The 72,089-nt window shown below is 41.4% G+C and overlaps 1 protein-coding gene across 1 annotated transcript; it reads right to left on the bottom strand.

The window, feature by feature from the left end:
* Window positions 1–24,164: 24,164 nt before the first annotated feature.
* On the bottom strand, window positions 24,165–56,785 carry LOC149121616 (uncharacterized). Its single transcript, XM_089316568.1, has 4 exons — window positions 56,351–56,785; window positions 31,382–31,508; window positions 31,046–31,138; window positions 24,165–27,998 (listed from the first exon to the last, which is right to left on the bottom strand). The coding sequence occupies exons 1-4, from the start codon at window positions 56,681–56,683 to the stop codon at window positions 26,335–26,337; spliced, it is 2,217 nt and encodes a 738-aa protein (XP_089172694.1). The 5' UTR covers window positions 56,684–56,785; the 3' UTR covers window positions 24,165–26,334.
* Between the last annotated feature and the right edge of the window lie 15,304 nt (window positions 56,786–72,089).

The raw sequence follows: 72,089 nt of genomic DNA, 5'->3' as shown, positions 1-72,089 counted from the left end.
GATAGACCAATGGAACAGAATTGAAACACCAGAAATCAACATAAACATCAACTTATTTTGATCAAGGATCTAAAACTAATTCCTGGAACAAGGACAGTCTATTCAATAAATGGTGCTGGGAAAACTGGATTTCCACATGCAGAATCATGAAGCAAGACCCCTACCTTACACCTTACACAAAAATCCACTCAACATGGATTAAAGAGCTAAATCTACAACCGGACACCATCAAGTTACTAGAGAACATTGGAGAAACCCTTCAAGATATTGGCACAGGCAAAGAATTTCTGGAAAAGACCCGGGAGGCACAGGCAGTCAAAGCCAAAATCAACTATTGGGATTGCATCAAATTGAGAAGTTTCTGTACTGCGAAAAAACAGTCAGGAGAGTGAAGAGACAACCGACAGAATGGTAAAAAATATTTGCAAACTATGCAACAGATAAAGGGTTAATAACCAGAATCTACAAAGAGATCAAGAAACTCCACAAAAGCACAACCAACAACCCACTTAAGAGATGGGCCAAGGACCTCAATAGATGTTTTTCAAAAGAGGAAATCCAAATGGCCAACAGGCACATGAAAAAATGTTCAAGATCACTAGTAATCAGGGAAATGCAAATCAAAACCACAATGAGGTTTCACCTCACCCCGGTTAGAATGGCTCACATACAGAAATCTACCAACAATAGATGCTGGCGAGGATGTGGGGAAAAAGGGACACTAACCCACTGTTGGTGGGAATGCAAACTGGTCAAGCCACTATGGAAGTCAGTCTGGAGATTCCTCAGAAACCTGAAGATAACCCTACCATTCGACCCAGCCATCCCACTCCTTGGAATTTATCCAAAGGAATTTAAATTGATAAACAAACAAGCGGTCTGCACCCTAATGTTTATTGCAGCTCAACTCACAATAGCTAAGACCTGGAACCAACCTAAATGCCCATCAACGGTAGACTGGATAAAGAAATTATGGGATATGTACTCTTTAGAATACTATACCACAGTAAGAAACAACGAAATCCAGTCATTTGCAACAAAATGGAGGAATCTGGAACACATCATGCTGAGTGAAATAAGCCAGTCCCAAAGGGACAAATACCATATGTTCTCCCTGATCGGTGACAACTGACTGAACACCAAAAAGGAAACCTGTTGAAGTGAAATGGACACTATGGAAACGGTGACTTGATCAGCATAGCCCTGACTGTTAATGAACAACATAATACATTATCCCTCTTAGTAGTTTTTTTGTCTGTTCTACTTAATATGACTGGTGTAATTCTGTAATTAATACACAGTTATTCTTAAGTGTTGAAAATTAACTGAAATGTGATCCCTGTTAAACATAAGAGTGGGAATAAGAGAGGGAAGAGATGTATAATTTGGGACATGCTCAAGCTGACTTGCCCCAAATGGTAGAGTTAGAAACATACCAGGGGATTCCAATTCAATCCCATCAAGGTGGCATGTACCAATGCCATCTCACTATTCCAAGTGATCAATTTCAGTTCACAATTGATCATAATGAAAGGACTAAGAGTCAAAGGGAGCACATAAACAAGTCTAGTACCTGCTAACACTAACCGATGGAATAAATAAAGAGGAGAGTGATCCAACATGGAAAGTGAGATACTCAGCAGACATAGAATGGCAGATGTCCTAAACTACACTATGGCCTCAGAATCAGCCCTAAAGGCATTCGGATCTGGCTGAAAAGCCCATGAGAGTATTTCAGGCATGGAAAGCCAAGACACTCTGGCAAAAGATCTCTGTGAGTGAGATCCCAGTGGAAAGAACAGGTCTTCAAAGAAGGAGGTACCTTTCTCTGAAGGGAGGAGAGAACCTCCACTTTGACTATGACCTTGTCTAAACAAGATAAGAGTCGGAGCACTCAGAGGGCTTCCATAGCCTTGGAAACTCATGACTGGAGCATAGGGACATTACTGATGCCATAGACAGGAGTGTCAATTGGTAAAGTCAACAACAGGAGTCACTGTGCACTTACTCCTCATGTAGGATCTCTGTCCTTAATGTGCTGTCCATTGAGATTTAATGCTACAACGAGTACTCAAACAATATATTTCACTTTGTGTTTCTATGGGGGTGCAAACTGTTGAAATCTTTACTTAATGTACACTAAACTGATCCTCTGTAAAAATAAAAAAAAAGAAATTATCAACTCCGAACTTGAGTCTCACTGGGATTGAACATGAAAATAGGTCTGATCTGATTTCATCATCATTTAAAAAAATCATCTATTATTTTTCACTTTATGTTTCGGTGTGGGAGCAAACTGTTGAAATCCTTACTTAATGTATACTAAGCTGATCTTCTATATATTAAGATAATCGAAAATGAATCTTGATGTGAATGGAAGGGGAGAGGGAGTGGGAAAGGGGAGGGTTGTGGGTGGGAGGGATGGTATGGGGGGGAAGCCATTGTAATCCATAAATCGTACTTTGGAAATTTATATTCATTAAATAAAAAAAAAGAAAAAAAAGAAAATGAATCTTGATGTGAATGGAAGGTGAGAGGGAGTGGGAAAGGGGAGGGTTGCAGGTGGGAGGGACGGTATGGGGGGGAAGCCATTGTAATCCATAAATCGTACTTTGGAAATTTATATTCATTAAATGAAAGTTCAAAAAAATGAATGCATATGAATCCAATTACAGGGTGCCTGGCTATTTAAAAAAATGTTTATGTCTCTAAAGGGAGACGGAAGGGTGGGTGCTGTGATATAGCAGGTATGCCCACTGCCTGCAGTGCTGGCATCCCATATGGGCACCAGTTCAAGTCCTAGCTGCTCCACTTCCACTTCAGGTCTTTGCTATGACATGGGAAAGCAGTAGAAGATGGTCCAAATCTTGGCTGCTGGCTTCTGGTCAGGCCAGCTTTGGCTGTTGTGGCCATTTAGGGAGTAGATTAGCAGATGGAAGACCTCTGTGTGTATATGCCTCTGTCTCTGTAACTCTGCCTTACAAATAAATTAATAAATCTTTTAAAAAAAATAAAGGGGGACAGATTCCAAAACAATATTAATGGGAGATTTCAACAGCCTAGTTTCATCAATGGACAGATCAACCAGATAGAAATTCAACAAAGAAGCAATTGAGCTAATCTACACTATGGACCCAATAGATCTAACTGATATGTACAGAACCTTTCATCTCACAGAAGCAGAATACACATTCTTTTCATCAGTGCATGGAAGTTTCTCTAGGACAGACCACATGCTAGGTCATAAAGCAAGTCTCAGCAAATTCAAGACAATCAAAATCACACTATGCCTCTTTTCTGACCACAGTGAAATGAAGCTGGAATGAACAACTCAATAGTCTCAAGAACCTATACAAACACATGGAGACTGAACAACATGCTGCTGAATGAACAAAGAAGAAACTGAAAGAGAAAGCAAACCAATTTCTGGAAATGAATGAAGGTGACAATACAACATTATCCAAACTTATGGGATGCAGCAAAAGCAGTGTTAAGACATTAACAAACTGAACAAAAGCCACTTGATTATTTCAGTAGATGAAGAAAAAGCATTTGATGAAATACAACATCCTATCATGACAAAAACCTTAAGCAAATTGGGTATAGAAGGAACATGCCTCAACATAATCAAGGCAATTTATGACAAACCCACAGCGAGTATGTTATTGAATGGAGAAAAGTTGGAAGCCTTCCCCCTAAGATTTGGAACCAAAGATGCCCACTCTCCCCATTACTAATATTTTTCTCACCATTACTACTCAATATAGTCCTGGAAGTTTTATCTAGGGCCATCAGACAAGAAAGAGAAATCAAGAAGAATATCAAACTTATTCCTAATTGCAAATGCCATGCTTCTATACATATAGGAACCAAAAGATTCCACTGATAGACTACTGGAACTCATGGAAGAGTTTGGTAAAGTGGCAGTATATAAAATTAACACAAAAATCAACAGCCTTTGTATACAGACAATGCCATGTCTAAGAAAAAACTTAGAAGATCAATCCCATTCATGTTAGCTAAAGACAGTAATTAGATACCATGGAATAAATTTAACCATGGATGTCTTAGATCTCCACAATAAAAATTACAACACATTAAAGAAATAAATAGAAGAAAACACCAAAAATGGAAAAATCCCCCAAGTTCATGGACTTGAAGAATGAATATAATCAAAATGTTCATACTACTGAAAGTAACTTACAGATTCAATGCAATCCTAAGCAAAATACCAATGACATTCCTCTCAGATCAAGAAAAAACAAGGCTGAAATGCATATGGAAACAAGAGACTTCAAATACCTAAAGCAATCTTATGCATCAAAAACAAAGCTGGAGTCATCACAACACCAGATTTCAAGACATAATACAGGGCAGTTACAAACAGCCTGGTACTGGCAAAAAAAAAATTAGACACATAAACCAATGAACAGAATAGGGTGTTAAACAAACACTAGAAAAAGAAAAGAATCACACTATCAAACTTGCAATATTACAGAATTTTCATATCACCCAAAAATGATGTGTTGGAAACAAATTTTCCAGGGTGATATTTTCTGTGCTTAGGAATAGATTCACACAACTTTTTAAGTGCCTGAGCGGCCAGTACTGGGGGAAACATTGTTATGCCTCTACCTATGATGCCAGCATCTCATAAGAGCACAAGTTTGAGTTCCAGATAATTCACTTCTGATCCAGCTCTCTGGTGATGAGACTGAGAAGGCAGCACAGGATGGGCCAAGTACTTGGGCTGCGGCCACCTACATGGAACACCTAGGTGACGCTACTGGCTCTGGGCTTCAGACTGGTGCAGCCTAGGCTGTTGTGGCCAGTTGGGGAATGAACCTATGGATGGGAGATTTCTGTCTCACCCTCATTCTCTGTAACTAAGCCTTACACATAAAATAAACCTTTTTAAGCAATAAATAAAAAGGGCCTGAGTTTGTGGGTGCCACCTGTTGCTTTCTCTCACTATGAAATGCCATATGCCATGTTATGAAGCGAAAACATCACCCCTGAAAGATACAGCCCCTTAGACTATCCAGCCTCCAGACTGTAAAAAATAATTTCCCCTTGGAACTGTTGTATGCCACATCAGGCTATGCCACTGCACTTATGCCCAAATTCCATTTATCAGAGTAGATCTAAGTCCTTTATGCTCCGGTTCCAGTCCAACTCTCTTGCTAATGCACCTGGAAAGGTAGTGAAAGATGGCCCAAGATCTGGTTTTCTGGGTTCCTAACACATGTGGGGGACCCAGATGTGGTTCCTGGCTCCTGGCATTGGTCTTGCCCAGCCCTGGCCTGGCTGTTGCAGCAATTTGGTGAGTCAAACAAGGTATGGAAGTTCTCTTTTCTCACTCCTCTCTCTCCACCCCTTTCTCTCTCTCTGCCTCTCCATCACATTGCCTTCAAGTAAATAAATACATAAATCTTGAAAATAATTAGTTAACTTTTTTTAATGTTAACTAGCTCTAACCATAGTCCTAACTCTGGTTCTAACTCTAAAATTTACTACAGAACTAAATCTAACCTTAATCTTAATATTAATCTTAAACTAATTTTAAATCTCACCCCAACACTAATCTTATCTTTCTGCTTAGGCCTAACCCTAAAACAAACCAGACTTCAGCATTAATTTGACCATACTCATGATGCTAACTTTAATGCTGTATCTAACACTGGCCTTAAACTAACCATCATGCTAACCCAAAGACTAAGCCTCATCCTGGTGATGATGACCATAACTTCAAATATAGCTGTATATTATATATATAATATATAATCACAGCTCTCTCTATATATTATATATATGTAACCATATTATATATGTATGTGTGTGTATATATATATATATATATATATGACCACAGCTCTAACTCTATCCCTAACCCTACACCTAAACTTATCCATAACCCTAGCGCTATCCCTAGGCCTCACAATAGCCTTAACCCTATCTATAACTCTAATCACAAATCTAATCCTAAATATAACCCTAGTCCTAGACCTAATCCTTATTCTAACCCTAAAGCTAAACATAACTCTATGTGTAGCCCTAACCTTAAGCCTAGCCCTAACCATAACCCTAACCATGACTTTTAATCTAACCCTAGACCTAAGCCAAACTTCACAGAACCCTAATCCTAAAACTAGCCCCAACTCTTGCCATAAGCCTAATACTAACACCGACACTAAACATAAACCTAGCTCTAAATCTTACCCTAACCCCAATCCTAATAATAGCCTTAATAATAACACTCATTCTACACCTTAACACCAATACTAGCTCTCATCCTAGTCCTAATACTAACCCTAACACTCATCCTATACCTAGCCCTAAACTTACTTCTAACCCTAAATGACAGAATTTGCATTCACATGAGCTGTCAGAGTATATGTGCACTTGAGTAACTGAAGTGGTTAGAGAAACAGAAAGAGAGCCCAAGCCCATTTGTGTTCGAATGGTGCCATCATTATTCATCAATTCTGAAAACGCCCCATTTTCAAGCAAATTGCTGTTAAACTTCTAGGTGTCACTGTGGTGATACATATAGGAAAACTTGTGGGTTAGGATGAAAAAAACTGCAACTTGGCAAAAAAATTTCAGAAAACATCAGTCAGTTATTGAAGTCTAATAGAGGCTTTGTGAGTAACTGCCACAGATTGGCCCTCCAGTCCTAGTGTAAAGTTTGTAACAGGAGGAAAACAGACAAAATACAGAAAATGTACCATTTGAAACATATTAAGTGGAAAATCAAATATAGAAGGCAGATCAAATGAATTGTATTGTCTACAAATGAAGAAATGAGCTGAATGCCAACAGTGGCTGTGTTTTATGATGAAAGATAATATCTGAGTAGTACTTGTGAAAATAAACTGCACCCTCTCAGGAAGGCCTGGAAAAGTGATGCTCACAGTCAAGCATGTAGAAGTAATGGCTAAAACACTCCACAGAAAAAGAAAACCTTGGATTTGATCGCAAGTCCAGCTCTAGATAACTCTTCAAAACAAAAAAGAGAAAATTGCATTCTACATTTTCCCCCATCAGAATAGCAGCAAAATATGCAATCATCGGAGCAGAGAGGAAGTGGAGGACTGAGAAACAGTGAGCGAACCTAAATCTGTTTGTGATTTAATGGTGCTGTGGCTTTCCACCTGACCTCAAAACTGTTCATTTTGCAGGTACCATGGCTCACTAGGCTAATCCTCTGCCTGCGGCGCTGGTACTGTGGGTTCTAGTCCTGGTTGGGGTGCCAGTTCTGTGCTGGTTGCTCCTCTTCCAGTCCAGTTTTCTGCTGTGGCCCGGAAAGGCAGTGCAGGGTGGCTCAAGTGCTTGGGACCTGCATCCACATGGGAGACCAGAAGGAAGCACCTGGCTCCTGGCTTCGGATTGGCCTTTTGGGGGTGAACCAATGGAAGGAAGACCTTTCTCTGTCTCTCTCACTAACTCTGCCTATCAAAAATAAAAATTAAAAAAAAACTGTCCATTTTAAAATAACTTTGTCTTTTTATCTTCTTGTGGTGCATTGGCTTTGGGAAGTAGGTTGGCATGGGTACACAGGAAGTCACCTGGGTCATTGGCCACCTTGTGGGCTGCCTTAGATGCGGGAAGTGAAGGCACCAAGATCAGCAATGGGGTCCAGTTCTGAAGTTAGACCTGAGGACTCTGGGGGCTGGCTGAGGTATCTCAACTTCCTAGCAGGTCCTGGAGGCTGGGGTGTCTCATCTTGCCAGGCTCTGCCAGATTTCCCCAGGTGCCAAAGTCTGTGCTACAGGACAGGATGCTGATGCCTCCCTGTCCCCCACTCCCGGCCTATTCCCACCACTTGCCTCATAGCAAGCAGTGCTGGTTTCTTTAATGGATTCACTATTGTGTACATGGCAGTTTAATTTTCTGACTTTGTGTTGACTCTGAAACCAGATGCTATGGAATTACAGAGATTTATTATATTTACCCGGAATAACTGAAGTGCTGTTTGTAAAAATTCACCTGAGTATTTATTTTAAATACATAATTCAAGGTTTAGATGGTTTCATTTTTAAATGCTTACTTTTGGTAGCAACCACAATATTTTGACAAAAATATTTGTAGAAATTTCTTTCAACCATAAATTCATATAATATAAAATGGGTGTTGTGACTGATGTTATCATTTGCTGCTGACACTGTAAGTTCATGAAAACTGATTAACTCAATAGCAAAATCTGCCAATTCAGTAAGAGATGGAGCTCACTTTACTTTTCATTCCTTTCCAGCAGATGTCTCCCAGACTTGTTTCCATTACAGAGAAGATTCCTTTTTTGCTATGTTTTATGTTTTTAGGTGGGAATGCTGCTTTCATTTTACCACCACAATGCTCTTGGCAAGGGCCTGTAATGGAAAGATTGAAGAAATGTTGAGATCCCTTTCCATGCCAGCTCAGTAAAGTAGAATAAACAGGAAATCAGATGTCATTTAAGGAATTTTTTCCCAAATGTACAAGGTTTTATATATATATATATATATATATATATATATATATATAAAATATTTTATATTTATATATTACATATTATATAATATTCGTTATATTATTATATTAATGCATTATATAATATTTATGTTTTTTATTATATATATATATAATAAAAGAACAAGCACTTGCCAAAAACAAATACAGTGCTAATCTTAAGTGGTTTGGAGTGCTAGTTTGTTGTGTTTTTTATCTCAGCATAACAATTATATTATTTTGTATGCATCAAATATTACATAAGAATGTAAAATGATCTTTACAAAAGAGAAGTAAATACAAGAAAAGTAAGCATTACTAATATGCAGCAGTACATATTTATTCTTTTCAAATGGTTCAAAGCTTACAAAGCCCATTATTAATAGGATAACCACATATGTGAATTATGATTTAGCAATATAGAGCGAAAAGGAAATTACATATTTATATTAAAAATATACATGCAAATGCATAACAGTCTCTCAAGTGCTCAGCATACACTGCTTCAAAAGCAGGAGGCATGAAGCCGTAGAAGTTTGACTATGCACAACATACTGAAATCTCTCAACCATAAAAACTGTACCTAATTTGCATAATAGTTTCTTTCTTCAAATATTTGGATCTGAACTCAAGCAAAGAAAATAATTGAACACCAATGATTTTAATACTATGAAAATATAAACAGGCTAACAGTTGCAAAAATCTTGAAAACTATGGAGTTTATGAGAATGAAAAATGCATTTCATAAAAAAGGCCATAGTGGATCTATTTCATTGTGGCTCTATGTTTTTTTTTAATTTAAGATCTCTCTTCTTCCCCCTCCCTCTTTGTAACTCTGCCTTTCAATTAAATAAGTAAACCAATCTTTAGAAAAAAGATGGACAGAATAAATGTGTGTTGATTACAGAGTTCAACCAACAGTATTAACTAGAACAAAAAAAATACTAAAAGGGATAAAATATTAAATTGTACATCAACAGTCACGAAAAGGACTGATCAAGTCACTGTTTCTCAAAGTGTCCATTTCACTTCAACAGGTTTCCTTTATGGTGCTCGGTTAGTTGTCACTGATCAGGGAGAACATATGATATTTCCCCCTTTGGGACTGGCTTACTTCACTCAGCATAATGTTTTCCAGATTACTCCATCTTGTTGCAAATGACCAGGTTTCATTGTTTTTGACTGCTGTATAGTATTCTATAGAGTACATGTCCCATAATTTCTTTATCCAGTCTACAGTTGATGGGCATTTAGGTTGGTTTCAGGACTTAACTGTTGTGAATTGAGTTGCAATAAACATAAAGGTTCAGGCTGCTTTTTTCTTTGCCAATTTAATTTCCTTTGGTAAATTCCAAGGACTGGGATGGCTGGATTGTATGGTAGGGTTATATTCAGGTTTCTGAGGAATCTCCAGACTGACTTCCATAGTGGCTTCACCAGTTTGCATTCCCACCAACAGTGGGTTAGTGTCCCTTTTCCCCACATCCTCATCTGTTGTTGGTAGATTTCTGAATGTGAGCCATTCACCGGGGTGCGGTGAAACCTCATTGTGGTTTTGATTTGCATTTCCCTGATTACTAGTGATCTTGAACATTTTTTCATGTGCCTGTTGGCCCTTTGAATTTCCTCTTTTGAAAAATGTCTGTTGAGATTCTTGGCCCATCTCCTGAGTTGGTTATTTGTTTTCTTGTTGTGGAGTTCCTTGATCTCTTTGTAGATTCTGTTTATTAACCATTTATCTGTTGCATAGTTTGCAAATATTTTTTACCATTCTGTCGGTTGTCTCTTCACTCTCCTGACTGTTTCTTTTGCAGTACAGAAACTTCTCAATTTGATGCAATCCCAAATATTAATTTTGGCTTTGACTGCCTGTGCCTCCCGGGTCTTTTCCAGGAAGATTTTGCCGGTGCCAATATCTTGAAGGGTTTCTCCAATGCTCTCTAATAATTTGATGGTGTCAGGTGTAGATTTAAGTCTTTAATCCATGTTGAGTGCATTTTTGTGTAAGGTGTAAGGTAGGGGTCTTGCTTCATGCTTCTGCACATGGAAATCCAGTTTTCCCAGCACCATTTATTGAATAGACTGTCCTTGTTCCAGGAATTGGTTTTAGATCCTTGATCAAATATAAGTTGGTTGTAGATGTTTTGATTGATTTCTGGTGTTTCTATTCTGTTATATTGGTCTATTCATCTGTTTCTGTACCAGTCCCATGCTGTTTTGATGACAACTGCCCTGTAGTATGTCCTGAAATCTGGTATTGTGATGCCTCCAGCTTTGTTTTTGTTGTACAAGATTACTTTAGCTATCTGAGGTCTCCTGTGTCTCCATACGCATTTCAGCATCAATTTCCAGATCTGGGAAGAATGTCTTTGGTATATTGATTGGTATTGCCTTGAATCTATAAATTGCTTTTGGAAGAATGGTCATTTTGATGATATTGATTCTTCCAATCCATGAACATGGAAGATTTTTCCATTTTTTTGGTATCCTCTTCTATTCCTTTCTTTAATGTTTTCTAATTCTCATCGTAGAGATCTTTAACGACCTTGGTTAAGTTTATTCCAAGGTATTTGATTGTTTTTGTAGCTATTGTGAATGGGATTGATCTTAGCAGTTCTTTCCCAGCCATGGCATTGCTTGTGTATACAAAGGCTGTTGATTTTTGTGCATTGATTTTATATCCTGCCACTTTGCCAAAATCTTCTATGAGTTCCAATAGTCTCTTAGTAGAGTTCTTTGGATCCCCTTAATAAAGAACCATATCATTTGCAAAGAGGGATCGTTTGACTTCTTCCTTCCCATTTTGTATCCCTTTAATTTCTTTTTCTTGCCAATTTCTTTCTCATACCTGTCCCTTAGGTAGTCTTCTCTACTTGAGTTAATGGCAGCTTCTTCAGTTGCTCTGCTGAGATCCACAGTGCAATTCTTGATTAATCTCTCTTTCACAATTCCTCTCTTGTCTGTAAAGAAATCCTATCAACTTTACTTCAAAAATGGGTCCAGAGGCTAGAAATATCTACCTTTAATTCACCAACAGCTGCAGTCTATATTAGTAGGCTAATTGCTTTTCTTTATTTTTAATAAAATACTCAGTTAATTGATTTTAATGCAGGAGTCTGCTTCAAGTGAATGATGAAAACTGTTTATGTGATCAGGATAAAAAAGATAAACTATGAATTCTTCATTTTCTTTTGCAAAAATGTTAGCAGTGATAACATTTGCTGGAAATAAAACAGGATTGTATCTTCCCTGGGGCATAGCAAGAAAATATTTCATTATATCAATGACCTTGAATGGTTTACAAGTAGATAATAATTAAGTTTGTTAAGGAACCATTTCAATACATGGTTGCTATGGAATTTTGACTGGTATGGATAAGTTCAGAGAATTTAAAGAATTTTTACTAAGAAAGGCAATAGAAAAACTGGTGATAATTGAGGAATGTGGAATTCTAAGAAGTTTTCTTTTAAAAATAAATCAACTACAATATGTTTTTACAGTGCTTTAAGTGATCTGGTAGAGAAGGCTGTGTTTATTCTATATACTTTTGTTTGTATGTGTAGGTAGTACAAATCTTGAAACATATTTTATAAATTTACTGTGACAAAATATAATGTATGCTAGCAAAATTGAGAGTTGAAAATGTCAATATTGTTTACTGCCCTCGTCTATACTCTTGAAGAACAGTGGTTTTCTTACTTAATATCTATTGAATTCTTTACTTGGTGGTGTTTTAAAAGTATGTCATTGTAAAAATTAAAAGAAAAATCAAGAAAAGAAGGAAGAGGGAAGATGGGAGCAATAGCGAGAGAGAGGGTTGGTGGGAAGTATTACTATGCTCCTAAATCAGTACATATGAAATGCATGGAATTTGTTCACCTTATGTAAATAAAAAATTAAAAAAATAATTCTGTTTAGAACTTCAGTTGCTTTATAGTTCATGGTTAGACGTGGTTCATTATTAAATGGCTCAGAAATAGAATTAGTTTCATTTTTTAAATTTGGGAGGCATAGAGACAAAGATATAGGGATGTAATGAAAGAGCTAAATTCTTCATGTCCACTTGGGGTTGAGTCAGCAGAAATGGCACTCAGTCAAGGTCTCCTAGGTCGGTAGCAAGAGCAGTTATCTGTCTCCCAGGATCTGGATTATCAGGAAGCTTGAGTCAGGTTCTAGAGCCAGAAATGAAACCCAGGGACTCCTACATGGTATGCAAGCATTTTAACTGCTAGGTTACATATCTGCTCCACAAATAAAATATTCTAGCATAACTGAACATTGAAATGCTGAACTGAAAGTTGACCTCTCATAAATTTATGTGATAATAGACAGAAACACTCAGGATGCTGAATATAATTTATCCATTTCTTTCCCTCCCTCGGACTCCTAGAAAAGGATGACATGAGGCAGCTGTGGGAATCTCTTAGGTGTAGACACTTGAGAATTAACATTTTTTATTGGAAAGACAATACTGGGTTATGCTGCAAATTTGGGCTTTAGGTTTCATAATTTATTTTCATGAAATTAATTTTATTTTCCATTTAGGGTTCTGATTGTTTCTTGTAGTAATAATTATTACTCTTCATGCAGAAGTGTAAGTTTACCTACTTAGAGCGTTGAATGTAGTAAATTATCCAAAGGAGCTAGCTGCTGTTGAGAGCACTGCATTTCTAGTAATAATGTCTATTACTGTATGAGTGTCTCTAGAACAGTTGCCACAGAATTGGTGTTCTTTTCCTTTTGAGAATTACCCTAACAGTTGCCTTGGAAACCCCAGAAGGTCAATGAAGTGATCCTAACCATCCCCAAACTTAGAGAAAGCAAATTAGGACATTGACTTCATCCTGGAAGGTTTTTATTTGTGGTGAAGAAATGAGCAGAAGTCCACAGACACTTTGGTTATTAACATCTGTTTTGTTTAGATAATTCTGATTTCACAAGCTGGGAATTTGTAGAACTGTTGCATGTGCATGTATATTTTGCTGTATCAAAGTAGCTCCTGTATGTTATTCAGGTTTGATTTTTTATATTCTTAGAGTTATACTGTAGGATTTATGTCTAGTAAAATCTGATTCTTGCCTCACTTCCATTTGGGATTGTCCTTTAATAAAGAAATAAGAATTTTAATTACTGTTTTTTGAAGGCCACTTCATATATATTTAAGTTTCATATCAGCTCTGCAAAGTAGGCGTTTTATCTTTGCAGATGAGGAGACAGATGCTGAGGAGCAAGATAATTGGCTCAGTCTTGTGACAGACTAACATGTTGCAGGACCTGGGTTGGAACCAAGACTGGTTAGTTAAGCACATGTTGCCTCTACTACTCAAACCTGAATCACACATTTCCCCATATTTCTTTTTATTGTGCCTTGTCTTCACTTAAGTTTGGTTTACCAGTCTCTGGTCCTACAGAAGCTGGGGATGTTGAAGTAGGGTTTGGGATGGGGTATAGGCTTCAGTGCTGCTGACCAGGGTAGGGGCCAGCCAATGAATGATGATGGGTACAGTTCAGCTAGCTGGGAATTATGATGTCTGTTTGATGGCTGACATTACCAAGAGGACACCAGACCCTGGACAGATGCTTCATGAGGTATAGAGTATCCTTCAAGAATCATGTTGAAAAATGGATTTCTCTTCTTGTCTCATTGGAGTCAACGTAGCTGAATCCTTTAGCTGCCTTTTCTTCCTGGGGCATCTCAGTTACTTGTTAGTTACTTGGGAAGCTTGTTTCTGAATTTTGGAAAGCAAGAACTTTTTAGTGTGGATCATCACTCCTTCAGCTAAAATTGGCTTTTCCTGCTCCAGAGCCTGCACTCTTGCCCAATCTCTTTCTTTTCTCAAACTGCCAGCTACCTCCATGAAAAAAGGAAAAAATAGCTGCACCCTAGGTTTATTTTCTTGTGCATTACATGATGCTGTTATCTCTTTGTCCTAACATAGTAACTACCTTATATAATAATCTAATAAATATTAATGGGCTAACACATATATGTTAGAGGAGGATTTTTTTTAACAGGGAACTCCATTCTGTCCTTGGTGACCTTAGCAATGAGAATTGTAATCTACATGCTCTGTGAAGACACAAACTCCACGAAGTATGAGATTTCTCTTGTCTTTTTTTAGTGCCTGTTTGTTGAAGGAGGTAACAGTGACCGTTGAATGACAGAGTGGCTGCTTTTGGAGGTAGAAGCACACAAGTATCCACAAAGCAACATCTAAACAGGAGATGAAGTGATTTGCTCTTCACATTAGTTGGCAGGTGCATTCTCTTTTAGAGAGTGAAGATGGGCTGGTGCTGCAGCTCACTAGGCAAATCCTCCGTCTTGTGGCACCACCACACCGGGTTCTAGTCCCGGTCGGGGTGCCAGATTTCTGTCCTGGTTGCCCCTCTTCCAGGCCAGCTCTCTGCTGTGGCCCAGGAGTGCAGTGGAGAATGGCCCAAGTCCTTGGGCCCTGCACCCCATGGTAGACCAGGATAAGTACCTGGCTCCTGCCATCGGATCAGTGCGGTGCGCAGGACACTGCACTCCGGCCACGGCAGCCATTGGAGGGTGAACCAACGGCAAAGGAAGACCTTTCTCTCTGTCTCTCTCTCTCTCACTGTCCACTCTGACTGTCAAAAAAAAAAAGAGAGAGAGTGAAGATGATACAGAATCCAAGTTAGAGAGGGTAGTTTGTAGGGAGGGAGGTGGTGTTGGGAAAATGAGCTTAGGGTGAAGCCTTTCTAATAATGTTCTCACAATCATGCATCCAATAAAAGCAATTTGAAAGATGAAATTTAGCCATTCCTTAGCATTATATATATGACAGTGTCATTGACACTATCATCATAAATGGCTATGATTTTTCTTTTTTTTTTTTTTTTGACAGGCAGGTGGACAGTGAGAGAGACAGAGAGAGAAAGGTCTTCCTTTTGCTATTGGTTCACCCTCCAATGGCCACCACGGCCAACGCACTGCAGCCAGCACACCATGCTGATCCAATGGCAGGAGCCAGGTACTTATCCTGGTCTCCCATGGGGTGCAGGACCCAAGCACTCAGGCCATCCTCCACTGTACTCCCTGGCTACAGCAGAGAGGTGGCCTGCAAGAGAGGCAACCCAGACTCCGGAGCCCTGATGGGGACTAGAACCTGGTGTGGTGGTGCTGCAAGGCGGAGGATTAGCCTAGTGAGCCATGGTGCTGGCCAAATGGCTATGATTTTTCAACATGCTATATAATAGTGGTTTAAACTCTAGGGAAAATAAGAGGACTTGGTATACATATTCTAGAAAACAAACTATTTGTAATCTATTACAGATTATTATTTTTATTATAAAATTTTAAAATTTAAAAGCCATGCTGCTTTCCACTGCGGCTATCACGGACATGCCTTGGTTGTTCAATAAGTATTTGTTGAACACAATAATAAACAATTGAACAGATGAGTATAAAAAAGCCTATTGATGAATTTCTTGAGAAAAATAAATCAGGGATTGGATTAAAATAGAGGAGTAGAGAGGGAGCTTACTGTTGTAATCTACGACAAGATAGTATGAAAAAATGGAGAGTACAGTCTCAAGGAAGAGGTAGGGAAAAATGTCAGAGGAAACTCCACACAAATTAGAGGGACACTGTGGACCATATGCAGGGTGTGGACATGTACAACTCAGAAACCCAGCAGCCAAGAACCTCAACAGTAGCTCAGGAGGTGAGACCAGACTGGAGCAGCCCAAGCCACTGGTAATAAAGTTGCAGAAAGATCCTGGTGGGAATCCAGCTAGGAGCCCTAGGTAGGACAGTGTACATGCCAAACTAGGCTTGTTTCTCTCTCCATGACCACCCTGAAACTGGCATCCTGTAACAAGCTGATGGAGGGCAGGCACCATTTTGGACATATGTAACAGATGCTCCAGTTCGTATCTGCACACCCAGCAACCAGCAGAGCAGAGAAACCTGAATTTGGTGGGGAGGACTAATAGGGGACTTGGTGCTCATGACTGTGGGAAGCTTGTGTGCTGGGACTGTGAAAACACTGAGGCTGCATGGGGGGGCTCAGGGTATGGCTGGTACTTTGGGCGGTCACTGTGGGAAGTTACACATACTCAGGGCTCACTGATTACCTGGTGAGGATCACTGAATATAGGTCTCCCACATATGTGCCAGGGGTCAGAATATATATAGAATCTACTGCTGCTTTCCCAGGAGCATTAACAACATGACTGGTTTGGAAGTATAGCAGACAGAATTCAAATCAGCACTCTTATAGAATGCTAGTATTGTAGGGGGTGGGTCAACCCATTATTAAACAACAGCACCCTCTCACATCTTCTGTGGTGAACTATATCTAACATGCTTACTATTTTAGAATTAAGGGTTGTTTTGTTGGCATCTTATGTGTTGCACTATAAAATTTCTTCATATATTATGGATACCATTAATTTATCAGGTATATTTTTCCTTTTCCTTTTTTTTTAAAGATTTATTTATTTACTTGAAAGTCAGAGTTACACAGAGCGAGAAGGAGAGGCAGGGAGAGATAGGTCATCCATCTGTTGGTTCTTTCCCAGTTGGCTGTAATGCCCGGAACTGTGCCGATCCAAAGCCAGGAGCCAGGCACTTCCTCCAAGTCTCCCATGAGGACTTAGAGGCCCAAGGACTCAGACCATCTACTACTGTTTTCCCAGGCCATAGCAGAGAGCTGGATCAGAAGTGGAGCAGCTGGGACTCAAACTGGAGCACATATGAGATACTGGCACTCTAGGCAGAGGCTTTACCCACTATGCCACAGAGCTGGTCCCATGGTATATTTTTCAAGGATTTTTTTTTTTTGCTTTGACTTTCATTCTTTAAACAGTGTTTTGAAAAGAAGTTTTTGGGGCCAGTGCTGTGGCATAGTGCATAAAACTTGCCTGCAGTGCCGGCATCACATCTGGGTACCAATTTGAGTCCTGGCTGCTCCACATCTGATCCAGCTCACTGTTATGGCCTGGGAAAGCAGTAGAAGATGGCCCAACTGCTTGGGAAATCCAGAAGAAGCTATTGGCTTCTGACTTCAGATCACCCCAGCTCTGGCCATTGTGGCCATCTGGGGAGTGAACCAGTGAATGGATGTCCTCTTAAGTTTTTCTCATATCTAGGAAATCTTTCCCTAACTTAAAGTAAAAAAAAATTTCTTCTATGATTTTTTTCTGGAAGTATTGCAGTTTTCAGTACTATAGTTATATCTGTGGCACATTTTTTTTTTCAATTTTGTAAGTAGAAGCTATTTTATTGGAAATATCTTATTGTGCTAACACTATGTGTTGAAAAGGCTATACTTTCTCCACTGCATTGCAATTGAGACTCTGTAGAAAACCTGTTCACTGTTTGTGTTCGGATCTTCTATGCAACCTCTTGTGTTCCATTAATCTGTTTGGCTTTCTGTATGTCAACAGCACACTTTAGTTAGTATACATTTATAACTCTTAAAATCATCCCTTTGATTTTATAATTTTTACAGAGTTATTTTGGCTATCATAGATTCTTTGCATTTTCATATGAGCTTATATCAGCTTGTTACTTTAAAAATAACCAGGTAGCTTGCTGGAAAAGAGATTGAAATTGTGTTGAGTCTGTAAAATAATGTTAGGATAAATAATGTTTTAACATTGATGAATCCTGAGATTCTTGAATAAAATGTTTCCACTTAGAGAGGAATATTTAATTTCATTTAAAATTAAGTTGTTTTTGTAGGCCTGTATTTCATCAGATGTGCATTTCATATTTTAAGTGAACTAGTGGTGATTCTAAAATTTTGATTTTCATTGGTGTTATATTAAATACATTTTATTCTTCTGTATTGATTTTGTTTCTTCTCATTTTACTAAACTCACTTATTGCTGCATTATGTTTTTGGTTTATGCCATCAGAATTTTTGTCTAGACCTATTCTTGTCAGTTGTTTTCTTTCTCAAACTACTCTCTTACTAATGATAGTAAATATTTTTTATTTGTACCAATACATTCTCTGTGATAACTTTTTGTCATTTTAGTGTGACAGTAGTCATAGATAAATAAATCCATGAGCATAGCTGTGTTCCAATAAAACTTTATCACTAAAACCTGAAGCTGCCTACAAGTGAGAGTTTGAGGGTGGAGAATTCTCACCCCTATGTTGTGATCATATTTGTGAATAGACATCTTTCCTTCTTCCTTTCAATTTCACTACTTTTATTTATTTTTATTGCTAGAATCTTCACTACAAAGTTGAATAAAAGTAGTGCAAACAAATTACTATCTTGTTCCTGATATTAACAGTAAAGTATTTTATTTTTTGTCATTAATTATGTTTTGGAGTTTTATTGTATATACTCTTTTTCATATTGATGGAGTATTATTGTATTCTCAATTTCCTGAGATTTTTTAAGTCAGGAGACCATGTTAAATTTGTCAAACACCCCATCCACAGAAAAAGTATAGGGAATGAACCCCCCTATGCAGGCAGAAATAAACTAGGAAAGCTGCCTCAGGCCTCAGCAACAACAGAAAACAGTGATACAAAATCAGGCCGACTTTATCTTTTCTTTTCAAAGATTTTATTTATTTATTGGACAGATTTATAGACAAAGAGAGAGACAGAAAAAAAGATCTTCCATCTGCTGGTCACTCCCCACATGGCTGGAGCTGGACCAATCCAAAGCCATGAGCTTCATTCCAAGTCTCTCACATGGGTGCACCGGCCTAACACCTTGGGGCATCTTCCACTGCCTTCCCAGGCCAAAGCAGAGAGCTGGATCAGAAGTGTAGCAGCTGGGACTTGAACTGGAGCCCATATGGGATGATGGCACTGCAGGCAGAGGCTTAGGCCACTACAGCACAGTGCTGACTCCCAGACTTTATCTTGAAACTTAACTTTACTTTGAAGTTATCCCATCTCACAGATGTTCATCTGCATGTTCAGGCTGTTGAAACAGGATGTGGTATTCAATGCTAATGGCCCAAATGACTTCTGAGCTCATTTCCTTTTAGAAATTAAATTTTTTTGTATGATATATTATGCCCAGTTCAATTGTCCACAAAGACCACCAAGGAGCCTATACCGCTGTAAAACACACGAGAATTTTATTGCAGGTCTGGGCCTGGGCTCCCAAATATCATTGATGCCATGGGTCTGGTTGAAAGCCCCAACTCTTCAGTTAACAGGGTTTTTATAGGGTTTTCAGAGACAATCTATACATTATAGCACCATTCAGCAAATCATCTCATTCCATGGGAAATTCAAAGAACATCTCTTAAAATTGGTTAGTGCATCCAGCGGCACGAATGGACCTAGTAAAGGTGGTGGGATGGCTTTTGAGGTTGATGCCTTTTAAAATTATTGGCTAAAGTATAGGGTCCAAGCTGCTAGGGTGTACTTGCCAAACTGCAGAGTCTCGGGATGTTATCAATCACCTTAACAGCCTGAAAAGACACCTGAAACTTCAGGTATTTCCCTGCTATCTGCCAATTGGCTGTTGCTAGGTGGGTTTATTGCAAGGGAGTTCATTTATTTCTTTTTTCTTTCATGAGCTGTAGGGTTCAGGGCCCTGTCAGGCCTGAGTTAAAAGATGGAGGCCTATTCTCAAAGAGCTGTGCCTTGATCCCGGCTCAGGTCTCTCAGATACAACACAGTTTACTCATACATTCACCTATTGAAGAATATCCTGTTTCAAAATTTAGTTTGATTTTTTATTATTACTCATGCGGAAATTTGATTTCTTCAATCATTGAAGTTGGATAATGTTTGCATTATAAATTAGTCCAGATGTATTCCTCCTCTTCATCTTTTGAAAAGTGTATAGAATTACATTAGTTTTTCCCACTTTTTCTCCAGTTTTATTGACTGTCACAATGAAATTGATTATGAAAACAGGCTGCTGTTCAGATGCTGGGACAGACAAGTGCTTTTGGGTGCTTGGCTCAGAGGCAGTGGTGCAGCTTATTTTTGTTAACACTATCCTCACTGACAAAGGCCACGCCATGCACTGAGCAGTGCTGTAGGGCCTGCTTGGCCATGTCTGGATTAATTCTGGGCAGCCAATGGAGGAGCAAAGTTTTGCCTGGAGCTAAGGCCTCACAGCCAGCATGATTCACATAGTAACCAGTCCTCAAGTGGGGATTGCAGGTGAGCAGTCCTCTGCCTGCAACAAGAAGTCCACCAGAGGCACACTCACTGTCTTCTGTGAGACATGGGGAACACCTGGCCACATTGCCATGGGTCCTTGCCCCTCATTGAGACTCAGGCTCCACCTCTGTCACTGTGGGACTCTCCTTGTTCTCTTCAGTGATGCTGGCAATCCAGTTTCCTGTAACAGAGTATGGGGAGCTGTGCCAGTGTCATGCTGAGGTCAAGGTGGTCAAAGTCAGAGGGGCCTCTGGGTCCATGCAGGAGGTGCTGCAGATCCTCAGGCTACATTTTACTGATTTTCAAGTGCAAATGAGCTATGCCCTGACCAGAGTCACTCCTTTTTGTCCCCTGATTGTCCTCTGTTTTTTTCTAAGCAGTCCCACAACTGCTAGCTTCTCAAAAACTAATCTTGTGAGAGGTGATCTGTAAGTTTATTAATATTAATAAAGTAAGTTTAAATAATAAATAATAAAGTAAGTTTATTAATATTAATAAGTGCTGAAGTCTCAGGGCCAAATTACGGAGTCTTTTATTTCTGAAAGCCGGCAGCTGCACAGGCGCATGTGCTCTCCAAATCAAACAGCCCTGATAGAGCCCTAGGGTAAGCTTATAAAGGCCCAAACCATATCTTGTTGAAGTTAATTACAAAGCCAAGCCTTTGTTACAGAAGCTAGAGCAAGCAACATTATGCTTATCTTGTGGGCATCAAGTTTCACTAAAAATGCCTTCTAATCCTTTCTCTCTCCCCATGCCTGCAGGAACTCCTAGAATCAGAATGTTGCCTTTTTTTATAGTATCCTGTAGATTCCCAATAGTCTTTTTTCTAATCTCCTCTAATTGTGTTTGGTTTGACTGTATACTTTCCTGTGCTCTGTCTACTAAGTCTGATATTCTCTCTTCTGCCTCACTGATTCTATTTTTAAGGCTCTCCACTGCATTTTTTATTTGTTCTATTGAATTCTTCCTTTCATCTTGATTCCTCCTTATAATTTCAATTTCATGGGAGAGATTTTCTTTCATGACCTTCATGGATTTCAGTAGTTTGTGCATTTGCTTTTGATTACTTCTATGTAATCATATGATCAAATTTTTGAGTTCTATTTCTTGCATTTCTTCTATCTCATCACCTTCAAGATCTAGTATGGAAGTGTCATGTTCTTTTGGGAGTGTCATGATGTCTTCCTTATTTTTGTTTCTCATATTGTTGCATTTCTTGTTTAGCATTTTTGAGATACTCATCTTTTTTTTTCTGCTGAGACGGTTTTTATCATTGTATTATCACTGTAGATAAATGGACTTTCTGCTTTCAGTGAATCTCTAGAGGCTTATAGTGGGTATGGCCAGAGAGCTCTGTTCAGTTCTCAAGGGTAAAGGGTATGCCTAAGGTGACACATCCAGGTTTGGCATGGTAAATCTCTCTTTTTTAATCAGAAGGGAGTTATATTCTGTTCCACTGAGCTCTTCTCCTTGATGGAGCCCAGTGCCTGAGCATTAAATCAAGTGTGTATAATATTTACTCTGTCCCAAGGACCACATAAGGATCTGTGCTCCCCATTGGGACCTCTGTCCTTAATGAGTTGTACTATGAGAATTAATAGCAAATCTAGTCTTCAAACACCTGTTTAGCTGAGAGCCTAGAAAAAGTGCTCAGGCAAGTAATATTGTGAAAAATTAGTTCTAAGTAATATGAAAGATAACCCAGACAAAGCAGCAGTCCAGCAAATCATTCAACCTCACTGAAACTACCAGCAGACACACCATTCATTTTCTATTAAATCTGTTTATATAAGACTTAATTTGATGAACACTTGTAAGAAGCCATGGGGACTTAAACAGGGATGAAGAGCTGTTTCTAATGGGTAGTAATGGAGGTGGAATGGATTACTTGCACAGCTATTATCTAGATAGGAAATAAAAGAGCTACTGCAACTAGATGCATCATAGCATTTGTAGCCCTGTTATCATGGGATAGCCATGCAACCTAGGAAAAGTGTTCCTCCTGAGGGGATCCTGAGGAATTAACTGAATGTACATCAGGTTTATATAAATCAAGCAATGACATTGTCAATTGGAAGGGATAAAAACACACATTTTCTGTAAAAATGAGAGCCACCTGTAGGAGCAGGGAATAATACAACAATAAAAGGTTATAAAAATTATAGTAAAGTTAAATTAATACAAAAGTGCACTACAGGGGCCAGTGCTGTGTCACAGCAGGTTATCGCCCTGACCTGAAGTACCGGCATTTCATATGGGTGCTGGCTCAAGACCCGGCTGCTCCACTTGCAATCAAGCTCTCTGCTATGGCCTGGGAAATAGTAGAAGGCCCAAGTCCTTGGGCCCCTGCACCTTACATGGGAGATCCGGTGGAAGCTCCTGGCTTTGTATCAGCACAGTTCTGGCCATTGTGGCCAATTGGAGAGTGAACCATTGGATGGAAGTTCTCCCTCTCTCACTTCCTCTGCTCTTTCTGTGTAACTCTTTCAAATAAATAAATAAATCTTTTTTTTTAAAAGTGTACTACATTTATGCTCCTGCTTCTCTGTTGCAATGGGTACCACCTGGACAGACTTCATTGCATGTTCTTGTCTCAAGGCAATTAGGAATAGAATGAAGACATGTAGAATAGGGGGATCATGAACGAAAAGGGTATTATGCACTCAGTAATACAGGAAAATTCAGATGAGTATTGCAACTTATAGTGTTTGAGGTTGTCCCTTTAAAGAATGAGGGTGATGTGTGGGACAACATCTACTTGCATATTCAAATAGACCTTGGATAGTGGAGTCTAATCCAGATGTGCACACAGATAAGTTCAAATTTCTCATGGGTATATAGGTCACCACAAACGCATTCCTTTGTGCTGCACACAACACTTATTATCCAGGGTCAGGGTACACTATTATGGCTGGAACATGTGTCACTTCATATGCCTATGATTTGCACTACAATAATGTGGGGAAAGAATCCTGGGTGGCCAACAAAGCAGCTATAAACAAATAACTTTGTAATTGATGAAGATGGTATTCCAAATAACTGTTGCAATAACTGTTACTCAACTTTGAAATATTTATTAACAAAATTTACACAAGAGAGCACAGTTCAATTCATATACTTGATCCCACTCTCAATGAGAAACCAAAACTGCAGGTTGTATAAGAGAAAAATGTCTGAAGAACGGTTAACCACTCTCTGTCACAATTCATCATGAAAACTGCCCAATACCTACTAAGGTGTGATTCCACCAAAGAATTCTTCCAGACAAATTATATTTCAGGGACTTCTCTCTGTAATCTTGCTATGTTTTGTGGAAGGTCACCTAATAATAAAGGTATTTCCCATTACAATACAGTCATAGGCTTTTTTCTTTCTGTGAGTTGTCAGGTAACCATTGAGAGATGATGTATGGTACCTGACTTTCCTATGCATGTATGTTTTCTCATTTCTGAGTCTCTTCATGTGAATTGATTAATGGCAGAAGAATTTTTCACATTCATTAAATTGACATTTTACTATTTGAATTCTCTTGTTTGTTGATGTTTAATTTCTTGTTTTTTAAGATTTTTATTTATTTATTTGACAGGTAGAGTTACAGACAGTGAGAGAGACAGAAAGGTCTTCCTTCTGTGGGTTCACTCCTCAAATGGCTGCAATGGCCAGAGCTGCACTAATCCAAAGCCAGGAGCCAGGTGCTTCTTCCTGGTCTCCCATGTGGGTGCAGAGGCCCAAGCACTTAGCCCATCTTCTACTGCTTTCTCAGGCCACAACATACAGCTGGACTGGAAGAGGGGCAGCTGGGATAAGAACTGGCACCCATATGGGATGTCAGCATTGCGGGGGGAGGATTAACCTACTGCTCTACGGTGCCAGCCTGATGTTTAATTTCTGGCTATGGTTTGTTCAAATCTACTGCATTGGAAGGATATCACCTTTTTTGAGTTGCATATTTATTCAAGCCTGAATTCCATGGAAATATACTTCCACATTCATTACACTCCTAAGAAACCCCTTATGTGAATTCTCTGATGTATAATGATCGATTTCTGACAAATGGCTTTTTGTCACACTAATAATATTTCTGAACTTCTTCACTTTTTAATGATTTACTTTATTTATTTGAAAGACAGTTACAGAGAGACAGAGAAGCATAAAGAGGTCTTCCATCCACTGGTTCACTCCCCAGATGGATGCAATGGCTGGAGCTACAGAGATCCAAAGCCAGGAGTCAGGAGCTTCTTCTGGATTTCCCACCTGGGTGCAGGGCCATCTTCTACCACTTTCCCAGGCCATAGCAGAGAGCTGGATCAGAAGAGGAGCAGTTGAGACTAGAACCAGTGCCCACATGGCATGCTGGCACTTCAGGCCAGGGTTTAACCTACTGTGCCACAGCGCTGGTCCCCAACTTTCTTCCTTATGGGATTTCCATTAAAAGGCTCTGTCACATGGTTATGTTGATTTTGGAAAAAGTCCTTCACATTCATTATATTCAAGTTCTCTCCCTCGTTTGAACTGCATGTGTTATGAGGTATTCCTTCTGAAAAAAGTCTTTCTCACATTTATTACAAGATTTCCACCATGTACTAAATTCTCTGCTGTTATATTATGTGATTTTGGCAGTTTCCAACACTCATTCCATTCATAAGGTTTCTCCCCGATGTGAATTCTGATGTTTTATGAGGTGTTACTTGAGGATAAAAGCTTTTCCATATGCATTATATCCAAAGGGTTTTCCCCCATATGAATTAGATGATGTGCAATGAGGGCTGAATTATGGGAAAAAGCTTTCCAAGTCATTATGTTCAAAAGGTTTCTCTTCATGTGAATTTTCTGATGCATTCTGAGATGTGACTTATTCCCAAGAAATTTTCTACAGTCATTGCATTCATGAAGTTTCTCCCTGGTGTGAAGTCTCTGGTGTGATATGAGCTATGATTTATAACATATGATTTATGAAGGCTTTTCCACACTCATTAGATTCATAAGGTTTATGCCCTGTGTGAATTCTGTTTGATATGAGGTATAATTTATAGACAAATGCTTTTCTGCAGTCATTACATTTATAAGATTATTTCTCTGGGTGAATCCTCTGATGCGTTTGGAGTTGGAACCAAAAGTTTTTCCACAGTCATTATACTCGTGAAGTTTCAACACTGTGTGCATTCTCTGGTGCATTATGAGGTTTGACTTTTGTCCAAAGGGTTTTCCAGTCATTAAATTCATAAGGTTTCTGCCCTGTGTGAATTCTCTGATGCACGATGAGGGTTGACTTATGGCTAAATGCTTTTCCACAGTTATTCCATTCATGAGTTTTATACCCTGTGTTAATTCTCTTCTATGATATGAGGTTTTTGTCCAAAGGCTTTTCCACAGTAATTACACTCATGAGGTTTCTCCCCTGTGTGAATTCTCTGATGTTTCCAAAGGACTGACTTTTATCAAGAGGCTTTCCCCTGGTCATTACATTCATGGGTCTCCTCTGTGTGAATTCTTCAGTGTGATATGAGGTGTGACTTTCATAAAAAGTTTTTGCCACAGTCATTACATTCATGAGGTTTCTGCCCTGTGTGAATTCACTGATGTATGAGGAGGTCTGACTTTCATCCAACGGCTTTCCCATAGTCATTATATTCATAGGGCTTCTGATCTGTGTGAATTTGCTAATGGTTTATGAGGTGTGACTTTCGTGTAAAGGCTTTTCCACAGTAATTACATTCATGAGGTTTCTACCCTGTGTGAATTTGCTGGTGTATCATGAGTTCTGACTTTTGCCCAAAGGCTTTTCCACAGTCATTACATTTATGAGGTTTCTCCCCTGTGTGAATTCGCTGGTGTATCATGAGTTCTGACTTTTGTGTAAAGGCTTTTCCACAGTCATTACATTCATGAGGTTTCTCCCCTGTGTGAATTCTCTGGTGCATTATGAGGTTTGACTTTTGCCCAAAGGCTTTTCCACAGTCATTACATTTATGAGGTTTCTCCCCTGTGTGAATTCGCTGATGTATGATGAGGTTTGACTTTCGTCCAAAGGCTTTTCCACACTCATTACATTTATGAGGTTTCTCCCCTCTGTGAATTCGCTGGTGCATTATGAGGTTTGACTTTTGTCCAAAGGCTTTTCCACACTCATTACATTTATGAGGTTTCTCCCCTGTGTGAATTCGCTGGTGTTTGATGAGGGCTGACTTTTGCCCAAAGGCTTTTCCACAGTCATTACATTTATGAGGTTTCTCCCCTGTGTGAATTCGCTGGTGTATGATGAGGTCTGACTTTTGCACAAAGGCTTTTCCACAGTCATTACATTTATGAGGTTTCTCTCCTGTGTGAATTCTCTGGTGCATTATAAGGTTTGACTTTTGTCCAAAGGCTTTTCCACAGTCATTACATTCATAGGGTCTCTCCCCTGTGTGAATTCTCTGGTGTACTATGAGGACTGACTTCCACAGAAAGCCTTTTCCACAATGAAGGCATTTATAAAGTTTCTCCCCTCTGTGAATTCTCTGATGGTTTATGACTTGTGACTTTTGTGTAAAGGCTTTTCCGCAGTCATTAAATTCAAGAAGTTTCTCTCCTGTGTGAATTTGCTGATGATTTATGTAGTGTGACTTTTGTGTAAAGGCTTTTCCACTGTCATTACATTCATGAGACTTCTCCCCTGTGTGAATATGCTGATGTTTCCTGAGGACTGACTTTTGTCCAAAAGCTTTTCTACAGTCATTACATTCATAAGGTGAATTAAAACTGAGTGATTTTCCACAAGGTTTACATGTGTAGCATTTTCCCCTTGTATTTATTCTCTGATTTATTGCAGGATGTGACTGGTGAATGACAGGTTCAACATACCTAATGTACTTATAAATTTTCTCTCTTGTGTGGGTTTGTTGGTGCATATTGAGGCCAAAATTTTCATGTTTAGCTTTTTCTATTTGAGTTGCTTTTCCAAAAGTGACAGTTGATTTATTATAGTTTTCTGCCATATGAATCCTCTCAGATTTATAAAACATCTTTCTTGTGCAGACGTTTGCTTGTCCAGTGGGTCCAAATGGCTGCTTCATGATGTGAATATTGTCATGCTGACCAAGAGGCTCACAGAACTGGAGAGAATTTCTGGGTATCTTGGTGTTATCAAATTTCTCTCCAGCCTGTAGTTGATCAGGCCCACTGGGGGGATACACATTGTGACATTTACTGCATTCCTCAGGCTTCAATCCTGTATAGGTTCCTTTTTTAATAATCAGTGTTGGAATATGGCTTGAATTTAAACTATGTGTTTTTCTTAATTCAACTCTCTTGAGAGCTGATGTCTTATTATTTTTCATAAAATCCTGATTCAGATTTTTGTCATGACTTTCCTGGTTGATCCTAATCAGGTAATCCCTTTCCATGACCACTGAAATGAGGAAAAAGCAATCATGTTACTGAATCACATGTAACTATTTCTCCTGGCATACTCATGCAAAGGGAATGAAGTTACTTGTTATCCAAGCAGCATAATATTTTCACAAAATCAGTATGAGGTACTTATTTATGACCATTATATGGCTTTTCTCCTTAATAAATTAATACATTAAATTGTACCATGAGGTTTCCCAATGTTGAAATATGATTCTTTTTACTATGAGAATTTTTCAAGGATAGTAGAATTTCATTTGTGTTATGATGTGTGTGATCCCTGCATCTCAAAACAGTGTCAGTTTCAGCCCTGGCTACTCTGCTTTCAGTACAGCTCTCTACCCATGTAAACAGGGAGGAAGTAGATAATGGTTCATGTGCCTGGGAACCTGTGAGATACCAGGGAAGACTAGATGAATTCTAGAGTTTTGGCTTCAGACTAGTTAGACCTAAGTGTTGCAGGCATCTGGGAAGTGAGCTAAGAGAGGACCTCTTTCTCTCTCTTTCTCCTCTCACTATCACTCTGCCTTTCACAAAGATGAAATAACTATAAAGTATTCTAAAGAATGGACAAATGTTTAATAAAGATATTCACCCACTACCTAGCAACCATTTTCCCTGTCCTTTTTCTCCAGTTTATTTTTATAAAAACTGTGTGTTTTGTGCTTCTCTGATATTTCAAATATAAACATGAAAAAGTTTTACTGATCACTTACTTGTAGGTGGAGAAGAGTGAAATGTTCCTGTACTTTCAGCAAGACAACATTTAAGGAGTATGATTGGAATCTATGATTGTCTTACTTTCAGTCTTCCCAGGTAAACATCATTTGTGGGATTTTTCAAATGAAAAAATACTTTGTCTCTACTCTAGGACAGCTTCCCCAAATTCCTAAGGACACCCAACACCTTCAGCTTCTCAGAAGTACAACAGGTAGAGAAAAGTCACAATATACCACTGTGGTTAAACACTTCCAATCAGTTTGAAGAATGTGTTTCTGCAAACTGGGATGTGCTCATCTTCTTTAAAAGCGTTTTCTAGCTCATTCTGAAATCATCAGTGCTGGTTACCTCCTCTAAATTCTTTCTATAAACATTCCTGTGTGATAATTTGAATTTCTGGAGGCTTTTGATCAATTGCCTCCTATTTGCACAGAAAGATTCATTTCCTATGCATTTCTCATCTTTTTGTTTGCATATTTTTCAATGATACTGAAAAATAGGAGAGAAATCATACTTCAAACTCCACCCTTAAAGAAATCTGAACCACTCAACATAGACCCACGAGGCTACTTGACCTGGGTCTCAAAATCTCATTACTTTCTTGGTTAGTCTAGGATCACTTATTTTCATGTTTTATATAAATTCATGCTTAGTTTATGATTTCTTTTTTCAAAGATTTACTTTATTTATTTGAAAGCTAGAATTATAGAGAGAGGTAGAGACAGAGATAAGTGGTTCACTCTCCATATGGACACAACAACCAATACTGGGCCAAGATGAAGTTAGGAGCCAGGAGTGTCTTTCTTGTCTCCCACATAGGTACAGGGAACCAAGGACTTGGGCCAACCTCTGCTCCTTTCTCAGGTGCATTAGCAGAGAGCTGGATTAGAAGAGGACCAGCTGGGACTTGAACTGGCACCCATATGCAATGCTAGTGCTGCAGGCTGGAGCTTTAACACACTGCAGCACAGTGTCATTCCTAGCTTCATAATTTCTGAGGTCACAGCACAGAGGCTTACTCATGACCATCTTTTTTGAAAGATTTATTTATTTATTTGAAAGTCAGAGTTACACAGAGAGAGGAGAGGCAAAGAGAGAGTACGGTCTTCCATCCAATGGTTCACTCCCCAATTGGCCTCAATAGCCAGAATTGTGCTGATCTGAAGCCAGGAGCCAGTAGCTTCTTCTGGGTCTCCCTTGGGTGCAGGGGTCCAAGGACTTGGACCATCTTCTACTGCTTTCCCAGGTCATAGCAGAGAGCTGGATTGGAAGTGGAGCAACTGGGTCTTGAACTGGTGCCCATATGGGATGCCAGCACTTCAGGCCAGGGTGTTAACTCGTTGCACCACAGCACCAGCCCCATGACCATATTTTAGCATTTACTCATTTACTTACTTGAGAGTCAGAGACAGAATGAGAGATAAAGAAAGACTGAACAGAGGTTTGCCAGCTATAAGCTCACTCCTCAAATGTTTCCAACAAACTATAATTTTCTTATTTATTTGAGAGGCAAGAGACTAAGAGAGAGAGTTCACATGTATTGATTCCGTCCTGAGAAAGTTCTATTCCTGGGCAAAATCATGAGTGGGTACTCAATTTGAGCAATGAGTTAGAAATAAGTTTCTGGGGGCCAGCGTTGTAGCATAGCAGGTAAAGCCACCACCTGCATTGCCAACATCACTTATGGGCACCAGTTCAAGTCCTAGCTGATCCACATCTGATCCAGCACTCTGCTATGGCCTGGGAAAGCAGTAGAAAATGGCCCATGTCCTTGGACCCCTGTACCCATGTAGGAGACCTGGAAGAAACTCCTGGCTCCTGGCTTTGGATCAGTGCAGCTCCAGCCATGACAGCCAATTGGGAAGTGAACCAGTGGATGGAAAACCTCTCTCTCTCCCTCTCCTTCTTCTCTCTCTGACTTTCAAATAAATAAATAAATCTTTAAAAAAAAAGAAACATTAATCTTAAAAACAAGTTTCTGTACATTGCCTAATTAACAAGCACTGAAGGAACTAATAAGTGCATGAAGGAAAAGGTATGAAAGTTTAGAGAAGGACAAGTTAGAATTTGGGGAATTCTCAAACCTAGATAAAAGCCTTAGTAACATCAGAAAATGACTGGATTTTTTTTATTCAAAGAACATCTTCACTAAGAACAAAAGTTAGAAAGACACTGGTATCACTAAATACTCTAGAATGCCTGTGTCTGATGCACAAAACCAGCTGTCATCAGGAGTAAGGCTTGAGAAAAATTCATGGAAAGAGCACCAGTCACCATCTGCACAATTTCTGCCTTGGTCTCCCTCTCTCTTATGTGCAGACTGACCTGGAAGGCTCTGATTCAGGCATTCTTCCACTATCCATGGCTCTGCTCCTTGCTCCAACTTGAAGATCAAGTCAGGTTTGGTAATGCAGTGCCCTATTAATGGAAACATGTAAGACTTTGTGAAATCACTATCTTGGGTTATTTAAAGGACTACAGCTTGGTCCAGGAGCTATGCAACAAATGTTCCAATTTGAATCTTTTATTAGAGGGTAGATATTCAGATCATTCCTGGACTCCAATTCTACACCAGCCCAATATTAAACATTATAAAGTGTTCCCTTATTTGTCAAATAGCAAGAAAATGTTATCACTGGGTATGTGATGGGTGTTACTCACCCGAGGAGAACAGGCTGCTGTAGGTCTCCAGCATCACATCTCTGTACAGGATTTTCTGAGCATTGTTCATTTTCTGCCATTCCTCCCAAGTAAAGTACACAGCCAGGTCTTCAAATGCTATCATCACCTGTAATATTACATTTCCAGTCAACATATTAATTCTGTCACAAAATAAACACCGACAGTTGTGTGTGGATACAAAGGAAAAAAGAAAGGATATGGTTTCTCATTAGACTTGTTGAGTGTTTAGAAATCCACACAGAAGCATTCAACAGAGTCAAACCCATGATCTACAGGCTGTGAGAAATGCCTAAGCTGGAGGGAAACAAGAGGTTCAAATCACAAAGGCCACATCTGTCAGGGGGAATTGCACAGCAGGCTAACAGAGGGGCAATATTGACTCTTGAATGGGCAGGGTTAAGGAGAAGTATGTAGAAGCATTGAGGAAAAAAGGCAAGAAAATATCAGTGAAACTATGATGGGAATGAACAGAAGATAATTTCCAGGAAAACACCATGCCTATCATTTCCAATATGTCAGAGAAGAAATACATTAAAAGACAGGGCAGACATTAAGCTTAGTGTTTCTGGTGCTACCTCAGAGTGTCTATGTTTGATTTCCAATGCCAGCGGCAGTTTTTAGCTCACAGATAATGCAGACCTGGGGAAGCAGTTGTGATGTCACCAATGAAGGAGGCCTAGATTCCATTTCTTAATTCTGGCTTCAGTCCTGCCCCAACTATGTTTGGTATGGTTATCTAGGGAGTGAATTAATGTGTCAAAGCTCTCTATCTCTCAGTCCATCAACTTCTTTCTCTATCAAGCTAATAAATATTTTTAAGTAAGAGAGAAAATACAGGTAAGACAAAGAATACAAATTAGCTTTTGCCCTAGTCTATGATTATTCTACTGATAAACAATTGAAATAACATTATACCTAATTAAAGTGAAAGCAATGGTGGCCAGCTCCATGGCTCACTAGCTTAATCCTCTGCCTTGCGGCACTGGCACACCGGGTTCTAGTCCCGGTTGAGGTGCCGGATTCTTTCCCAGTTACCCCTCTTCCAGGCTAGCTCTCTGCTGTGGCCCGGGAGTGCAGTGGAGGATCGCCCAAGTACTTGGGCCCTGCACCCCATGGGAGACCAGGAGAAGCACCTGGCTCCTGCCTTCAGATCAGCGTGGTGCGCCTGCCACAGCGTGCCAGACATGGCGGCCATTGGAGGGTTAACCAATGGAAAAAAGGAAGACCTTTCTGTCTCTCTCTCTCACTGTCCACTCTGCCTGTCAAAAAAAAAAAAAAAAGAAAGAAAGCAAGCAATGGAATTACTTGCCCAAAACATTCAAATGATAAACATTTGAAATAACATTATACATAATTAAGGTGAAAGCAATGGAATTATTTGCCCAAAAAGAGAACCTGGGAATGTCTGCAGTACAATCTGCACTTGTGACTCACTGATAAAAATGCTTAGAGATTTGTTTAAGAACCTGCAATAGTCATCAGAATTGTGATGCAGCAGCCTAAGCCTCCACCATCACTGCTGGCATGCCATGTAAACAGAGGATTTGAGTCCTGGCTGCTCCACTTCCAATCCAGTTCCCTGCTAATCTGACTGAAAGAGAAGTGAAAATGGCCTGAGTATTTGGACCCTTCCACCAATATGGGAGACCTAGATGGAGTTCCAGGCTGCTGGCTGTGGCCTGGTCCAGTCCCAGCCATTGCAGGCATTTGGGGAAGGAAACAGTAGATAGAAGATATCTCCTTCTGTCTCCCTGTCTCTCCCAATCTCTGTAAGTCTGCCTTTCAATGAAATAATCTTAAAAAATAAATGAGCCTCTAGTAGATTCTCTTCTCCACACATTCCTTATCCTATTCCCAAATCCAATTAAGCTTCTCAAAGGTATTAAGGACTCCATTACTCTAAAAATTCAAAAACAAACTTAACTGATTTGTGCTTTAGCACTCGGTAACTCTTCCTCTTGCAGAATGCTAAGTGTTAACTTCATAGATAGCACTAAAACACTGCTCAGTACATCATCTATGTGACAATAAAGACTGATTCAGACCACATGACCCCAAAAATGTAGCATATTGTGCTTAGTTTCAACTCAATTCGTGTAACAAATATATATTTTGCTATAGCAACAGAAAAACAAGAGACCAAACTGCATTATTAAAGATGACGGTAATGTTTCACAATCATGCCAAATTCATCATTCATTTCTGCATATTTCATGAGAACAAATTTTATGTCTATTTTTCTATTTAAAAAATTTTTTAAGATTTATTTATTTATTTGAAAGGAAGAGTTACAGAGAGAGGGGTGGGTCTTCCATCTGCTGGTTCAGTCCCCAATTGGCTGCAGTGGCTGGAGCTGCACCAATCTGAAGCCAGGAACCAGGAGCTTCCTCTGGGTCTCCCACATGGGTGAAGGGGCACAAGGACCTGGGCCATCTTCCACTGTTTCCCAGGCCATAGTAGAGAGCTGGAGCAGAAGTGGGGCAGCCGATTGCAAACTGTTGCCCATATGGGATGCCGATACTTCAGACCAGGGCATTAACCCACTGAGCCACAGAGCCAGCCCTGTATTTTTCCATTTTAATTAACTAGTATACTGGGACCAGCACTGTGGCATAGCAGGTAAAGCACTATCTGCAGTGCTGGCATCCCATATTGGTGCCAGTTCAAGTCCCAGTGGCTTTGCTTCCAATTCAGCTCTCTGCTATGGCCTGGAAAAGCAGTAGAAGATGACCTAAATCCTTGGGTCCCTGTACCCATGTGGGACACCCAGAAGAAGCTCTTCACTTCTAGCTTTGGATCAGTGCAACTTCGGCCATTGTGGCAAACTGGGGGGTGAACCAGTGGATGGAAGACTCTCTCTCTCCCTCTGCTTCTCTGTAACTCTGACTTTCAAACAAATAAAAAAAAAATCTTAAAAAAAAACTAGCATTAAACACCTAAAATGAGTACTGCCAAGCTGGGGAATAATTTGAGAAGAAAAAACACTTACAAGTGATATATTAATTTTCCTTCCTCCTAGAATCATGTGGAGGGCCTAGAATCATACCTGGGAGAGAAGGTGAATGGCAGGAGTTCAAAGAAAACTCAGGAGGCCAACACTGTGGCATAACGGGTAAAGTTGCTGCCTGCAGTGCCAGCATTCCATATGGAGGCTGGTTCAAATCCTTCCTGCTGAATGTACAATCTAGCTCCCTGCTATGTCCTGAGAAAGCAGTGGAACATGGTCCAAGACCTTGGGCCACTACACCTGCATGGGAGACCCAGAAGCTCTTGGGTCTTGGCTTTGGATCAGCTCAGCTTTTGGCCTTTGCAGTAATTTGGAGGGAGAGACAGCAGATAGAAGGCTTTCTTTCTCTCTCTCTCACTGCAACTCTTTCAATAAATAAATGAAACTTTAAAAAAACCCTCTAGTTTCCTTCTGCACTGAACAGTGGGAAAAAAGAATATGATAGAATGAATAAAGAATAAGAGGGATAACATATTAAGCTGCTCATCAACAGTCAGGATGAGGGCTGGGCTGGCGCACCGTGCTGATCTGAAGCCAGGAACCAAGTGCTTCTCCTGGTCTCCCATGCGGGTGCAGGGCTCAAGGTCTTGGGCCATTCTCCACTGCACTCCTGGGCCACAGCAGAGAGCTGGACTGGAAGAGGAGCAACTGGGACAGAATCTGGCACCCCAACCTGGACTAGAACCTGGGGTGTCAGCACCTCAGGCAGAGGATTAGCCTATTGAGCCATGGTGCCGGCCCTGATTTGCAATTCTGACCCCATGTTATGGGCTGCACTCAGCTGGGCAGTTCCTGTGATCACTCCAGGAGCATAAATGAGAGTTTAGTCACTTGGAGAACTTATTGAGGCTTCACTTAAGTGTCTTGGGTTTGTGGTGAATCTTGGCTACATATTATCATTTTTTTGACAGGCAGAGTTAGTGAGAGAGAAAGGTCTTCCTTCTGTTGGTTCATCCCTAAATGGCCGCTATGGCTAGCATGCTGTGCCAATCCAAAGCCAGGGCCACATGCTTCCTCCTGATCTCCCATGTGTGTGCAGGGGCCCAAGCACTTGGGTCATCCTCCACTGCCTTCCCAGGCCACAGCAGAGAGCTGGACTGGAAGAGGAGCAGCCAGAACACAACCAGCACCCCAACTGGGACTAGAACCTGGAGTACTGGTGCCACAAGCGGAAGATTAGCCTAGTGAGCTGCAACGCCAGCCTACATACTATCTCTTCAACAGGCAGGCCCCAGGGTTTTTCAGAAGATAACAACTGTCAGAAAAAGAAAATCTGAAAAGGCAAATACTTTAGAAATTGTCTATTTCTGGTGCTGGTTCTGTGGCATAGCAGGTAAGGCCACCACCTGCAGTGCCAGCATCCCATAGGGTGTCAGTTCAAGATTCGGCTGCTCCACTTCCGATCCAGCTCTTTGCTATGGCCTGGGAAAACAGTAGAAGATGGTGACCCATTCTTTCCACTGGGATCTCACTCGTGGAGATCTTTCATTTAGGTTTTTTTTTCCCCCCCAGAGTGTCTTGACTTTCCATGCCTGAAATACTCTCATGGGCATTTCAGCCAGATCCGCATGCCTTAAGGGCTGATTATGAAGCCAGAGTGCTGTTAGGACATTTGCCATTCTATGGGTCTGCTGTGTATCTCACTTCCCATGTTGGATCATTCTCTCCCTTTTTGATTCTATCAGCTAGTATTTGCAGTGTCAGCTAGTATTTGCAGACACTATTCTTGTTTATGTGATCCCTTTGGTTCTTAGTCCTATCATTACGATCAATTGTGAACAGAAATTGATCACTGGGACTAGTGAGATGGCATTGGTACATGCCACTTCGATGGGATTGAATTCGAATCCCCTGGTTTGTTTCTAACTCTACTGTTTGAGGTAAGTCAGCTTGAGCATGTCCCGAATTGCACATCTCTTCCCTCTCTTATTCCCGCTCTTATATTTAACAGCAATCACTTTTCAGTTAAGTTTCAGCACTTAAGAAGAATTGTGTATTGATTACAGTATTCAACCAAAAGTATTAAGTAGAACAAACAAAAAAAATACTAAGAGGGCCACAGCACACCTGCCGCAGCAGCCACTGGGGAGTGAACCAACAGAATTTCTCTCTCTCTCTCACTGTCCACTCTGCCTGTCAAAAAATAAATAAATAAAAGAACTGCAAATCAAATGGCTATTTGTTAAGCCATTGTGTTTTCTGATTTGTCTTACTTCAAATGCTGATACATATCAGTAAGTATGGCAGAAAGTTGAATTACATGCAAACTACAATGCATACAACTTCAAAATTTCATTTAGAAGTTGCATTAAAACAAGGCCAGCATTGTCGCATAGCAAGTAAACCTGCTGTCTGCAATGCAAGCCCCTCATATGAGCACTGGTTCATGTTCTGGCTGTTCTGCTTTTGATCTAGCTTCCTGCTGATGGCCTGAGCAAAGCAATGAAAGATGATCCACATACTTGGGCAAATGCTACCAATGTGGGAAATCCAGATGAAGATCTTGGTTCCTGGCCTCATTCTGTCCCAGCCCTGCTCAATGAGGCCATCTCTGACATGAAAAAGCAGAGGGAAGATCTCTCTGGGTCTCTCCTCTATATACAATATTTACAAATAAATTTTTTAAAAGCTTAGTAAAAAGCTCCTATAAACACAATCTTTGCCTATCAGTTAGAACTTAGGAAAGCTGCTGACACTAAAAAAAAATTCCTGGGATTCATACAAATAAATTATCTGGAGATCATATGGTTGTGCTTCACATTTTGGCTTATATATGGTCATTGTGTTCTTTTGGTTTATATTTTAATAAGCTTATTATTGCATGAAATTTAGTTTAATATAATTTTACTATTTCAGAAAACAGGATAAAGGTTCAGAGTAGTTTTCTGTAGCTGCATGTATACTGCATATTGTTCAAGAAGAAATTACTGAAAGGGGGAAAATTTTTATGATATGCTTTTTGGTTTTTTTAAAGATTTATTTATTTATTTGAAAGTCAAAGTTACACAGAGGAGAGGCACAGAGAGAGAAAGAGAGAGAGAGAGAGAGAGGTCTCCCATCCAATAGCTCACTCCGCAAATGGCTGCAGTGGCTGGAGCTGCACCAATCCAAAGCCAGGAGCTTCTTCCAGGTCTCCCACATGAGTGCAAGGACCCAAGTACTTCAGCCATATTCTACTGCTTTCCCAGGCCATAGCAGAAGTGGAACATCCAAGTCTTGAGCCCATGCCCATATGGGATGTGGGTGCTTCAGGACAGGGCATTATCCCACTGTGCCACAGCACCGGCCTCATGATATGCTTTTTGAAGTCACACACTCCAAACATAGCATTAGTAGCAAAAGGGAAGACATGCTCAGGAAAATTTTCTAAAGCAATACTATGTGAATTGGTGACTGTGGGGAGCAAACCGGACTAGACTGAGTGTGGGGAGCAAACCGGACTAGACTGAGTTACTGGAATTAAGACTTATTCTATGCATCTGCTCTCCCACAATATGGCGCTGGGAGAGAAGTAAACAGTTTCCGCACAGCTGCCTCCAGTTCAACCAATAAACTGTAGGACTTGCTCCTGATTGGAGAGCAGCGTACTCGGCGTGTGGGCAGCCAAGTTGGGATTGGCGGAGGAGGACTATAAAGGGGGAGAGAGACGGCATGCACCAGGGAACATCTAAGGGGAACATCTAGCTGAAGGAACACCTGTGCAGCCCCCGAGAAAGCCGGCCGGCGGTGTGCTGCTCCCCTGCGGAAGTGGGGAATGTGGCCAGGGGGAACTGCCCTTCCACGGAGGTGGAAGGGATAGTAGCCAACCCGGAAAGAACCAGCAGCAAACCCGGGGAGGGCTGAGCAGACAGAAAGAACAGCGCAGGGTCCAGTGTCGTTCCTCCACGAAGAGGGGGAGCGACATAATGGTGCCGTGACTTGGATATGAAGCCTAGGCAGGGCTTAGTGTCATTCCTCCATGAAGAGGGGGAGCGACATAATGGTGCTGTGACTCGGATAGGAAACCTAGGACGGATAGCAAACTTAGGAGGGAAGAAACGGGAAGAACTGGGAAAATATCGGAGAGAGAGACTAGCAAACAGCCTAGGGAAAATATCGGAGAGAGAGACTAGCAAACAGCCTAGGGAAAAGCCGGATGAAAAAGGTGCCGGAAGAAGCTATTGAAAGCCTAGGCATAGACTCAGATACGGACTACAGGGGGAAGCTGGGAGAAATCTCTAAGGTCGAAAGCGAAAGTGAAAGCTAGAACAAACAGACTCGGATGCGGACTGTGGGGAGAGGCCAGGAGAAATGAGGGAGGAATATTGTTGGAAGAAAACTTAGGGAAACATACCAGGTAGAGAAAAGTGTTAGGGAAATTGAAGCCGCGGGGGGCAGGCCGAGGCGGAAACGAAAGCCACTTTGGGATTCTCAAGTTAGCCCGGGAATAGGGGGCGAAAAGTTGAAACCAGAAGCTGAAACGTAAGCCAGATTGGGATCCGTCTGATTAGCCCGGGGAGCAAAGGACGGGAAGTCAAATCGTGGGGCGGAGACGTAAGCTGGGTTGAATTCGCCAGGCTAGCCCGGGGAACTTGGATTGAATGCTAGTGGCGGAGATGCAAGCTACGCTGTGTGACTCGCGGAAGCCGCCGCGTGCAGAGAGCACGGGGCATGAATAGATAGGGAACGCGGGGCTGGCGCGAGGCCGTGGTTCAGACGCGAAAGGGCTAGTGAGTAATCGCGGAGTGTGCGCGCAAAGCCGAGCCACGCAGATGAGAGAGGTGCGGGCTGAAGCGGCTCAGAGCCGGCGAGGCGCCGAGAAGTAGCCTCGGGGTGGAGCCTGCCGGCAGGGCGAGGCGCCGGGAAGCCGCGGGGATAAGAGAAACAGAAGTTTAGAAGTAAAATGAGAGAAATAGGAATGCTGGAAGATAGAAGTAAAATGGGAGAAATAGGAATGCCCGGAGATAGAGAAATAGAGAAATAGAAAGGCCCCCCCTCAACATGGCAATGAGAAAGCTTGGATTCGGTCTGCCCGATTAGTGAGGCGATGAGCACCTGCGGCGGCTAGCAGCTTATGCGCCGCAGGTCACCGAAGACAGGCACGAATTAACATCAGAAAGGCCTCCCCACAATACTGCAATTAGAAGGCTTGGATTCGGTCTGCCTGATTAGGGAGGCGTGAGCACCTGCGGGCGGCTAGCAGCTTATGCGCCGCAGGTCACCGAAGACAGGCACGTTATCAACACCAATAAGTCACCCCACAGCATGGCAATGAGAAAGCTTGGATTCGGTCTGCCTGATTAGTAAGGCGGTAAGCGCCAGCAGGCGGCTCGACCAAAGTATGAGCCGCAGGTCACCGAACACAGGCACGCATCAGCGCCTAAAAACCTCCTTACAACATGGCGAAGAGAGGACCCGGATTCGGTTTGCCTGATTGATAGGACTTGTAAGAACCTGTGGCAACTCTAGCAAGTAGAGCAGAGTGTGTGCCGCGGGACACCGAAGACAGGCGCGTATCAACGCCAAAAATAAAAAGAAAGGGGGATCTGTGGGGAGCAAACCGGACTAGACTGAGTGTGGGGAGCAAACTGGACTAGACTGAGTTACTGGAATTAAGACTTATTCTATGCATCTGCTCTCCCACAATATGGCGCTGGGAGAGAAGTAAACAGCTTCTGCACAGCTGCCTCCAGTTCAACCAATAAACTGTAGGACTTGCTCCTGATTGGAGAGCAGCGTACTCGGCGTGTGGGCAGCCAAGTTGGGATTGGCGGAGGAGGACTATAAAGGGGGAGAGAGACGGCATGCACCAGGGAACATCTAAGGGGAACATCTAGCTGAAGGAACACCTGTGCAGCCCCCGAGAAAGCCGGCCGGCGGTGTGCCGCTCCCCTGCGGAAGTGGGGAATGTGGCCAGGGGGAACTGCCCTTCCACGGAGGTGGAAGGGATAGTAGCCAACCCGGAAAGAACCAGCAGCAAACCCGGGGAGGGCCGAGCAGACAGAAAGAACAGCGCAGGGTCCAGTGTCGTTCCTCCACGAAGAGGGGGAGCGACAGTGACAATTTCTGAAATGGATCTGAAAAATAAATGTTTTTTAATTAAGTGTGGCAAAGTGGAGCACATTAGACAGAAGTTAGGGTGCCAGGTATTTACAAATCATGTGACACTACACAAAGCACTTTTCTCCTGAAATACAATATGTTTCATCTTTTTTACAAAGATCCTGGCAAAACTTCCTTGAGCTACCAGGGAGGACTATTAGAATACAGGGGGAAGGAGTCCTCCAAGATGGTGGAATAGGGAGGGAGCACACTGATAATCCAGGAAAAGATAGTTTAATAAAAGTGGAGATACTGTAGTTTCAGGGAAGAGTTATGGAAAAAACTTCAGAGGAAACTCTTCCAGAAGTAGTGGGACACGGTGAACCTATGTGGAGGACACAGGTGCCCACGGCTCAGGACCCCAGCTGCCAAGTCTATGCACCAGCTCTGGAAAGGGAGGTGAGGTGAAACCTCAGTAGCCTGAGACACTGGTGGGGAAGCAGCAGGAAGAGCCTAGAGGGAATGAGGCTTGAAGCCCCATGGGGGAAAGTCCACCAGTCTAACTAGAGGAGAGAAAAAAATAAATAAAATAACATAAAATAAAATAAAATAAAATAAAATAAAAGGGACCAGTACGGACATGATTCTTTTTCTCACTCACCTTACAAAGGTGAGCAAGACAAAGAGCAGGCACCATTCTGGATATACATAAAAGCTATGCCACCTCAGGGCTGTGCCTGCCCTAAGCCAAACAGAAAAACCTGACTCTGGTGGGGAGAAATAACAGGAGGTTAGGACCTAGTGAATGTGTGGAGCTTATGAATTGAGACTGTGAAAAATAATAACAAAGATGAGGGTGTGTGGGAGAACTCATGGAGTGCCTGAGACGTGAGTACTCTCGGGAGATGCCACAAACTTGGTAAACTTGGCAACCTTATGAGAGATTGCAGGGAAATGTGAGCTTACACTGAGGACTGCACAGATCCTTTGGGTGGTCCTTGTGACAGAGCAGACAAATATTATACCCACAGGGGCCAGAGCTCAGACAATGACTGTCTTCAATTGCACTCATCTGTGTGGAATTACTTCCCTTCTGAATTAAAAAAAAAAGGAGAAAAGAGAATATTTAGCATGCCTAACCTGGGTGTGTCACCATTAACCCTGAAGAACCGAACAGAGCTCTGTGGCCACACCCATCACAAGCCTCTAAGGATCCATCAAAAGCAGACAGTCCACTTAATCTAGAGTCAATGTATAAGAGAAAAACAACCACAGCAAAAAAAAAAATAGAGATAGAAACCAAAGAATATCTTCACAATGCCAAGCAATGAATGAAGATACTGAGGAAACAAGAAAAAAGAAGACATCATAACACCCCCAAATGAACAAGACACCCTAATTCAAGACTATGAAGATGATGAGATAGAAGAAACGCAAGATACGGATTCAAAAAATTTATGAAAACAACATTTAGAAGTTCTCAAAAACAAATTCTTGAACTACAGAAATCCTTAATGGACATTTTCTCTCTCATGAAAATGAAATCTTAGGGAGGAAATAAAATGAAATGAAAAACTAGTAGAACATGAAACTGTGATAGTGATGAGAAATCATAATGAAATGAAGAATTCAATAGATCAAAGGACAAACACATTAGAGAGCCTTAAAAGCAGAATGAGTGAAGCAGAAGAGAAAATTCCGGACTTCGAAGACAGAGCACAAGAAAGTATACAGTCAAACCAAAGAAAAGAAGAGGAAATTAGAAATCTAACAAATATTGTTGGGAATCTACAGGATACTATTAAAAAAAAAAACAACAACATTTGCATTCTAGGAGTTCCTGAAGGCATGGAGAGAGAGAAAGGATTAGAAGGCCTTTTCAGTGAGATACATGCAGAAAACTTCCCAGGTTTGGAGAAGAACACAGACATCCTAGTACAGGAAGCTCATAGAACTCCTAGTAAATATGACCAGAAGTGATCCTCATCACAACACGTTGTAATCAAACTCACCACAGTGAAATACAAAGAAAAGATCCTAAAATGTGCAAGAGAGAAATGTCAGATTACTCTCAGAGGATCTCCAATTAGACTCACAGCAGACTTCTCATCAGAAACCCTACAGGATAGCAGGGAATGGCAAGATATAGCCCAAGTACTAAGAGAGAAAAACTTCCAGCCCAGAATATTACATCCTGCAAAGCTCACATTTGTGAATGAAGGTGAAATAAAGACCTTTCATAGCAAACAGAAATTGAAAGAAATTGTCATCACTTGTCCAGCCCTGCAAAAGATGTTTAAGATGTGATACACACAGAAACACAGAAACACAGCCATCAATATGAAAGAAGGTAAAGGAAGAAAACCTCACAGTAAAAGATCATAGGAAGTTCAAAGCACATATTAGAAAATATCTTTGGCAAATGGCAGGGCAAAGTTACTACTTATCAGTAGTCACATTGAACGTTAATGGCCTCAACTGTCCAGTTAAAAGACAGGCTGGCTGAGTGGATTAAGGAACAAAACCCATCTATTTGCTGCTTAAAGAAACACATCTTTCCAACAAAGATGCATGCAGACTGAAAGTGGAAGGTTTGAAAAAGATATTCCATGCTAACAGAAATGAAAAAAGAGCTGGTGTAGCCATTGTAATATCAGATAAAATAAACTTTAACAAAAAACTGTTAAGAGAGACAAAGAGGGGCTTTATATAATGATAAGGGATCAATTCAACAGGAAGATGTAACTATTATAAATATGTATGCACCTTATTATAGGGCACTGGTTTATTTAAAAATTTGTTATGGGACTTAAAGGGAGACTTAGACCCCAATACAATAGTACAGGGGACTTCAGTACTCCACTCTCAGAAACAGACAGATAAACTGTACAGAAGATCAAAAAGGAAACAGCATATTTAATTGGCACTATAGCCCAAATGGATCTAACAGATATCTACAGAACTTTTCATCCTACAGTTCCAGAATACACATTTTTCTCAGCAGTGCATGGAACCTACTCTAGGACTGACCACATACTAGGCCATAAAGCAAGTCTAAGCAAATTCAAAAGAATTAGAATCATACCATGCAGCTTCTCAGACCATAGAGGAATGAAGTTGGAAATTAGCAACTCAGGAATGCCTAGAGCATATGCAAACACATGGAGACTGAACAACATGCTCCTGAATGAACAATGGGTCATAGAAGAAATCAAAAGAGAAATCAGAAACTTTCTGGAAGTAAATGAGGAGAGAACAACACAACATACCAAAACTTATGGGATACAGCAAAAGCAGTGTTAAGAGGAAAGTTTATATCAACGGGTGCCTACATCAAGAAATTTGAAAGGAACCAAATAAATGAGCTTTCAATGCATCTGCAGGATCTAGAAAAACTGCAGCAAACCAGACCCAAAACTAATAGCAGAAGAGAAATCATTAAAATCAGAGAAGAAATGAATAGCATTGAATCAAAAAAAAATTACAAAAAATCAGCCAAATGAGGAGGAGCTGGTTTTCTGAAAAAATAAACAAAATTGACACCCCATTGGCCCAACTAACTAAAAATGAAGGGAAAAGACCCAAATCAATAAAATCAGAAATGAAAAGGGAAATGTAACAACAGACACCACAGAAATAATAAGAATCATCAGAAATTACTACAAGGACTGGTATGCCAGCAAACAGGAAAATCTATCAGAAATGGATAGATTCCTGGGCACATGTAACCTACATTAATTGAACCAGGAAGACATCGAAAACCTAAACAGACCCATAACTGAGACAGAAATTGAAACAGTAATAAAGGCCCTCCCAACAAAGAAAAGCCCAGGACCAGATGGATTCACTGCTGAATTCTACCAGACATTTAAAGAAGAACTGACTCCAATTCTTCTCAAACTACTCAGAACAATAGAAAAAGAGGGAATCCTCCCAAATTCTTTCTATGAAGCCAGCATCACCTTAATTCCTAAGCCGGAAAAAGATGCAGCACTGAAAGAGAATTACAGACCAATATCCCTGATCAACATAGACACAAAAATCCTCAATAAAATTCTGGCCAATAGAATGCAACAACACATCAGAAAGATCATCCACCCATACCAGGTGGGATTCAGCCCTGGTATGCAGGGATGATTCAGTGTTTGCAAATCAATCAGTGTGAGACACCACATTAACAGATTGCCGAAGAAAAACCATACGATTATCTCAAAAGATGCAGAGTAAGCATTTGATAAATACAATACCCTTTCATGATGAAAACTCCAAGCAAACTGGTTATATGAGGAAAATTCCTCAATACAATCAAAGTAATTTATGAAAAACCCATGGCCAGCATCCTATTGAATGGGGAAAAGTTGAAAGCATTTCCACTGAGATGTAGCACCAGACAGGGATGCCCACTCTCACCACTGCTATTCAATATAGTTTGAAAGTTTTAGCCAGAGCCCTTAGGCAAGAAAAAGAAATTAAATGGATACACATTGGGAAGGAAGAAGTCAAACTATCCCTCTTTGCAGATGATATGGTTCTTTATTAAGGGGATCCAAAGAACTCTACTGAGAGACTATTGGAACTCATAGAAGAGTTTGGCAAAGTAGCATGATATAAAATCAATGCACAGAAATCAACAGCCTTTGTATACACAGGCAATGCCACAGCTGAGAATGAACTGGTAAGATCAATCCCATTCAAAATAGCCACAAAAACAATCAAATACCTTGGAATAAACTTAACCAAGGACATTAAAGATCTCTACGATGAGAATTACAAAACCTTACAGGAACAAATAGAAGAGGATACCAAAAAATGGAAAAATCTTCCATGCTCATGGATTGGAAGAATTAATATCATCAAAATGTCCATACTTCCGAAAGCAATTTATAGATTCAATGCAATACCAATCAAAATACTGAAGACATTCTTCTCAGATTTGGAAAAAATTATGCTGAAATTCAAATGGAGACACAGGAGACCTTGAATAGCTAAAGCAATCTTGTACAACAAACACAAAGCTGGAGGCATTACAATACCAGATTTCAGGACCTGTCTTAATTATTACAAAAGTGGAAAATGTGTTTTGCTCAAAGCTTTTCCAACAGCTCCTCAGTCTAGTTTGCCTTCACTTTGAAAAGATACTTTTTCTAGGGTATACATGAGCATTGACTTTGCCATCAAACATAATTTTTGCAAAGAATTTAACTGTACCCAGCTTTTATCAGGAGAGCAAGAAGTCATCACATTGATGACTTCCTCCCTGAATGAGACTATTTGACATGCCTTTGAAGAACATACAATGCTAATGCCTTTTAGTCCTTCCTGGGTTTTGGTGCAATGCATGCCTCCTTTAAAAAATTATTTGTCATGGATGCTACAAATCAGCCCAGCTTATATGGCCCCCCTTCCAATGAAAAGTGCTAAAATCAGTCAAATTGAATTCTGTAGGCACTCTCATTAGTGCTCTCAGTGACTTCTTCACTTGTGGAGCTCATATGCCTTCTAAATTCTTTGGATCAGTTATGATATCCATTACTTCTCAAGGGCTGTGATGCAAGGAATAGCCTCTCTTGGAACCTTGCTATGTGCCAGTTAAATTAAATTTTGGCTATTAACAGTGCTATACTGGAAAAACAGTCACCTACACACCTTGAGCCTGTGATTCTCCAAACCTTGTTGTCTAGTAGGACTTTGGCCATGGATATAGAACAGTAAAACAAGAGAATGGCTACTATGGCCTCCTTAATATATGATGGACCCAAACTTGACATACTCCATTTGGCAAAGGGGATGGCTTCCAATGTCTACTGTCTACATCCAGATGCCAGGGTACTGCAGGAGGTCACTATTCTAACAATAAAATAGAAAAACCATTTAAGTTCAGCTGGACACCATTCTGCTGACTGTTGATCTCATTACTGTTAATCGGAATGCCTTCACTGGTGACAAAGCAGAGACCCAAAGTAGTCACAGCCATTATCTGCTAACAAAAGCTTAAACCAAGAGTTATGGATTAATATCTATTATAACACAATATCTCAGAACCCATCTAGTCCATGCGTTGAGAGTTGGAAGCTGTTATAGTTGGCCCATACATAAATAGGATGCTAATTGTGCCAGATGGGTTCTATATCCTTGTACTGCAAGGAAGATGTCATAGATATTGATGATCCAAACTTATCCAGCTCCCTGCTAATGTGTCTGGGAAAGCAGCAAAGGCTTGCCCAAATGCTTGGGCCCCTGAACCCATGTGATATCTGGAAGAAGCTCCTATCTTATGAGATCAGCCTGGTCTAGCCCCAGTCATTGTAGCCATTCTGGAGGAGAACAAAGCAGAGAGATCAGTGTCTCCCTTTCTCACTCTAACACTACCTTTCAAATATATAAATAAATCTTTTAAAATGTAATCATTTCAATAGATTCCTCAGTGCTCAGTCATGATGACTTTTACTGTCTTAAGGACATTTTCATTTCTTTTTTTATTTATTTTATTTTTTTTAACTTTTATATAATGAATATAAATTTCCAAAGGATTACAATGGCTTCCCCCATATCTTCCCTCCCACCCACAACCCTCCCATCCCCCGCTCCCTCTCCCCTTCCATTCACATCAAGATTCATTTTCGATTCTCTTTATATACAGAAGATCAGTTTAGCATATATTAAGTAAATATTTCAACCGTTTGCACCCACATAGAAACACAAAGTGAAAAATACTGTTTGAGTACTAGTTATAGCATTAAATCTCAATGTACAGCACACTAAGGACAGAGATCCTACATGAGGAGTAAGTGCACGGTGACTCCTGTTGTTGACTTAACAATTTGACATTCTTGTTTATGGCATCAGTAATCACCCTAGGCTCTAGTCATGAGTTGCCAAGGCTATGGAAGCCTTTTGAGTTCACTGACTCTGATCATATTTAGACAAGATCATAGTCAAAGTGGAAGTTCTCTCCTCCCTTCAGAGAAAAGTACCTCCTTCTTTGATGACCTGTTCTTTCAAATGGGATCTCACTCGTGGAGATCTTTCATTTTTTTTTTTTTTTTTACAGAGTGTCTTGGCTTTCCATGCCTGAAATACTCTCACAGGCTTTTCAGCCATATCTGAATGCCTTAAGGGCTGATTCTGAGGCCAGAGTGCTGTTTAGGACATCCGCCATTCTATGAGTCTGCTGTGTATCCCACTTCCCATGTTGGAATATTCTTGCCTTTTAATTCTATCAACTAGTACAGACCTTTGACTCTTAATCCTATCATTAGTCATAAAAATTCTGCTCTAAGCAAGACACACATAAAGCCAAGCTCATCCCTTTCTCAACAAAAATTTAATGCTAACTGCATATTTAGGAGTGTTCTATTGCATTGAATTACAGTACTTTTCTATATCTTATTTTTTCACCTTTTATTTATTTGAAAGGTCAAATTATAGACAGTGAGAGGAAGAGACAGAGATAAAAGTCTTCCATCTGCTGGTTCACTCCCCAAATGGCTCTCACAGATGGAGCTGCACTGGTCTGAAACCAGGAGCCAGGAGCTTCTTCTCTGTCCTCCCTTGGGTAAAGGGGCCTAAGTACTTGAGCCATCTTCTACTATTTTCCCAGTCCATAGCTGAGAGCTTGATCAGAAGATTAGCAGCTGGGGCTAGAACTGGTGCCCATATGGGGTGCCAGTGCCACAGTACCATCCCCTCTACATCTTATAAACACATCTTATCTGTAAGAAGAAAACTGAAAAGTGAGTCAAGTATATCACAAATTATGTTAGAAATTATCTCTAATTTAAAAAAAGGAAAACCCTAAAATAGAAATGGTTCATTTTGGCAATCTGCACAAATAACCTGTGTCCTATTACTTTATTCTTTGGAGTACTTTTCCAGATTTGTTCTGGCCTTCCTGCCTTCCCTTGTTCCTCATACCCTTTCAATATCACTGCCTCTCTGTCCCTGCAGTTCTCTCCCTTTCAAACCAGTCTTGTAGACTGTCAATCATTATTGCAAAATGTTTTGTAGGAAGGGCCTGAATGGCCTTCTAATATCCCTTAAACATATATTTCCATAAAACAGGCAATAGAGGGGCTGGTACTGTGTCCTAGCAGGAAAAGCTGCTGCCTGCATTGCTGGCATCCCTTATGGGTGCTGCTTTGAGTCTCGGCTGCTCCATTTCTGATCCAGCTCTCTTCTAAGGTCTGGGGAAGCAGTAGAAGATGACCCAAGTCTGTGGGCCCCTGAACCCATGTGGGATAACTGGAAGAGGCTCCCAGCTCTTGGCTTCAGTTTGGGGTAGCTCCAGCCATTGCAGCCATCTGGGGAGTAAACCAGAAGATGGAAGACCTTTCTCCCTCTCTCTCTGCCTCTGCATCTCTCTAACTCCAAGAAAATAAAACAAAATAAATAATAATAATAATAAATAAAAATAATTTTAAAAACAGACAGTAGAGCATAGTGGGAAAGCCATTGCCTGTGATGCTGCTATTCCATATTGTGCATGAGTTCTTGTCCCAGTTGCTCTATTTCTGATCCAGCTCCTTCATGCGCCTAGGAAAACCGCAAAGGATGGTGCTTGTGCTCCTACTCCCACATGGGAAATGTGGAAGAAGATACTGGCTCCTGACTTTAATCCAGCTCCAACCCCAGCTGTTGTGGCCATTAGGGGTGTGAAATAGTGGATAAATGATTTACATCTCTCTCTCTCTCTAGCTCTCTCTCTAACTCTGCCTTTCAAATAAATAAATATTTTTAATTTTTTAAAAAAATTAACAAATGGCCCTAAATATTCTGACTCATCTTGACATGTAACAGGAGCCAAGAAAGTTGCTGCTGACTTTATGTAGTGCCTCCTCAATCCATTCTATAAGAAAAAAATATTTATTTCTTTTGCTATCCAAACATTCAAATCCAAAAGAAATAATACTACCCAGTACAGCTCTGTTTAAGGCTGCTCCTGAACTGAGGAAAAGTAAAGGAGCAAGGGGCCCAAACCCTGTGTGGCAGGGTGACAGTCCCCTCCCCACTTTGCATCTGAGTTTCTGATTAGAGAGGGAGACAAAGGCAACTCCAGATACTGCAGTGGTACACAAACAGCCTCAATCACAGACAAGCCTTGTGTGTGTGCAACAGAAGGAGAGCACAGAGCACTATGTAAGGGAGGAATACATTGAACACAAAAGAAAAAGGTGTGAATGGAGATAGCTAAGAATTTCCCCACTCTGCTAATCATGATCTCAAAGATGTCCAGGCCAGAATTCCATTTCACTTTGGAAAACCCACTCCATAAACTTTTCTCCACCTAGGTGTATTCTTCTGTGAGGAATCTGTCTTCCTGTGAGAGATGGCACCACCACAAACTGAAAACCAGTCAAAAAGCAGAGTTATGGCTTTAATTCTCAAAGGTGAATGGACAACCACATCTATGAATTCTGCCTTAAAAAATAAGCTTCCTTCTACTCTAGAAATCTGATACAGATTTGGGCTAAAATGAGAAACACAGAGACCAATTGAGTCTGTTAGGTGAGAAGGAAGGAAGCTTGATTTCCAGTTGTTACTTTGTAGCATGTTAGTTTTGAGACGATTTCATATTCCACTTCTATTTGAAGAGATAGAAAGGTAGAATCAGTGCCAGCCTAACACATGGCAGCTTTAGCCACTGATGACATCACAGCTTGCTACCCAAAAGGGACAGCCAAAATAAACTCAACAAATGAGAACCAAAATAAAACAGAACAGTCTAACATAATACCAACATTTGTTCAGCAGATATTACCAAGATCTTGACACACAAGTCATCAGAAAGATAAAGGGTGGGGCTGGCTTTGTGGCACAGTGGATTAAGCCACCACCAAATCAAATGCTGGGATCCAATATGTGTGTCCACCCTTTAAAAAAGACTGATTTATTTGAAAGTCAGAGTTTTGGGGCCTGGTGCTGTGGCACAGCTGGTTGAGGCCCTTGCCGGCATCCCATATGGTCACCGGTTTGTGTCTTGGCTGCTCCACTTCCAATCCAGCTGCCTGCTAATGTGCTTGGGAAAGTGGCACAGCATGGCCCAAGTCCTTGGCCCCCTATATCCACATGGGAGATCCAGAAGAAGCTACTGGCTCCTGGCTTCAGATTAGCTCAGATCTGGCCACTGCGGCCATTTGGGGAGTGAACCAGCAGACTGAAGACCTCTCTATCTGTCTCTATCTCTATTGGTAACTCTGTCAAATAAATAAAATCAATCTTAAAAAAATCAGAGTTATGGAGAGGAAGGAGAGTCAGATGGGATGGCATTGTGGATTAGCAGGTACAGCTGTTTCCTGCAATGCTGACATCCCATATAGGCACCAGTTCATGTCCTGGCTGCTCCACTTCTGATCCACTTCTCTGCTAGTGGCCCTGGAAAAGTAGAAGATGGTCCAATACCTGGGTTCTTGACACCCAAGTGGGAGACCTGAATGAAGCTCTTGGCACCTGGCTTGGGCCTGGCCCAGTTCTGGCCATTGCAGCCATCTAGGAAGTAGACCAGCAGATGGAAAATCTCTTTCTCATTCTCTCCCTTTCTCTATCTTTGCCTTGCAAATAAATGCTAAAAGAGAGAGAGATCTTCCATCTTAGATGGCTGCCATGGCCAGAGCTGAACCACACAGAAACCAGGAGCCAGGCACTTCATCTGGGTCTCTCACATGGCTTACAATGGCCCAAACACTTAAGTCATCCTTTGCTGCTTTTCTCAGGCCATCAGAAGGGAGCTAGGTTAGAAGTGGAGCAACTGGGACATGAACTGCTGCTCATCTGTGAAGCTGGCATTGCAGATGGTGGCTTTCCCCATTGTGCCACAATGTCAGCCTCACGAGTGCCAGTTTGAGTCACAGCTGTTCCACTTCTGGTCCAGCTCCCTGCTAATGCAACTGGGGAAGCAGAAACAGATGGCACAAGTACTTGGGTCCTTGCACCAACATGCAACACTTGGTTGGACTTCCAGGCTGGGCCAGCATTATTCATTTCAGTCTCTTGAATGAACCAGCAGATGCAAGATCCCCATCCTTCTGTCTCTGCCTCTTTCTCTGTAACTCTGCCTTTAAACTAAAATTTTTAAATCTTAATAAAATAAAGGGAAAGGGTGAAAGAGTAGCCATAGTAAAGTAATAGAGCAAAGCTACAGTTGTGCTGTCCCTCAGCAGCCTTCTGCCTTAAGTGGGAAGTCTCCAGCTTACAGACACTGACATAAAAGACACATTCACAAGACATTTCAAAACAACAGATGAGAGGTTTACAAAGCATATTTGTTTTATGGTAACTTTCATTCAATAGGTACACTTGGTTTAGATATAAGCCTTTAGTGCAGCCAAGTTAACCCAGGGTTGAAATCAAAGAGACATACTGAGGAAGATGTGCTGCCAGGGGAGAGAGCTGCATTGTCTCATTGCTCTTGTAGAATCATAAAGAGAATGAAAAGAGCTACTCATGTGCATGGTTATAAGGAGGACAGAAGCACAAACATTTCAGAAGGGGGGAGCAAATTTCAAATATGGTTATTTTAAGAAAATGAAATGAAGTCAATTTCAGAATATAATGTGGAGTAGAAAAACACCATCAGTTCATCAATTCTCACAGGGATCCAGGAAAACTGCCCTGCCTATCCATAGACCAAATGTTTCAAAACCCATTTTCTGATTAAATTCAGAAGATTACAGGAATCAGCAATCTAGGTGTTCAAATGCCAAATTAAGTTTTAGTTTCCACTATGGGCACATGTAGCCCAATCACTCAGAACATGAGAAAAACTTTTCCATATGAAGGAACATGAAATATTCAGGCACACAGAATACCTGTGCTTAGTGCTCCAAGTGAACCCCAGGATAAGCACCCAGAAAACCTGTTAGGTCTTGGGTCCAGTGCAGTGGTGTAGCATGTAAAATTTTATTTGTTTATTTAAAAGGCAGAATTACAGAGAGGCAGAGGCACAGAGAGTGGTCTTCCATGCACTGATTCATTCTGAAAATGGCTGCAATAGCCAGAGCTGGATCTATCTGAAGCCAGGAGCCAGAATCTTCTGTCAGATATCCCATGCAGGTGCAGAACCCAAGAACTTGAGCCATCTTCCACCGCTTTCCCAGGCCACAGCAGAAAGCTGGATCTCAAAAAAGCACCTATATGGGATGCCAGCACTATAGGTGGCAGCCTCACCTGCCATACCACAGTGCCAGTCCTCAAAATAAACCTATTTTAAAAAGCATTTTAAATGAGGGATGGGAGAGAGTTTGTTTCTCCAAAGCAAGGATAACAAGATAATACCACACAGAAGAAGCTCCTGGCTCCTGGCTTTGGATGGGAACAGCTGCGACCACTGAAGCCAATTGGGGAGTGAACCAGCAGATGGAAGACTTCTCTCTCTCTACCTCTCCTTCTCTCTGTGTGTAACTCTGACTTTCAAGTAAAATAAATAAATCTTTAAAAAAATAACTACTAGTACTCATTAACTTCAAAAATATAGAAATTTAATGAAACTCAAAATATAACCAAAATAATCTACCACAAATTATAATCTTTGAGTCATGTTAGAAAAAAAGTAACCCCTCCCACACTTTGAAAAAATGCACATGGGGCTGGTGTTGTAGGTTAAGCAGACCCTGGCAGTGCCAGCACCACACATGAGCACTGGTTCAAGACCTGGCTGCTCCATTTCCAATATAGCTCCCTACTAATTCACCTAGGAAAGCAGAGGGTGATGGCCCAAGTGTTTGGGCCCCTGAAATCAAGTGTGAGAACCAGAAGCTCCTAGCTCCTGGGTTCACCTGGCCCAGCCCAAGTCATTGTGGCCATCTGAGGAGTGAACCAACAGATGGAAGACCTCTCTTTCAATCTCTCTGTAAATCTGCCTTTCAAGTAAATAAAATGAATCTAAAAAATACACTGTATACAATGTATATTTTGGTTATTCCCTCATACAAAGAAAGCTCAAATAAACTGTAGATGAATCCTCCTGGCTTGATGCAATTCAGAGGATGATAGCCTTCTGCCACCCTGTGGTAGACATCAATGAAAGTTATTAATGGGAAGATGAATGGGCCAGTGCCATAGCTCACTAGGCTAATCCTCCACCTGCAGCACTGGTACTCTGGGTTCTAATCCCAGTTGGGGCACCAGTCCTGTCCTAGTTGCTCCTCTTCCAGTCCAGCTCTCTGCTGTGGCCCAGGAAGGCAATGGAGGATGGCCCAAGTGCTTGGGCCCTGCACCCACATGGGAGACCAGGAGGAAGCACCTGGCTCCTGGCTTCAGATCAGTGCAGCACTCCGGCTGTGGTGACCATTTGAGGGGTGAACCAATGGAAGGAAGACCTTTCTGTCTCTCTCTCTGTCTAGCTCTGCCTGTCAGAAAAAAAATGGGAAGATGAATGGATACCATCAGACTGCTTCCTCACATGGCACATTTTCTTAAAGACATCACTGCTACATTAACAGATTATGTCGCTCATGTGAAACATATCTCTCCTAAAAATTTGAAAGAACTTGCCAGAAACTTAGAGCAGAGCAGGGAATGATGTGCTAAGAACAGTCAGTTAGCTTGAGTAGTCTAGGAATCCTGTTCTTGGCTGTTTTCAAGTTTGTATTAATGTACACACAACATAGTTGCGGAGAAAGTGTCTTACAGCTGTTTCCTGGGTGTGAAGCAACTCTTTTCAGCAGAAACACACAACTGCTTGTCCACTCACAAGCACTGTGATAGGGAGTACATGGGGGAAAAGGTCAAAACACACTGGGTTTGACAGGAAGAATGCTGTTACCCTAACAACCTCTATCCAGGATTCCCTTTCTATTTTTACTTCCTGTTTTTACTATGCTAAATGAGTTTCACAGGTTATTAATCTTGTGACAACAGGACTCTAACAGAATCTATGAATCAGTTAATCAAGTGAAAACTTCATTATACTGAAAGTCTATAGCAATAGCTTTTAGGGCCACATCTCTCTTTCTGTAAAGATGATTTATTTATTTGAGAGGTAGAATTACAGATAGTGAGACAGATAGACAGAGAGAAAGGTCTTCCTTCTGCTAGTTCACTCCCCAGTTGGCTAAAATAGCCAGAAGAAATGCACTGATCTAAAGCCAGGAGCCAGGAGCTTCTTCTGGGTCTCCCACATGGGTGCAGAGGCCAAAGCCCTTGGGCCATCTTATACTGCCTTCCCAGGCCACAGAAGAGAGCTGGATCAGAGGAGGAGCAGCTGGTACTTGACCAGTGCCCATATAAGATGCTGGTACCACAGGCAGAGGATTAACCTGCTGAATCACAGTGCCAGCCCAAAGCCACATCTTTTACTGTACTGTGTGTGCATCTCTGTGGGGGGAAGGGGCATATTTTCTCTTTTCTTCCTTACTCCTCCTCATGTTAACACCTTCTACAAAGGCTTACACAGACCACAGTCATTATGAAAATCTATCACTAATATCCTCCCATGTTGAAAATGTCATGGGGTTAAACACAGAACCCAGAATAAGAAAAGTAATTGGAAACTGGTGTTCTGGCTGAGTGGGTAAAACCATAAGGGTGCTGGTTCGAGACCTGGCTGCTCCACTTGTGATCCAGCTCTCTGCTATGGCCTGGGATAACAGTGGAAGATAGCCCAAGTGCTTGGTCCCCTGCATCTGTGTAGGAGACCTGGAAGAAGTTCCTGGCTCCTGACTTCAGATCCATGCAGGTCTGGCCATTGTGAAGATCTGGGGAGTGAACCAGCAGATGGAGACCTCTCTCTCTCTCTCTGTGCCTTTGCCTCTCTGTAACTCTGCCTTTCAAATAAAAAGTAATTGGCCCTCTTAATTAAAACTGTATGGACTGTAAGATAACCAGCTTGGTGGAGCATTGAGTGACTGTAAAGAACCAGAGGAGAAAAATTGCACTTTTCTGTATTTATCTTTTCATAGCTCTCCACTTTATGAATATCCATATTAAAGTAGCTCATTATTAACACACACGGTAGACTTGCATTAATTTCAGATCATGCCAGTGCCGCGGCTCAATAGGCTAATCCTCCACCTAGCGGCACCAGCACACCGGGTTCTAGTCCTGGTCGGGGTACACTGGCCTCAGCATGCCCACCGCGGTGGCCATTGGAGGGTGAACCAATGGCAAAGGAAGAACTTTCTCTCTGTCTCTCTCTCTCTCTCTCTCTCACTGTCCATTCTGCCTGAAAAAAAAAATCAGTCACTTCTCACTTTGCAAAGAGATTAGCAGCAGGTAATAATAGTTGACATCCCTAATAACATAAGAAAGAAGGGGTGAAGACTGAAATTGAATAGAAGGAAAATAAATCAGCTGTGTTTCCATGGCCTCAAGCTCCAGATTGAAAAAGGGTCTGTTAATTAAACACAGAGGAGAGATCAATGCACATAGCTACGGCACAAGCTTCACATTGCCGCTGGGAAATACATCCAAACACAAGGTGCCCCAGCTGTCAGATGTGTCCACGGGGTCCAGCATGGGGGCCATGAGCCAGATCCTACTCTGGTCTTCTATCTCCACCTCTCTGCTGCCTCAGGCTCCCAGCTGAAGGCCACCGAACCCACCCAGCTGGAACTACCATGGGATATAACAGGAGGCCCAGCCAGAAAACATTCTTTGACCCACCCAAAGTGAGAACTGGGCTTATTTAAATATAGGGAATGGGACTCCGTCCTTCGCCTTGCTCTCAACTGCCCTGCTTGTGCCATACTCATCCTGTGTACTTTAAGGAGAATTTGAGTGAGGCAGCCCATGGGACTGGCCGAGCATTGGGAGACTGGGAAGCAGCGGTGGGAGACACAACACCTGGGACCCAGCCTTGACTCTGCCGGAGAAGCTCCCAGAATCACTGAGAAGCTAGTGATCAATGTCTGGGAGCCGACATCCACCATCACACCCACCCCTCTCCCACACATGCATAGATGCCCCTTCCTATTCTCCATACTTGCCGTGGAAAATCTTAGGAGCACGTCCCCTTTCTTCAGGACACCTGGAGGGCAAAGTGGAGAGTGTGGGACAGGAGAAGTCACTGGAATTTGGGACCCACGGGTGGCAGATGCAGAAGCACAGAAGCAGCCGGTGGTAGGTCTGGGGTGTGTTCTCCCCAAATGCCTGCAATTGCACTTGCAGAGCAAGACGCCCCAGTGAATGTGGGAGAAAGAGCAAAGCAGCCTCTCAGGGAACACTCTGATCAGTAAATGAACTTCATCTGTTCCCAACCCTGAGCTACAGGGAAAGGCACGCGCATGCGCACATTCTCCCACATTCACACGCACAGGCATTCAGAGAGGAAAACGTTAGAGCACCGGGTGACTCTGGGAAATGGAGTCCAGGCCAGGGCATTCCTAGATAGACTTACTGGCCCTCTCCTAGGGCTTCAGTGTGGGGTGGGTGGAGACAGGCTGGGAACCAGAGGGCATTTGCTTTTGTTTACATCCCTCCTTCCCTTCCTTCCCACCCCAAATCTCAAGGGTCAGGTGCTGTTCTTCCTTTCTTGAACAAAATCTTAAGAACTGACAGCCACTGCTGCTTAGTCCCAAATGCCAGTTCCCTCACACATGCTGTTTCCCTCAGAAAAATCCCCCTGCTGCTTTATTCCTGGGCAGCTTCTCTCAAGTAATAAATGACAATGATTTCAATGTAACTCTTAGCACAGGTGTAGACGGCATAGTTTAACATATAGATTTGAGAATACAATTTTTATTTGTGTCTTGTTGATGTTTGTTGTTCTTTTCAAAGCATTTCACACCACCCTCTAATTCACCAAGTTAAAAAAAAAAAAAACCAGGAGAGCTGGATACAGGACTAACATTGCCAAGTATCTTCTAGGGGCCAGATTAACAGAGTAAATGCCTTACTTTGTATCATTTATACCTTAGGTCAATTGTGGAGACAGTATTATCAATTTACAAAGAGAAAGCCGAGGTGGAAAGAGTTCAGAATTGAATTTGCCCACGGAAATATGGTTAAAAAGTCTAGGTTAAAGGCCAACCAAATTTAAATATAGGCATTTGGATCTGGCTGAAGAGCTCATGAAATTATTTTAGGCATGGAAAGTCAAGACACTCTCACAAAAGAAAAAAAAAAAACTAAATGAAAGATCTCTGTGAGTGAGATCCCAGTGGAAAGAATGGGCCATCAAAGAAGGGTACTTTTCTCTGAAGGGAGGAGAGAACTTCCACTTTGACTATGACATTGTCTAAATAAGATTGAAGTCAACAAACTCAAAAGGCTTCCATAGCCTTGGCAACTCATGACTAGAGCCTAGGGAGATTTCTGACGCCATAAACAAGAGTGTCAATTTGTTAAGTCAACAACAGGAGCCACTGTGCACTTACTCCTCATGTAGGATCTCTATCCTTAATGTGTTGTACAAGGTGAATTAATGCTATAACTAGTACTCAAACAGTATTTTTCACTTTGTGTTTCGGTGTGGGTGCAAACTGTTGAAATCTTTACTTAATATATACTAAGTTAATCTTCTGTATATAAAGATAATTGAAAATGAATTTTGATGCGAATGGAATGGGAGAGGGAGTGGGAGATGGGAGGGTTGCGGGTGAGAGGAAAGTTTTTGGGGGGGAACTATTAACATCCAAAAACTGTACTTTGGAAAATTATATTTATTAAATAAAATTTAAAAAAAGAAATATTTTGGGACCAGCACTGTGGCATAGTGGGCTAAGCCTCTGCCTTCAGCACTGACATTCTACATGGGTGCAGGTTCAAGTCCCTGCTGCTCCACTTCCAATCCAGCTTTCTGGTCTAGCCTGGGAAAGCAGTAGAAGATGGCCCAAATGCTTGGGACCCTGCATCCATACTGGAGACCCAGAACTTCCTGGCTCCTGACTTTGAATCAGCTTAACTATGGCCATTGCAGCCATTTGGGGGAGTGAACCAGTGGATGGAAGACGTCTCTCTCTCTCTACCTCTGCCTCTCTGTAACTCTGCCTTTCAAATAAAAAAATAAATCTTTAAAAGGAAATATTTCTTTTAATTTGGGGCTCAGTTTCTAAACCCCAGATTTCTCATCTCTAAAATAAAAAGTGAAGGAGAGGAAGAGTATCTACAATGCTAATCTTCACTGTAGAGAAACACATAGGATTATAACTTATCTAAAAAGGAAAGGAGATTCAAAGTTGCTATTGCTGTATGGTTAATTTTCTCATGTTTAACATTAAGATAGCATATAAATATGATGCATTCTTAGGTATATGTGTGGTGTCTGATTTTTAAGATTTAAGTAGGAATGTAATGGAAGCAGGATGATATGGAGTTCTGTTTGTGATTACTTCTGGCAATTATAATTCATGGGATTAGAATTGCTGGATTAGGAATGCTTAAATGTATCCATTCATTTCACACTAATGTTTATCATGTCAGGCAATATTATTTGTGTAGACTGCTTTTTCTTGCCAGATTGAAAATTCAGGAGGGCAAGAAACATGTTTGCTTTGACATTAAAACTCAGCATCTTGATAGAGTCATTCTTTTAGTTGAATGAATAAATGAGCCTATAAAAATTAAACAAATACAATTTCTGATCCCAAGAACTACCTAGTTGAAGAGACAATGAAATAGATATCTATTTGATAACTGCCACAATTAGATGACTGTATAATTTGTTGCTCAGAGATAAATTTGATCATAAAAGAGACAATAATGACACAGGGTTGAAATGTATAAACAGAAATCATTCATGGCCAAGCGGGTTAAATGTTCACCCTAGCTTTGTAAGGCATTCCATTCATTATTTAGTAAGCATTTACTGAGCATTCTTTTGTGTGGTGTGTTGAAAGAACTACCAGCCACATGATTTCCCTAGTTATTGGAGTAAGAGAACCTGAGCAATCAGAAAAAGGTTTGGATGAACTAAGAGGATTTACACAAAGGTAAGAAAAACAAAAAGCAGAGAGGTCAATTGAAAAGTATATCAAAGGTAATTTAGTAGGATCTGAGCCAAGGTATGGTGGTAATGGGAAAGAATAAGAAGCAACAGATCAGAGGGAGATCTAAAACGCAGGAACAACAGGAATTCAATGGTAGATGGAGGCAGGAGGGAACTCATGTGTAAGTCTTCATTTAGATTTTATTATTTAATAGGCAAGGAGTTCTCAGTACATTAATGTTCATCAGTAATAAAAGGCTACCTCCAACCGACTTATAAACTGCCCCTAAATCCAGGACACAGTCTCATGGGTAGCTACAATCTATAAGCCTTATGTTGATCATCATGCCAAATATTTTTAACTGCTACAATATACAATGGTCCTTCTTATGATGCAGTTACTTAGAAACTAGAAGACATAGTCAGAGTCTATAAGAACAATCTAAATGAAAAAGTTAAATTCAGGGGCTCGCGCTGCGAAACAGCAAGTTAACAACCGGGCCTGAAGTGCTGGCATCCCATACAGGCACCTGTTTGAGACCTGGATGCTCCACTTTTTTTTTTTTGACAGACAGAGTGGACAGTGAGAGACAGAGAGACAGAGAGAAAGGTCTTCCTTTACCGTTGGTTCACCCTCCAATGCCCACTGCAGCCGGTGCGCTGTGGCCAGCGCATCACACTGATCTGAAGCCAGGAGCCAGGTGCTTCTCCTGGTCTCCCATGTGGCTGCAGGGCCCAAGGACTTGGGCCATCCTCCACTGCACTCCTGGGCCACAGCTGAGAGCTGGCCTGGAAGAGGGGCAACCGGGACAGAATCTGGTGCCCCGGCCAGGAATAGAACCCGACGTGCCTCTCCTCTCTCTGTGTAACTCTGATTTTCAAATAAATAAATAAATATTGTTTAAAAGTATAGTAATGGTCAATATTTATAAAAAAGTTAAATTAAAAACACCTCAAAATCATATAATTCAAAGCTAAATTTGGAATACCTCAGTAATTCACAATTTATATATTCACCAACCTTAGGTAACTAAAGCACAATCAAGCAGGAAAGAAGTGAAAAAAAATTTCCCCGTGGTAGGGGTGGCACTATGGTGCAGTGGGTACAGCTGCCACCTGCAGTGCCAGCATCCCATATGGGCATCGGTTCGAGTCCCAGCTTCTCCACTTCTACTACAGCTCTCTGCTATGACCTGGGAAAACAGTAGAAGATGGTTTAAGGCCTTGGTCCCCTGCACCCACATGGGAGACCCAGAAGAGGCTCCTGGCTCCTGGGTCATGGCTCCTGGCTTCAGATGACACAGCTCCGGCCATTGCAGCCAATTGGGAATGAACCAATAGATGGAGGGCCTTGCCCTTTCTTTCTTCCTCTCCTTCTCTCTCTGTGGAACTATTTCAAATAAATAAGTACATCTCTAAAAAAATTTCCTGTAATAACCAAAATGCACATTATAAAGTCCAAGTAAGGTGTCTAGCCACTGGGTCACCATCATGACTCATAAAAAACTCACTCTGCTTTGGCTACTCTGATATGAGTGGATGGACACAAAGCAGAAAAGAAAGCAATAGGTTTGAGCAGTGAATAAATAGAAAGGGCTCCAACAACAATGCTGTAGAGCTCTGTGGCTCCTAAATGAATGTAATATGCAGGCAGGCATCTCCTTAATTTCTGCCATGCTCTGAGTTGTTCTAGGACCATAGAACTGAGCACAAAAATCAGAGCTTTCAAGTCCAACATCCACAATTCACTTAGTGATAGTGGAGTACTGTAGCTTTGTTTCATGAGCACAACTAAACCTCACACACTTGATATGCCATTCTGTTAGGATCCAGTGGAACTGGAGAGTGTATGGGGTCAGAGGGAGTAGAGGAGCATGGTGTGTGGGTCTCATGGTGGTGGTAGCTGTGCAGAGGGAGGGGTGGAGGAGGAGGAGAAGAGCAAGAGCCCCTAGCACTGTGGGAATGAGGAGCAGAGGGTGAATGGAGACAGGGTGACTTGTATGCATTATGTCTGGTACTCTCTTGGGTATAATTGATGCAACATGAATAATGTGAGTATCATGATTACTCTCAAGGCAATTTGAGTCCTGGTGGACAGATGACAAGGACATAGATAATTAAAAACAGTGTGACAAAAGTTGTAGGTGCACAATACAATCTCCTACATCATTTTTGGATGCCATGCCTATCAGGCAGGAACCATCAGGTTAAGGTCAGATTTCAGGGCTGGCATTGTGGTGTGGAGGGTAAAGCCACCCCCAGCAGTGTGAGCATCCCATATGGGCACCAGTTCAATTCCCAGCTGCTCCACTCCTGATCCAGCTCTCTGCTATGGCCTGGGAAAGCAGATGGCACAAGTCCTTGGGCCCCTGCACTCTCATGGGAAGACCTGGAGGAATCTCCTGGCTCCTGGCTTCTGAGCAGGGCAGCTCCTGCCTTTGTGGCCAACGGGGGAGTGAAACAGGGTATGGAAGACCTCTTTCTCTCTCTGCCCCTCCTTCTATCTCTGTGTAATTCTGAATTTCAAATAAATAAATCAATCTTTTTTTTTAAAAGAGTCAGATCTCAGAGGTAGCAGAGCCTAGAAATGACAGCATTGTATGAAATGAAAATAGATGATAGGTAGAAGCTTGGTAACTGAAGCTGGGATCAGAACATGGATCTTGACTGGGAGGCTGTCAAACCACTCATCAACCTGGACAAGGCTGGGATCTCCCAACATCTATCCTAGTGCCCATGTCTGGGCAGAGAGGCATAACCAAGAAAGAGAAAATCACCTCTGGCTTTGGCTGAGAGGACTATGGGAACTCCCCACATTTGAAGCCAGAATCTTTTTAACCCTGAGATTCCCTCTTTCATAGGAAGGCTTTTCTGGCATTCTCTTCTTAGCATAAACCTCTCATGCCACTAGACCTCCCATAGACCCACATCACAGGGCACATGATAATGAATGGCTGAATGAACAGAATCTTGAGGTATCATGTAAATGGAAGACTCATGAATCTATTCTCAGCTTATAGGTATACTTGAAGGTGAGAAAACCGAGGCAGGGGACATTGGTCAGGCTCAACCACAGAGTCCTCCTTACAAAGCAAGAAAGCAAAAAAGAAAGAAAGAGGAGAAAGGAAGGAAGGAAGGAAGAAAGGAAGGAAGGAAGGAAGGGGAGAAAGAAGACAGAAAGAAAGAAAGAAAGAAAGAAAGAAAGAAAGAAAGAAAGAAAGAAAGAAAGAAAGAAGAAAGAAAGGAAGGAAGGAAGGAAGGAGAGAAAAGGAAAATAAAGAAAATCCTATGCACACTTCAGAAGTGCCCAGCCACCCACCTCCTGAGTACATGCTCCTGGAACAATGACAATTCCCTGAAGACCAGAATTGGACAGGCACTATCTTGACAGTGTAGGAAGCATTTGGGGAGGAAAAGCTCTGCCCCACTAGAGCCCATTGGTCAAAGGATACAGCAGAAGACTCAGAGGCTTACTGCATCACACATCTACCCACAGAGTAGGATGATCACAGAAGGCCTGAAGACGTTTTGTGAGTTGTGGCCTCGTGGTACTGCCTGCAGTTGTTGACACATCAGGGATGACTGGTGGCAGTGGTTTGAGCTAATCCTGCCTCTGCCTGACCAGCACTGCAGTACGCATGGAGCGAGTCTGCTCCTGGAGTGCCTGATGAGGCCAAGGGATGTGTGTAGACCTACAGTCAGAGGAAGTATGAAGCACTGGCCTCAAGGTTGGAAAGTTGTCATAGCAACAATATTTTCAGGGGATGATGTGGCAGGGTTAGCCCTGCAAGGCAGAGTGGTCTCCTAACTACATGTCCTTCCCCTTATGCTCCTCTGAACTTAGATGAGCCTGAGTCGAGTGCAACAACCTGGGTGGGTGATGCTGAGAGACCACCAGATGAAATTCTGGTTAATGTATGCAGGTTGTGGGTCATAATGACAACCGTATGTGCAACATTGGGTGCTGTACCCTGCGTTCACCCACATGCCTGATATGAATGAGGGTCTGACAGAGGGAGAGTGGGCCATGGGATTTGCAAGAAGGACCTGTGAGCAAGTGAAGCAGGCTGATTTCTTACCTGGGGCTACTAGAGAAGGGTAAAGGAGGTTTGCAAGCTAGAAAATGAGCAAAGAGATAGGAAATACTACATCCCCTTAGCCCCTTCCCCAAGATGCACATTCAAGGTTAGCAATTGCCCTCCTCTTAAATCTGAATTGGTGCTAGTAATGGTGTAGGAACTTGTGAATAAAGGGCCCAATGTGGCTAATATTCTGCTGGTCTTTCCTAAAATGACCCAACAAATAATATTTTCTTAAAACAAATAGAGGCATGCATATAGCTTGAGACTTGACTGAGAGTTCTTGCAAAATATAAGTACTCTTTGCTGACTTGAAAGATGCTAAATGTGTGACTCCATATTGGGGGTTTGGAGTTCTGTCATTAGAGCTGGATTTTGCCATTGGTGGTGCACATCATTTTCTCTACTAGGTCTCTGACAACTCCTATGGCATTTACCCTTGCTAGACATTTCCTCAGATTCCCAGCTGAAAGGCAGCCAAATGTGAATCCCATTATCGAAAGGCTTACATCTGTGGTCTCTTTGTGTGAGACTCTCATTTGTTAGGCTGGAAGAGTGAAAGCGTCACTCAACAAGAAGCACCGGAGACAGACCTGATGAGCATGTCTGTTTATTAGCAATCAGGCACAGATTTGTATAGGGTAAGAGGGGAAGAAAAAAGCCTGGGGTGGTAACAGTAATTCTATAGGGCAGAAGGGGCAGCATGCCAAAAGGCTTCTAACTAATCAACTTCTAGGTCACATAGGACACATAGGCTCCTGGGCTCCTTTGTGCAACCAGCCCACATCTGGATGTTGCTTATCAGCTCTCTGTTTATGAACCACAAAAGCACAGCCACAAGGCTTCCAACAGGAAGTGGGGAATGGAGGAAGTGGGCCTGGAGCTCCTGCAACTTGCCAGCAGCCAGGCTGTGGGGTCCCTCCCAGCAAGCATGGTGCACCACGCCCTCTCAACTTTCTGCATGGGGCAGGGCAGGCAGTCCCATGGGATCACCCACAGAAATCTATCTTAACTGCAAAAGATTGTGATTGGCTACATTTTTATGATAGAATTTATATCAGAAATTTGCCACCAAAGTATCCTTTATTCTGGATGTATCATACACAGTGATGGAGGAAGAAAAAATCTTACATCCATGTTGACCTCTCACCTACACAACAAGCAGGCTCCTGTTTGTCTTGCTAATACAGCCTCTTCCCCCCACCCATGCCTTGACCATCCTTGCCCTGCCTCAACTTTTGGACACAACGATATATGAAAGCTCCTGCTATCAGCCTGAGATCTCCTTCACTCTTCCCAAGCTGTCTCCCTCTATCTCAGCAGCTCGGCCTCAGAATCCAGCCTCATTCCAAACCCCTCCCAGCTCACACTGTGACCTCAAAGGACCTTTAAATCTAGCCCAAGCACTTCTCTATCTCAGCAGCTCTGCTTTAACTCAGACCTCCAAGCTCCTTCCCACTACTTTGTACTATATAAAGCACTAGTCTGTAAGACAGGGGGTTCTCTCTTTGCTGTGTGTTTGCTGGGAACTCTCTGCCATGCATTCATCTTGGAGTGAATAAACCTTCTGAATAAACCTGGACTGCCTGTGGCTTCATGCTCTGTCTCCTTTTTCTTGACACAAAGTTTGTATTGTTTTGTGGACTTGTGTAATGGAGATGAAGTATATTACCTCAATCCCTGACCATTTAAAAACCAATTTATAAATAAGGACTTGGAATGTGGCTCCACTAAAGTGTACCTGTGATCTTAGAAAGTCTTTTGGCTGCTTTTATTGGAAGGTGAGTGTCAGGAAGTGAACTGATAGAAAGCGATTGATGAGATTTCCTTTGAATTCTGTGGTGCTTCCCTGAAACTTGGAACACTTTGGTGATTTAAGCCCTTCAAATTAAAAGCTCATTAACAATTCTTGCTCAAAGATGCTAAAAATAATCAGCTACGTAGATCATGGACCTTGGATAAATGTTCTCTCTCCAACTTGAAGCTTTAAAAGAGGACTTAAAATGTCTTAAGATTGATGTTTTCAGGAATACAAAGAACTACCCTTTTTTCTTTGACTTAGCTGAACTTAGCTGTGAGAAGGAAGGGGAGTGTGGAACCCAGTGACTACTGATATTGGGAGGCCTGACCTATTAATGGCTACTCCCATGATTTCCTAAAGCTTTTATATGTGAGTTAAATCAAGTGAGAAACTATAGTGTGCAAGCAAAAGGACTCTGAAAATCAATATGTTGCCCATGATAGAGACGAGGGTACATGAGGAGTCTTCAAAAATTTCATTAAAAATGTGTGTCAGAGAAAAACTAGGTATCAATTTTTTAATTGTAAAAAAATTAACTTACCTTTTAATTCCATTTTCTTTTTTTAAAAAAGATTTTATTTATTTACAGACATTGAGAAGGAGAGACAGAGAGAATGTCCTTCCCTCCATTGGTTCACTCCCCAAATGGCTAGAACAGCCAGAGCTGCACCAATCTGAAGCCAGGAACCAGGTGTTTCTTCCTGGTCTCCCATATGGGTGCAGGGGCTCAAGCACTTGGGCCATCTTCTATTGCTTTCCCAGGCCACAACAGAGAGCTAGATTCAAAGAGGAGCAGCCAGGACTAGAACTGGCACCCATATGGGATGCAGACACTGCAGGTAGAGGATTAACCCACTGCACCACTGCACTGGCCCTTTAATTCCATTCATCTTGTGTATTCTTAAGAGTCTCCTTGGATATAGTTTGCCCTATGTGTAGTCTAGAGCACTCTAGGGAGGAATATGGGAGACACTGATCCCTCTGCAGCTACATGATGTGTTGATTGAGCTTATAAATTCAGAGTATGGGAACTCAAGGGTAGCCCATTGGAAATAGCCTGTTAGGACAGAATAGTAATAGTGGTTAACCAGTATTTAATGAGTCATTATATGCCAGACATGACTATTAGTATTCTAAATGTGTTGTCCCATTTCATTTTTGCTTAAGCACTAGAAATAACTATTGTTATCATTTTCCAGATGAAGAGGAACAGAGATTACCCAAGATGCTATTGCTAAGCATGACAAAGTCAGCATTCAATCCTGGAAGCATTTCTTAATGACGATGGTTAATTTTTGTTTGGATTTGTCAGTCTAGTTGATTGTATATACTATATATCTACTGTCTACAGATTCCAAAAGGTTTTCCTTTAAAAAGATTTATTTATTTGGCCAGCGCTGTGGCTCACTAGGATAATCCTCTGCCTTGCAGTGCCGGCACACTGGGTTCTAGTCCCGGTAGGGGCGCCGGATTCTGTCCCGGTTGCCCCTCTTCCAGGCCTGCTCTCTGCTATGGCCAGGGAGTGCAGTGGAGGATGGCCCAAGTGCTTGGGCCCTGCACCCCATGGGAGACCAGGATAAGTACCTTGCTCCTACCATCGGATCAGCGTGGTGCGCTGGCCACAGCACGCTGGCTGTGGCGGGCATTGGAGCGTAAATCAATGGGAAAAGGAAGACCTTTTACTCTGTCTCTCCCTCTCACTGTCAACTCTGCCTGTCAAAAATTAAAAAAGATTTATTTATTTTATTTGAAAGGCAGAGAGAGAGAGAGAGAGAGAACTTCCATCCACGGGTTTACTCCCCAAATGGCTGCAATGGCCACAGGTGGGCTGATCCAAAGCCAGGGTTTTTTTCTGGATCTCCCACTTGGATTCAGAGATTCAAGAACTTGGATCACCCTCCACTGTTTTTCCAGTCACATCAGCAGGGATCTGGATCATAAATTGAGCACCTGGGACTCCCACCAGAGCCCATAGGGTTGCCAGAGCTGCTGGCAATAGCTTTACTTGCTATGCCATAGATCTAGCCTAAGGTTAAGACTTTCAAAAGGCCTTATATATGACCTAAGTTGATGAGAGTAGAGAAGAGTTTGAGGCACTAAGGGACTTTGCATCACACCTTGAATGAGAAATCTGAGAATATTAGTGTCTCCCATCTCAGCTAACCTTCAAAAGAGGGTGATGTAAAGAGTTAATTCCCTTTCTGTTTTCCAAAGAGATGTGGCCCTTTTGTCTCTCCTAGGGATTCAAGAGTGAAACACAAGGCAACCTTTGCACACCCAGGCAAAGGGATTTTGGCTGTATTTTTAGAGAGCTATAACATAGTGGGATAAACAAGTGCTGTGCTTCTGTAGGACCCAGAAACAATTTAACATAGCTTTCAGCCTTACCACTACTGAATCACCATGAGCTCTCACTAGAAATTCAGGTACTTTGAAGACCTACATTAGCACATAGCTTTATCAAGATGTAGGTGAGTGTGGCTAATTCAATGAGAAAGAAGAAAGCTGGAAAAAAAAAGTGACACTTGGCATTGTCCATTCCATTCATGTGGTAGTGGGCTGTTTGCCTTTGAAACATTCTGTGGAATTCACTGGGTGTTATCTCCTCTACCTTGGATGGGAGGAGCCAGGTGCCAGCTGGCAGCCATTCAGAGACAAGCCTTTGTGTTTGTTGGAATGAGGCCACTTCTGTTCTGAGCAGTGAGGTTTTTGTTTAAAGACTAAAGTAGTGAGAAATTTAGGAGCTGGATTTAAAAGGAGGAAAGACAAACTTTCTGCCTTACCTTTATTTGTTTCTATTTTAGGAAACTTGCATTATTTGTAACTAAAACTTTAGTTAGGCCTCTGAAGATTAGACATTATTCAAATTTCAAACAAAAATGTAAAGAGAAAATAACTTTTTTCACACGTTCAGAAAACTTTTCTAGACTTTTATCAATGTTCCTGTTACTACTGCGTTTGTGTTTTCTTTTCCTTGCTGCATTTAAAAAGTCCTACAGTCATTCAGGGCCTCTATGGGAGTGTGTGTCTGGAGCTGGCAAAAGAAAAGTCCTAAGACTGTGTTTACTTGACATCTTTAGGCCTTGTTCGGTCTCCCAAAGTGCTATCTTATAGAATAGGGGGTTGAGAAATTGCCAGAATGTCCTGAGCAAACTCTGCTCTGGTGGACATTGCTTTCACATTTGGAGAAGGGAAGACGCTGTGTGTGCAGGCCTGCAGCACAAAGAACCGGGTTTCCTGAAACAGAGAGTGGGAATGCAGGGACAAGGACAAAAAGAATGGAGCCAAGACAAGTCCTGAACAAGGCTCATTTATTCAACAAATCCAGTAGTATTTAAACATGACCAGTTGTTTACAAGAAGGAGCACAAAAGATTTACATATCTAAAAGGCTTTTAAGGTTACAAAGAGTTCCAGATAAGGTTCTTAATTATTGCTTACACTTAAGTGATAAATGCAGGTTTCAGGTGTGACTGATTATCTATATCATCTCTTGTGAGAGGTATAGCAGTGAGATAAGGTTCTTCCTGCCTCTTCCTGGAATCTCCTTAGTCTAATTGTCTGTGCCAGGAAGTCTCCATCCATATGTTTAAGTGTAAACAAAGGGAGTGACTGCCTGTGGCTGCCCACATTTCCCCCCTTTTTTATTTTTTGAGGCATTGTTCCTGTCTTAGGTTGCCCGTGTCTCTTCTTGTCCTTACCTATCATTGGACACCCCAGACATTCTCTGAGGCTCCTGTCTTAGGTTGGTACAAGGAGACCGAGTCTTACCCATCATTGGAATTCAATGCCATCCTTTTTGGCCCGGGGGTGAAGCTGTGAATGCAACATTAAAATCTCAGAACAAACGGCACCAAATGACACAGAGAGGCATTGGAATATACAGGGGAGCCACAGACAAAAAGGCAGAAGCTGCAACAAAGGACCCAGCAACATCAAAAGCCAGTGGGTCCATTGAGAGTCACCAAAAGAAAAGGGATTAGTTAGAAATATATGCTGAAGTTCACCTTCTAGCTGCCGTACCAGATATTTTATGTAAGGAACATTATTTGAGATGTTAAAGCAGCAACCTCCAGGAATCAAGTCACAGCTTATACGATCTTTCAGTAGTAAGTAGTTAATGGCAGCTAAATGTAGCCAGAAATTGCTACTTTCAACAGAGAAGGAGGAATTGACCATAAGAGTTACTTTAACAGTTTTTGAGCAATACATCAACGAGGCCTCTTTTCCAGAATTGACAAAGGTATACCAGAGTCTGTCAATGTGACCAGTTTTGATATGCTAAAATCAGTATTCTCCCTTTTTGATTGATCAGTCACATTAAGCCACTGATGTTCAACTATATCCCTCCCTATACAGAACAAGGGTTGATTGTTCCTTACCCATTGTACAAACCCTGCTGTTTTAATTAATTACATGAACAAGTTAGAATTACCGGCGAACCAACAGAGGTGGTAATGTAGGTTTGGCTTGATGTGAGCCGGCAAGCTTCATTCATCTTCAGGGGGATCCTGAGCAGCAATGTTATCATAATGAAGATCAAGGGGCTGCTTCGTGACATTGTCTGTTTGCCACACCAGTCACTCAGGTAACCATTGTACTTCATTGTCTTTTTGCGAGAATATAGAAACATGTCCACATCCCCATATTAAAACAGAGTCAGGTCCATACCATTGAGCAGTTAGAGGGTCTTTCCACTTCCCATAGACTTGTTGTCTTTTGGTTTCAGAATGCCAGTGACGATCAACTGTAGATTTCCCTTGATTATCCAGTATTAAAAATTATAAGATGAAAAGAGCATGTGATAGCCATTTTTGTGGGGAATGGGCCATGGTCCCGTATTCCCCCTTTTTTATTTTTTGTAAATAAATTTTTAATGTGGCATGTGCACGTTCCACAACACCTTGTCCCTGGGGATAAGGAATCCCGGTGATATGAGAGATGTGGGAGCTACCATAGAAGTACTTAAAAGAGTTGGAAGTATAAGCTGGGCCATTATCAGTTTTTATCTGTATAGGGGTTCCTGCAATGGGCTGAACCATTTGTCTTTTAAGGTCTTGGAATTCACCTTCTCTGGACAGCATATTGGCATTCTAATCCGGATTTCCCCCCTGGCTATTTAACTTAGCAGTGCAGCAGCATTGGTCTTCAAACTCTGCTTTCCATAATAAAAAATCACCTCCAGAGAGGCAAGCTTGAGCTATTGTTTTCCAATCAATTGGTGCTAGAGTAGTTTGAGACAGACTATCCAACAGAGTTCTCCTATAGGGAGCAGTAGGCCCATATGCATCACAAGCAGATTTTAAATCTTTTAATATTTTAAAAGGCACTGGATGGTGACAGCGCATTTCCTGGCCATCTTCTGTATATATTTCCACTGGAAAAGCATCAAAAAAGATTTCGGCTCCCTCCCTGCCTTGCTCTGCGGCTTCCCTAAGAGTTTGAGCAACACTCTTTTCAGGATATATGATGCTCTTCATTTTTGTTTGGCAAACATGCACCTTCTTGACAAAGGGATAATCCTTATCATTGTTATCTTTTATAAAGAATTCAAAAGGAGGAACAGAGGGAACAACCTTTTCCATAGAAATAGTGGATCGGCGGGATCGATTATCCTCACCATCACTGCTTCTAGCTTCCTCAATTTTCTCATGTAGGAAATCAAGAACTCCTCTTAGCAAGGTTTTGTCTTTGTTGAGTTAAGATATCCTTTACTAATGACCATAGGGAGAAAGTTAACAAGGGTAGTGAGTCAGGTCCATGTTCTTGTAAGTAAGAATTAAGTTCTTCTCCAAGTTCCTCCCAATGTGCCTCATCTACAAGGCCTTCTTCAATAAACCAAGGACATACAATTTCTATGGTCTCTATAAATTGCTCTATTACTTTCTTTTTTAACCCTATTCCTCGCGTCTGCAATAATGCCTTGACTGCCTTTACTATTGACGGTTTTCTTGATGCTTGTCCCATAATGCCTGCTCAAAAAAATCTCCACAATTTTGGTGTTGGGTACTCACCACAAATTGTACACTTCTATAGTCATGACTCCATGAATCCAGGTTCCTCACTGCTTCTCTAATTATCAGGTCCCATGTTCAGGCACCACTTGTGCCGGCCTGCAGCACAAAGAACCAGGTTTCCTGAAACACAGACTGGGAATGAAGGGACAAGGACACAAAGAATGGAGCCAAGACAAGTCCTGAACAAGGCTTTGTTTGTTTGTTTGTTTATTCAACAAATCCAGTAGTATTTAAACATGACCAGTTGTTTACAAGAAGGAGCACAAAAGATTTACATATCAAAAAGTCTTTTAAGGATACAAAGAGTTCCAGATAAGGTTCTTAATTATTGATTACACTTAGGTGATAAATGCAGGTTTCAGGTGTGACTGATTATCTATATCATCTCTTGTGAGAGGTATAGCAGTGAGATAAGGTTCTTCCTGCCTCTTCCTGGAATCTCCTTAGTCTAATTGTCTGTGCCAGGAAGTCTCCATCCATATGGTTAAGTGTAAACAAAGGGAGTGACTGCCTGTGGCTGCCCACAGCTGTGAAGAGGTTATCAGATCAAGATAGGAAAGCCAGTGGTGAGTGATTGGTAATAGGGCTGAGGAGAGTCTTAGACATTTCCCCTGAGCTTTAATGTGAACCATTGCCACCCAAAATGTGTCCACAGGTTTTTCTCCCTTCTCTCTTTTGACCTTCAGAGCTCCATCTACAGGTGAAGGTCAGTGTTGCATGTTGTTTTGAATGATTTGGGTGACTCAGAGCAGTAATAATACATCAGGTACTGAAATTAGGGCCCTGAGCTTCAGTAATGAGTACTATGGTTAAGAAGAGGGGACCAAAGACACGGGAGAGTCAGGTGCTTCATGAATATTACTAAAGATTGCTATCCAGTGTTAGAACAGGTGAGAGTGGATTC

The sequence above is a fragment of the Oryctolagus cuniculus genome, chromosome 16 (assembly GCF_051225735.1).
Source record: "Oryctolagus cuniculus isolate XC-2025 breed Fujian yellow rabbit chromosome 16, ASM5122573v1, whole genome shotgun sequence".
In the NCBI taxonomy this organism is placed as follows: domain Eukaryota; kingdom Metazoa; phylum Chordata; class Mammalia; order Lagomorpha; family Leporidae; genus Oryctolagus; species Oryctolagus cuniculus.
Note: the sequence above shows the minus strand (reverse complement) of the source record. Positions and strands in the feature narration are given on the sequence as shown.

Excerpts from the sequence above, each read along its gene's own strand:
- LOC149121616 (XM_089316568.1), bottom strand. The coding sequence starts at position 56,683 with ATGCCTGTGCGTGTGAATGTGGGAGAATGTGCGCATGCGCGTGCCTTT. Across the intron at positions 31,139-31,381 it reads CAGCAGCCTGTTCTCCTCGG|GGCACTGCATTACCAAACCT; the intron begins GTGAGTAACACC and ends TTCCATTAATAG. Across the intron at positions 27,999-31,045 it reads CCTGAATCAGAGCCTTCCAG|TGGTCATGGAAAGGGATTAC; the intron begins GTCAGTCTGCAC and ends TCCTCATTTCAG.